Raw genomic sequence first — 72,089 nt, 5'->3', positions numbered from 1 at the left:
GAATAATCGGTGTCGAGGGGGGAAAAGCACCCATATCGAGCAATACAAAAAACATGGTCACAAAAATACTGTCGGACCAAGTTCTAGAGCCTCTCATGTAGGAGTGTTTTATTCTTGAATGTCCATTTAAAAGTTAATTTTTTTCTACTTTGTTTCATATAAAGGTAACAATAAAAATATGTAACTTTTTAAATTGCCACCACTTTTCTACCCAAACTCAACGCCACTCCGAATGGGTTTGAACCACTCAGCTTCCGTTTAGGAGTCACCATTGGTCCAGATGTAAAGAATACAATACTGAGTTATTTGTTCGTGTTCGTGTTGCGATACATGTGTTCATATATTGAGTTCATATTGACTACTTTCATCATTTCGACATAGATCTACAACATTCTAGGTTTTCTTGTGAAAATCTCTGCTCTGAAACATGTTAATGTATCTCTTCATTCTTGCGTGAAATATTTTCTGGCTACATTCTGCACATATTTCAGGAAATAGTGCGTGAGAATAGATACGCTCGTCTTTATCTTGATATTTTCATGATGACCCTTATGACACTACAAAACTGATTGATTGGATCTTTTCTCGGAAAAAATAAATTGGCAAAATAATAAAATAAAATAAAAGAAGGACAATACAAATTTAGAGCAATGATTTTTATTTAGAATTGCATGGATACAAATTTTAGCGGCCCCCGAAAGGGGAATAGACGCTTTTAGTTTTTTGTAGTCTGTCTTTCCGTCCGTCCTTCCCGTTTAGATCTCGTAAACTAAAAAAGGTATTGAAAATTCGACATCATGATATTTTAGACCATTCAAAGTTCTAAAGTTCTGATGCAACGGCTACATTTTTCTTTTCTGAAAGCGAAAAATTTAATTTTTAATATCAACTATGCAAGCGTTTTTTCCATAAAAATACACCATTTTTACAACTTTTACTATTAATAATAACAAACACGGGAGACTATTTAGTAAGGGGGATAACCATTTATCATATTTTTAACCCATTTATACAAAAGGTTTTATTTTTATTTTTTTTTTTTTGTCAATTTTTTTTTCGAAAATTGTATTACTAAGTAAAGTAATCTTGGTCCAACAAACTACCTATATTTATTTTTTTAAAAATGTTTATTTTTAAAGACAAGAAAATCTATTTAATATGCAGACAAGTGGAACATAATTAAAAACAACAATTAATAAGTAGTGTTTTATTTTATGCACGCAGATAATTGGGCACTAGCACGGCATATCAGCACTTAACGAAAGGGAAAAGTTTTTTTGTTTTTCCTAGGGAAAAGTCCTGTTTGTTGAGGTTTTGATTTAGAGATTTCCTCTTTACTAAACAATTAGATATATTAGATAATCATTTAATAACATCAGTTAGGCCAGGTTCACATTTAGCTTGACCTTCACATATCCCTTAGTCTGATGGACCGTTGGGGCACCACACAAGATCTGTCTACCGTTTTTCTCCTTTTCTCCCTGTCCTTTGCCTTTGATAAAATTTCATTCACTGTCTTCCCATCGCTTTCCCTGTCTTGCTCTTCATCTTCTTCCTGGTAGTGTTCTCTGAAGGAAGGTCTTTGCAATCTCTGAGGACCTTGTGATGTAGCTATAGAGTTTGAGTTTACGTTTTTTGACAATGGTTAGCAGATCATCGTGGGGTCTAATTGCTTTATTAATCTTATATCTTCGTTCGTGATGCGGTCTTTGTAAGTGACACCTAGGATTTAATTATATCTTTATAACTATCAGTTCATCGAATACATATGGATATTAACAATGTAATAATAATAACATTAATAAATCTCCGTTTCATGTGCTATCAAGTCGTTATTCATACTAACTCTACAACAGCACGTCTCATCTTTTTGTATCGACGGTTATAGTTATTACTTGTTTGTAGTTCACAGTTTCTGAAATTCTTTCCTAAAATATTAAAATCTGCCTTTTTATCTACCTGAGCGGACCACTTCGGGGGCCGATTTTAAGTTTGTGTTTCCACACAAACTTTCTTTGTAACCTTCTTTTATTAATAATTGTATATAATCAATAACATAATTTATTTGTTTATTAATGTTATCTCAATTACAATTTAAAAGTATGCTTGTATTTGTATGCAGGAGATGACACTCTGAAAGATGCAATATTTCAGTGGTAAAGGAGGTTACGAACTAACGTATTTTCGCGCGGGGTACACAAATGTGAGGAGTTGGCAAAATAATGTTGTACTCATGAACATAGCATAACGGACTCTATAAAACATACCAGTGAGTCTTTTATACCTCCTATAGTAGTGTAATAGTAAACTATACTTTGGACGTTGGAAAGCATTATGAACTTTTTATTATAAACATCAAGAAAACAAATAGTACCGATGTGTCAGAGACTCTTTAATATACCTGTAATCAATTATGACAAGTAAGTAAGCAACTTCACTAATTAGTGATAGCCGGTAATGTTGAAACGTATAGACTACAATTTATGTAATCAATTGCCAGTGTCGCTGGGTAGCCATGTAACATTCTGCAATTTTCTCTTTTTAAATGACCTAGATAACATCCTCTTTAACCATTAACCCGCAAAACACATTGACTCTAGTCGACTATAGGAGATTTTCATACATGGTGGAAGACCTATATGTAGCAAGAGATTTGGTGTATCTGGTGTACAGAACTAAAGGAAATAGTTGATCAACTAGGTTGTTTTTATATAGGATCATTTTTATGCTATATTTAGCACCGTAGTATGACATTTCTTTTACGTACTCAGTTTGTTGTGCTAGAAAATAATGTCAGTCTGAAGGAAGCATTAGAATTTCATTCTACGACAGTAGTGAAACTTAATAGTTATTTTTATACACATATACAACACGCTACATAATTGTGCATTTCGAAATATAGACTAGCGGATTATATAAGGTTATTATATTTACAAATAGGAACACAAAATTCTGTATTTAGTAAGCTATTTACCAAGTCAATTTGGCTATAGCAATATATAGACTTATAGTTTTTCATGAAAATCCCCAATACATATAGCCAGCTTTTTATGAACTGAGATTCTATGTACTTCTGTTTTTTAAAGGTATTCATTTTATGTTCACCATTTAGCACTGCTGAATGTTACTGTCTGAGTTCTTCTGTTTGAAGCACACTAATGTTTTGTTATTTAGCTGACAACGTTAAAGTTCAGTTTAGCGTCTTTAGCAATGTTATAGATTATCATGAACATCTTCAAAAACAACTCAAATATTTTCTGAACTTTTCGAAATGAAAGTATGTGCTAATAGAATAGAAAGTTGAGAAACTAAAATAATCCGATGGAGTCACTGGCTGAGACACAGCGGGGGGCAGTGAGACACAGCGGGGGGCAGTGAGACACAGCGTGGGGCAGTGAGACACAGAAAACTGATGGGGATGCCAAAAAAAATCTCTTTCTCATTCACACACACAAACACACACACACACACACCAATCCCATCATCGTCATGGCATTTGTCGATTCATAAGCCCGTTCTTTTTTCTGTGTCTATTTCCATAAAAAGTTGCTGCATCAGAGATTCGGGTTAGAGTCTCCTTCAACTTATTGGTGTGTGTGTCATATTCAAACAGAGACATATTTAGCCTTGACCTGCTAGCTAATCTAGTCTAGTCTAGTCTAGTCTATCTATCTATCTATCTATCTATCTATCTATCTATCTATCTATCTATCTATCTATCTATCTATCTATCTATCTATCTATCTATCTATCTATCTATCATATATATATATATGTCTGTCTGTCTGTCTGTCATTCTGTCACTCTGACTAACTATCTATCCAGTATCTATCTGTCCGTCAGTTTGTCGATCTATCTGTTTGTCTATCTATCTACCAATCTATCTGCCTGTCTTATGTTTGTTTGTGTATCTCTCTCTCTCTCTCTCTCTCTCTGTATATATATATATATATATAATTAATTGACCCTAAACTTTTTCTTAATTAATGAATATAAAGCGAAGAAAATGTGATGTGCAAACCTAAGTACTTGCGTTCCTATTCAGAAGTTACATTTCACCTCCCATTGAACATAAACTCAGGAATGTGCCTTGGAGTGGAATCACCTGGATGCCTCCCTTATCTCCTCAGATAGACGGAACAATTAGGCTTGGACTCGGCAGATTAATGAGGAGGAATGTGCTTTAGATACCTACGTAGACCCATCTTTGACCTACATGTTGTCTCATTGATTTCTCTCCTCTCTTTCCTATCTGTCTCAAATAACTAGCTTGCATTCTTTGTCATGCAGATATGTTCAAACAACAAGTCGAGTCCTTTGGGTTCATTGTTTATACACTGTAATGAATCGCGGAGTTTGTATTATATTTGTATTAGTGTTATGATGTTAAAAAAAAACAGGTTGAAGTCTTTGTTTTGATGATTATAATAGATTTAAATTAAAATATATTTTTTAAAATGTTCCAACCGTACATAATGCCCAGGCGTTCATCAGATTGTCCACGAGTTGAACCATACTATTTCTACGACTGTTATCGGGTCTACATTTTGAAAGTGTATTTTGTACCTCCATAGTACTACTACCTTGTACTTTATTTCAAATCATTGAGTGAAGGAGTTCCAGTGCGCTATGCCATACATCGCTACCTGGTCGTGTGGTATGCCTCGATGGTCACGGGTTCACTCTGTCCGATGCCATCCCCCGTCTTCCTGCGGGAGGTTTGAACTAGGAAGTAGATCATCTTCAACTGTGAAGGAAAATCCAAAAATTGTTAAACATTTTCAAACAATCATTATTTTAACAGAATCTACAATTTATTTCAGTCGTAGAAACATGATCATCTCTATATATGTAGTTCTCTTTATGGCCTTACCATGCCTGACACCACCAAGAAGTCACGGAAAGATAACTCTTTTATTTCTGCAAAATCGGAGTAGAGCTACCACATGTAACTCTTACGGCGAAAAAAAAAAGAGGGAAGGGGAGAACAAGCAATCTTCTCTGTATTCACCCGTCACTAAATAGCAGGGCCGGACTTAACCATATGCGAAACGGATTGCGCAGGACCCAGTTTGGGTAGGGATACGGATAATTAGTGAATATAAAAGAGTATTTGAAAATAAATTCGTCTTTGCGTTTATTCAATTTTTACTACGTACATAATAACTTTACGAGCCTTGCGTGTAGCGAAGTTATACAGTATATCATAAAAAAATTGTTTTTTACATAGATCACGCTCAGTAGCAAGAATTACAAAATGTTTCAATCTATCTTCGAGAATTGTTGACTTCATTACTTTGAGGCGCGTGAAGCTTCTTTCACTAAATTCCACTATTACGGGTATTGCATAATGTCGTTTTTTTATCGCGCATAGGATTGGCGTTTTCCATATTGAATGACACCCCAAAATGACAATCTTTGTCAATATATTTTAGGAGATTTGTATGAGTTTTCTAAAGACTTTAATAATTTCCAGAGTTTTCCAGGACTTTATTTTTGTGTGTATATATTGCAATTTCAGGAGATTTCCAGGAGCTCCTGGTAAATTAGGAGGCCACGCAAAATTTGTTGTAAGTTATAAAATGGTTTAATTTAATAATATACACCTAAGATTAACGTGGGTTCTATGAAGGTGCCGTGCCACTGCGGTCGCATAGGTTGCAGTGGCCTAAAACCGGCCCTGCAAAATAGTGGCGTATGCAACGCCGTGGGTCGACTAGTTAAATTATATTTAAAAAATGTAAAAGACTGCGTTGGCAGTACGTATCTCTTGGACTGGTCACAATGTAAACACTACGTAGACATTTCAGGTCAAGAGCTGTATTTATCAAGTAGTCTTATGTTGTTGTTTTTTTTTATTTTACTGTAAATAACATGAACAAATTAGTTAGCATCAATAACACTTTCTAGAGCTTTTAAAAAAAAAAGAAAAGAAAAAAAAGTGAAAGAATTGTTTGGCAGCAGAAACAGTAAACACTGTCTAGACCTAGTAATGCAGATCGAAGATTCAAACCTGGAATCCTGAGCTTACTGGTTAAGCTCTGTACTTTAGTTTAAAGTCCTGAAGGATAATTTTGTTTCAAAACATGTCATGGAGATAGCTAAAAATAGCATATTAAAATGACAGCAAGCAAGGCAATAATTATGTATAAAATTAACCCTGCTTTGAATACTAAAAAAAAAGTCTACTTTTCATTGCATTACAAAATGATTGTTTTGTACAATCCACTTATTACCTTGCAAAATTCTTTGTAGGTTTAAAAAAAAAATAAAACAAGAAAAACAAGAAAAACATTAACAAAAATACAAAAAAAAAGGTAATACAAAATGTAATTGTATCAATTAGTTTGGTCCAGTCATGTAATTAAATAGATGTAAACTCTAGCTAGACCATCAACAATAAATGTATACGATTATAATATTTTTACCAATTTGTTTTGTTTAGCGCTATTACATATTTTAAATCTTTCACAATACGCTATGAATCGGGGGAGGGGGTGGGATATATAGGGATATCTGGGTGGATTTTTATCGTAATGGGTTTTTAAAAGCATTTACAAAAAACAAGAAGCTAGAGTGGGGAAGGCAGAAGATGCAATCACCCCCGCGGAGCGACACAATATAAAAATTATATAGATATTCGACCATTGTCTTCACAAACTATGATTTTTCCATAAAAATTACATTTAGCGTATTCAGTATGGCTTTAGTACGAAAGTTTAGTTGAGAAGGGCAGTATATATAATCGCCCCTCCCACCACCCCATCCCAATGGGCCAACATACTAGAAGGGGAACGACATAATATGTGGATTGGTTTAAAACATCAATAAGAAGCTTTTATTATATGTAACGAATTATGCTAACAAACTGATTTCTAAAAAAAAAATTTAATTGACGCTCCCCCCCCTCCCCCGCTCGAAAGTTTTAAAAAGGGGGGGGGTCGATACGATCACATGATCTAAAAGTAGGATAAAATATAAATAATTGGTATAAATTATTAACACAAGTAAATAATTCGTATACAGTCGCCCTACCGCCCCCCAGGATTCGCCTACGATTGGTGTAAGCTTTGTGATTAAAAAAGATTTTATTAAACTTTTCATGCTTTTAAACAGAATTTGGGTCATATATAGTCTCTAGACGTCATAAATGGATGCGCCATTGCTCTGAGGACTTTCACTAACACAGATTTACATTTCAAATAATTTTTTTTTTTTTTTTTTTTGTTTGAACATGAAACTCTTCTGTCATTGTCTTGTTCACCCGTAGTTTAACTACTAAGAAACGAGACACTCTCTACCTAGGAGGTACAGCAAGGGAACTATAAAATACCGACAGATGGATTCGTTAAATAGACATAAAGTCTAATATGCGTGTTGTTAACTTGGGTGGTGGGGAAATGGACCTTATTACAACTTGTGTCTGTGATTCTTGTCTGACGTTGCTGATTTCCTTCTGGTGATGTCGTCATCTTGTCTACCACTATGATCGTTGGCGTGAAGGTTTGTGGCCTTCTACAGGCCTCGAATCAAAACAGTCCTTGTCAATCATAATAAACTCCTGGAACATCTTCCATCTGGTCTGGCTTCACATACTCTAGTAAAAATGAAACAACACCCAGTCTGACCTACATATCTGCAGCAATCGTCTTCAAGTAAGTTAATATCCGACGCTAGAGATTTTTTTTTTTATTGTCGACCTTGCTTTTATTTTTTACCGCGTACACACACACAAACGTATAAACACTCACACTATTCACACCAACCTTCATAGAGTCACCGTTTCAAAACAAGCTTCCTGCTTGTTGTTATGAAGACACTAATGGCGCTGTAGTTTTCATTGCTGTGATGACTTTACGTTGTGTCGATATGTCATGGAGGTCTCACGCCAGTCAAACCTTTGCACCAAAATAGAATGTAATTTTATAAACAGAAATAAACAGAGGGTAATTGCTTTATTAAATGTCGATTCTCGATTCCTGGTGATTCTATTTTTAAATAGCTTAATATAGAAAATTCTTACTTTTATGAAACTTTTACAGATTTTATAGATTTACAATCGGAAATTTCTGTCTTCATCAATTGTGTCTTTTAATGTAATGAAATATATTGCAAGCTGTTTAGTGAAAACGTATATTTATAGAACTTAGCATTGATTTCCTGGATTTTTTTCTCTCTGAAATTGAGTCTATCGATTTATATGAGTATGATCATCTAAAACTGTATATAAAATGAAACAATATTCTTAATAATCATAGGTATATGCGTGTATGCATGAGAATATCAAAGTCAGAGTTTGTAATGATACATATAAATATTGAATTATCTTGTATTGTATTCATAACAAATGAATTTTATTATAGTTATACTATTGTAATCTATTAAAAAGACTGATACTACAGTAGGAATTACAGAAAACATTAAACAACGAAAAAAACAATCCCCTTCAGTTTTTCCTTACACGCCCATGATTTTATATTATTTAAACCTAAATTAATTTTTTCAGGACGAAATGAAACACTTCTGATAAAATTTTTGTTTAATGAAAACAACCTTAGAAATCGTTTCGATAATGGTAATGAAAGTGTATGATAAGAAAGGTCTGTGTAGAACTTACAATGGCCCAAGCCATATCATTCCAAATACACAAAAATTGATAGTTTTTTGTCAGATAGACATAGCTTAAGCCAGAAAGAATATATTGTGTCTAGAATAGAAGCACCGTCTTGATCTATCGACCCGTTAAAGAAATGTTTTATAAAATATAGAAGCGTAACTTAAGGATATGAGGCTCGAGTTGGATACAGAGATGGATATAGCGCAAGAAAGATTTTAAAAAGCAATCAAAAGAAACAGCTTTTGGTGAATACATGAATATCAATCTTGGAGCCAATTTTTTGCGGTAGTCTCGAGGAATAAGCAGTTCTATGCTTTCTTCGCCACGCGTAGCATTGATAAGTCATGTGTCCTTTCAGTAGCAGGATTAAGCAATACATTTTGTTTTCTGTCGACGTTCTTAAAATCCACAACAAAGCGTCTTTATAGATGGAAGAAACATTCATCCTCTTTATAGATGGAAGAAACATTCATCCTCTTTATAGATGGACGAAACATTCAACATCTTTATAGATGGAAGAAACATTCATCATCTTTAGAGATGGAAGAAACATTCAACATCTTTATAGATGGACGAAACATTCAACATCTTTATAGATGGAAGAAACATTCATCATCTTTAGAGATGGACGAAACATTCATCATCTTTATAGATGGACGAAACATTCATCATCTTTATAGATGGAAGAAACATTCATCATCTTTAGAGATGGAAGAAACATTCAACATCTTTATAGATGGACGAAACATTCAACATCTTTATAGATGGAAGAAACATTCATCATCTTTAGAGATGGACGAAACATTCATCATCTTTATAGATGGACGAAACATTCATCATCTTTAGAGATGGAAGAAACATTCATCATCTTTATAGATGGAAGAAACATTCATCATCTTTATAGATGGAAGAAACATTCAACATCTTTATAGATGGACGAAACATTCATCATCTTTATAGATGGACGAAACATTCATCATCTTTAGAGATGGACGAAACATTCATCATCTTTAGAGATGGAGGAAACATTCATCATCTTTAGAGATGGAGGAAACATTCAACATCTTTAGAGATGGAAGAAACATTCATCATCTTTAGAGATGGAAGAAACATTCATCATCTTTAGAGATGGAGGAAACATTCATCATCTTTAGAGATGGAAGAAACATTCATCATCTTTAGAGATGGAAGAAACATTCATCATCTTTAGAGATGGAAGAAACATTCAACATCTTTAGAGATGGAAGAAACATTCATCATCTTTAGAGATGGAAGAAACATTCAACATCTTTAGAGATGGAAAAAACATTCAACATCTTTATAGATGGAAGAAACATTCATCATCTTTAGAGATGGAAGAAACATTCACCTTCTTTAGAGATGGAAGAAACATGAATTGACTGGAGAGATGGAATAAACATTCTTCATCTTTAGAGATGGAAGAAACATTTATCATCTTTAGAGATGGAAAAAACATTCATAATCTTTAGAGATGGAAGAAACATTCATCATCTTTATAGATGGAAGAAACATGAATTGTTTGTAGAGATGGAAGAAACATTCATCATCTTTAGAGATGGAAGAAGCATGAATTATCTGTAGAGATGGGAGAAACATTCTTCATTTTTAGAGATGGATGAAACATTTATCATCTTTAGAGATGGACGAAACATGAATTGTCTGTAGAGATGGAAGAAACATATATCATCTTAAGAGATGGAAGAAACATTCATCATCTTTAGAGATGGAAGAAACATGAACTGTCTGTAGAGATGGGAGAAACATTCTTCATTTTTAGAGATGGAAGAAACATTCATCATCTTTAGAGATGGACGAAACATGAATTGTCTGTAGAGATGGAAGAAACATATATCATCTTAAGAGATGGAAGAAACATTCATCATCTTTAGAGATGGAAGAAACATGAACTGTCTGTAGAGATGGAAGAAACATTCATCATCTTTAGAGATGGAAGAAACATGAACTGTCTGTAGAGATGGAAGAAACATTCATCGTTTTAAGAGATGGAAGAAACATTCATCATCTTTAGAGATGGAAGAAACATTCATCGTTTTAAGAGATGGAAGAAACATTCATCATCTTTAGAGATGGACGAAACATGAATTGTATGTAGAGATGGAAGAAACATTTATCATCTTAAGAGATGGAAGAAACATTCATCATATTTAGAGATGGAAGAAACATTCATCGTTTTAAGAGAAGGAAGAAATATTTATCGTTTTTAGAGATGGAAGAAACATGGTCTCGACAACTGAACATTAGAATTGATTCATACGAGATTTGGAATGCAGAACTTCAATCAGCATGTAAGTCTATATTCAATGTAAGTAAAAGTAAATTGCGTCACTAGTTGTTTACACGCGACTTACAGCACACACAGACACACGCAAACATATACACAGACACCCAGAGACACTTACACACTGAGGTACGGGTTTTTTCCCCTCTTTTATCTTCCAAAAACCACTCAACATTTTTGTACTTTACGCGCGTGCTTGGTTCTAACTCAACCAGCATTTAACCAGCACACAATTAGCGTCATGTTTCTCTTAGTTTTACAGAAAGCAGATTGTAATCATTGATTAGTAGCGTGTTTGTGTCATGGACTCATGGGATATTATTTTTATTTGTAACTATTGTACATGTACACACATACCCAGACATTTCATATCTAACTGGTGTTACGGTCAAAGCTAGGGGAAAGTCATTGAAGGTTAATTTAAGTAATAAGTTTAATACATTACAAGGATGTTCAGAATAAGAAATAACTACACTATTATTTATTTGCAGGGAAGTGAAGTTGGCAGTTATCAATGTGGCTGGGTTAACACAAGTGCGGAACACAAGTGGCAAGGAATGTAGTTATAACAAATTAAGCCCGAGTAGCTTGATATGTTTGAAAAATGCACTAAATTGTAGGCATACAGTCCAGATGATTGGTGAACCTCTCAATGTGAATACACAAAATGGTCTTGAACTTGGATCTAATATATTGGGGGCTACATCATTACTGGACAGAGAGATTACTTTTTTGTTTGCCATCAGTTTTCAAATGGTTAGAAAAAGATAAACATGAAACAAAAGTCTGAATTTTTTCATTTTTTATCTTCAGAATTATAGTATGTAAATTTTAAACACTATAATATCATTTTTATGTGAAGAAATACTATATCTCTAATAAAAAAAACTCTCAGGAAATAAAGGTTTAATTATCTCGGTGTTCCGGTAGGAACAAATTTTACTCTTATTATTTCTCCTTATACTCAGGTAAGGAATGCAAACAGTGTCACTAGGTTCTTGTGTAACAAAGAGGCTATAAATTGGTTTGTGTTTTGTTTTGTTTTTGTATTCTGCTATCTAAGTGAGAAGGTTGACGTGCACCCATAACGAACGCTTTTAATTTGAACTAATCCTAAAACATAATCTCATTCACGTTGAGAATGAAAAGACTCACAGAGGTTTAAATGTTTATCTCCGCGCTGATAAAAGTTATAGTATTTGTCATGCCACTAATTCAAATGTTATTGTTAGTCACACCACAGGCGAATCCATTGAACAAATAATGACAACCTGGACTTAGAGGTCCCTATGGCTAGGGAACTGGACTTTCGTGTCTAGTGTCATTTCTTTTTCAAAGCAACTGAAGACTTCGTTTTATTGCATTCAAAACAATTTGTTAGGTTAAGTTGACAACTCGCAGAAGAGCTTTTTGTTTTTTAGTAAGACATTTTGTTGTGGTTTTCTGTAGGTTTAGCTTGGCCTTCTCCTTTCCTAGAATGTTTAGTACTAAAGGAAGGTAATGAGTGTAATTATCAATTTCCTCGATTTTCCTCTTTTACCTCCCTTGTATATTGCTGTACTGAATATAACCCATTGATAAGATTGATATGTAAAAAGTATGTTTAAATAATTCTAGTAATGTTGTAAGTCATATTCAATTAATTCTAGTAATGTTTGAATTCAGGATTTAGTAAAATTTAACGCTGTTTTCAAAAAGCTTATTCATTCATTGATAGTGGCTGATAGTAGCCTAGGATTTTCCATTCTATTCATCTATCATGAAACTCATTTTATTAAGAAATTATGTTTCACGGAAATCGAATATCATTTGAATTGTATTGTCTGTATCAGGTAGACAGGTGGGAGAGACGGCAGATCGCCCCCCCCTTCTATCAAAACAGACCCCTACATTGGGTAGGGAGTGCATTTTAGTGGAGAAATCACAATATATTCTCCTATTACCCATGACTTCGTCGCCTTTTACGAGACCTTTTCTCAATCTTAGTTTTCACTATTATATAAATAATATTGGATCTACAACTCACTTTTTATTTAGACTTATAATATACAAAATCAGAGTGATAATCCTGCTTCGTATTTTTTCCTTCTAATCACTTATTTTAAAAGAGCTTTAAATGACTTACCATAGCTTTAGAACACAAATATTATAAAGATATGTTGAACAAAATGTATTATTACAAATCTGAAACACGATCCCAAAATATTATTTTCTATTATTTTGTGTCCACTCCAAAGTCCGAAATATTATTTTTCAGAGACATTTTTCTTTTAAAGGCGATCCGTGAACCCCATTTAATTGACCTGCTTCTCTCAAGCACTATTTCCAATGTAGTTAGGGGCACATAATTCATCTGTGAAAACTTATTACGTAAAAATAGGAGTCAAATGGTTCTTAGAGATAAGACATTGTAATATGTATCCTGGTTAAAGAGTGTGTGTGTATGTGTTTAAATGGTGACGATGCAAGAGGTTAGCGATTGGTTGTGAATGATGCAACATAGGTGGCATTGTCGTCACTTTGTCTTAGTTAAGACAGAAGACTCCAGAACGTGAGACCGACGGTTGTGTTATTATAGTGAGTTAGATTTTGTTAAAAAAATATATTATTTTGTTTTGTGATCTGTTTTGTACGGATGTGTCAAGCTGGCTTAGAGTCTAGGCTATGAACTGTTTTATCATTCTAAATCAATAAAACCCAGGAAAGAAACATGCTTTTTGGGTATTTTTTATAATGATACTACAACAGTTTTTTTATAGCTTTTTACTTTTAGCAATCAGTGGATAGAGTTGTTGTATTGTCAAAATTAAAGAATTAAAATTAAAATACATCAGATTTTCAGATTATGTTAGAATACCTTTACTTGGCCTAATATATTTGTCTTGCAACATGACATCAGCCTGCCAAACATGACATCAGCCTGCAAAACATGAAATCAGCCTGCAAAACATGACATCAGCCTGCAAAACATTACAATCACGTCTGAGACAATTTCGTCTTGTACTAACTAGTCAATGTTGTCTAAAGAGTGTAAGAATCAGGGTTGTTTGTACACTTATTGTTTGGGATATTTGTGCTGAAAATTTGGAAACCTGACAATTTCCCGCATGACTTACCAAACTGATGACCCAAGAGTGGACTCTGAATTCAAACATACTCTCTTCGTTAATTATTTTTATGTTGAAGTTCAAGTTGACAAGAATAGCAACAAAAAAATAAATAAGTAATATTATTTAATCTTTATATGACTCCACCTTTGTTAGTCTTTAATATTTCATGTACAATTGAAATTTTTGAAACAATCACGTTTTTATGTACAGTATGTGCATACACTAGTTTTAAACAATTTGAGCTTTTGTAAATTTGTTTTACATTTTGTTGCAAAAAAACAATTAAGTGTCATTATCACTCAGAGGCGTAGCTAAGGTGGAGGTAGGAAGGCGGAGAATTTGGAAACCCAAATGATGAGTGTGTATTTTACATTAAATATTAAATACTACGCAAAATACAGGGGCCCACAAAGAGGTCAAGCCCCCCCCCCCTCCGATACAAAATGATGGCAAATTCCTAGCTACGCCACTGTTATCACTGGTATAAAATTACCAGAAAAGATTCAAATTTCGCTCCAAACGTCCCTTGATCTTCTATGAAATATTTCTCTGAATGATTCTCTAATCCGTTGCACAAATATTAAATAGACAAGAAAATTCATAACATGAGACAGATCTCTAAGAAATACCAGAAACGACTCTACCACATGATTAGCTCTATACGTCTGCCAAAAAAAGCTAAAATAAAATGTTTCTGGCAAGTTTAAAATATTAAACAAAATCGAAGAACAAAGCATTATTCGACTTAATGAGCCTTCCAATCTCTGACGAATTTTAGATTTGTTAACATTTTTAAAATTCTCTTGGAAAATGTGTACTTTTACAATGACTAAAATCGTAATAACTGTAGAAAATAAACATGGTCCAACACAAGCAACAGTGTTCATTATGATATAAAACATGATTCCTGATATATTAATTAGAATACATTTGTTTGAATCCTCATCATAGGTTCTTGTCATTGCATTGAAAAGAACGGCGTATGAAGTAAAAATACATGCCATTGTTGCCATAGTAACGTGCAATCTTTCTGTCGAAACAAAAGATTTATAATGAAAAGGGAAAAAAATGGACAGAAAACGTTCTATGCATATCACAACTAAAGTCCAGTTGGCTAGAGCTACAAAGGCAACTATAGGAATGGTCATTGTAACGCAATACAAATATCCAAAGTTATCTGTATTATAATAGTCCAAGACGTCGGTCAAGACTTTGCTCATCAAGGAGAGAGTATCGAATACAGCCATGTAGATTGTTAGTATCGATGTTGCGCTTTTCAATCGTCTTAAAACAAGAATAATCGAAGTATTCCCCAAGACGCCGAATACAAGCAGGACTGAGGTAATCGTCAATCTTCGAAGCACGTCACTCCTAGTGCTGCAACAAAACAAAAAGTTTGATGTTGAATAAAAACCTCACATTGTAGAAAACTTACCAGACATTACAATGAGAAACAATTTTCATGTGCATGTGTGTGTGTGTGTGTAAACAATGTTTATGTGCATTGTCAGCCTCTGTGTGTGTCTGAGTGTGTATGTGTGTGTGTGTGTGAAACAATGCTCAAACTAAAGAACACAATTTTGAAGACATTTCAAATTAAAGAAACATAGAGCCGAATCTAAACAAGCAATAGAAAAAAAGAATACTGTGAAAAAAAAAGCAAAGCTTATTTAAGAGAGAGAACCACTAATTACAGCCATTTATCCAAGAATTACAGTGTTTAGCTCCCTTTCTCATGTAAAATAACAAAATGAATTACTTAGCATTAATTGATTAATTAGCTGGTTAATTTTTGAATTGATTCTTGTATAGTCATCGACTATAAATATTTATGCAAAATTTTAACTTTATCCTAGAATGGGAAGTGAAAAATAAAAAAGTGTCAACACGTAATAAAGGGATTAAATCCAAATATACATCCATATTTCTCATTAAGTAGCATTTAGTACCCTTATTTCCATATCAAACAAAAAAAGCTATGCAAAGTTTTAACTTGATCTAGGAATTGGAAATGGGAGAAAAAACATGTTCATACTTTTAACCAGACAGACTGAAAGAAAGACAGATAGAGTGAGTTGATTTAAGCTTTGTAAAAATAAAAAAAGGTCGAAAGAGGCACATATTTAAATCTTTATGTACCAGGGAAATGTTTATTTGACTTGGCTCCAGTTTGAGTAGTCAATTTAATTTATCGGCCGAAAACAGACACTCCCTCACCCCACATGTCCGCAAAGGAATTGTACCAGAATGCACTGATAATGAAGGACGGGCAATCCAAAAAAAGTGTTTTGAAAAGTCAATGAAATGTTTGTGAGCGTGATAGTTTTATTGAAACAATGAATTACAGGATACACTTACTGTAGCCAGTATTTCATTATTTTATATTAAAATTGGTATGTTTTTATATGCAGTGAAATCTAGTAGCCCTTATAAGAAGTATTCTATATCCGTCGCCTCAACGTGGCACCTCCGTGGAAAGTCCGCCCGGGGAACTAGATACGCTAAGAATGAAAGCGAGCAGAACCTCCAGTGGGCTGCCAGAAGAATGCTCTAGATTCTAGATGCACGTGGTGAGAATGGAAGAAAGGCCCGCTAACCCAATATTATCAGTGGCGGCACTGTTCCCAGAGGGAACCATACGTATGGTGATAGTACTTCTACGGTTTGATTCGGTACATTATAGGAGTAAGGAGAGTCCCTCCGGCCTTCGCATTGGACGAGAAACCTATGACGTTGGTTCAAGGAGTCGTGTGTCATAAAAGGACTGGTGTGAATAAATCATCACTTTGTTGTTGGGGGCCTCGCGACAGGGAGATCGATGAAGTGCCACCTTCCAATCCTGCCCACAGGATAAAATTCTTTCTAGGGTCAAGGACTCATAAAATAGATTTATCTCAAACCTTTTGAAATATTTGAAGTGACCCTTATAGCAAAACGCTTTCTATTTTTTTTTCTTTCCAGTCAGAAAGGCCCTGCCTCTGGACAGTTTCGTCCTTCTGATTTGAAACTCATTTCGGGTCAGTCAATTATAACTGATAAGAATAAAATATCTACTTTGAGTATGTATTTGTAACATTGAAATAACTTACTTCTCGCTTTCATTGCTATTCCTACTCAATAACGTAAAGTTGGGTACAGAAGGTCTTGAGGAGGTGTTCATCTCATACGTCTCATTCATGAGCCACATTGTGGAGGTGTTCTTGCGTTAAACATTGAACTCAAACTACCTGAGGAAAAAGGCGATTATAAATGTGTTCTTTTTAAATGTATTTTGTTCTTTTGTTAAAATAAAAATAAGAAAGCTTGTGAAAAAATATATTAACCCTTGTAGATTCTCATCTATAGTGGATAATGTGTAAAAAGCAAGGAATTATATCTTATTGTTGTTGTACGTAATATAGAAGTGTTGATAAGTGATGCATCTTTAAAGGCTTAGGAAACAGTTCGTGCATCGTGGTTCGATGATAACCACTTTTGTTATCCAGGGGAGCTGAGGGCATTGCACTGAGGTTTTGTGCCTCCTGGTGTGGCTGCTGAGACCTATGTGAGTATTTGGCTGAACACTGGGAAGGTTATTCCACCTGGAGTTGGTGTCATTGGCCTTGCTTTTCTTCTCTGGCGGTTTTCTTCTGCCAGCATTGTTCTCTTTTCCTCAGCAATCTGCCAGTTTTCACAGCGCGACGTCATGATGCTCTGTCGGGTGGCTGGGTCTATGCTGAACGCCTTAAGAGAAGCTTTGAGGGTGTCCCTAAAGCGTCTTCTTTCACCTTCGTGCGAGCGCTTTCTTTCCCTTATTTGGCCATACAGAAGTCTTTAAGGGATGCGGCGGTCTTCCATTCTGCCCATCGTAGCTGGGACTGCATCAGGATTTTGTGGATGCTTTGCAGACCCGCTCTTCGAAGGACTTCAGTATCTGGTGTTTTTTTCTTGCAATTTGACATTCAGTATTTTTCTTAGGCATGTCATGTGGAAGTGGTTCAGTTTCTTTGCATGTTTTCTGTACACTGTCCATGTCTCTGAGGCATAGAGCATAGTAGGGAGGATGACGGCTCAATAGACCCCTAGCATTGTGTTTGTGGTGATACATCGTCTATTCCAGACATTTTTAGACAATCTGCCATAGGATTCGAAGGCCTTGGCGATGCGCAGGTCGATTTCATTATCGATCTTACCGTTTCTGGAGATTGTGCTGCCAAGATATGTGAATCTGTCCGCTGCATTTATAGCATGTCCATTTATCTTGATGCTTGGATGCGAGTAGGCTTTCCCAGGAGCAGGTAAATATAAGACTTCAGTCTTTTTTGTGTTGATGGTAAGACCAAAGTCTGAGCATGCTCTTGAGAAGTCACTGACGAAGCTCTGCAGATCATTTTCAGAGCTAGGCATTTAGGGCACAGTCGTCAGCAAATAGCAAGTCCCTGATTACTGCTGATTTTATTTTTGATTTTGCTTTGAGCCGCCCCGGGTTGAATAGGCCCGAATTTAAAACATTTAATAAACATTGATAGAAAAGAACGTATATCTCCCAAGGATCTGACTCGAAGTTTCTTCATTCAAAATCTGAAATCTCAATGCGTTGTATTTAATTTCGCTCAGCTGTCATCTAAAAAATTTCTGACAGTATTATACAATCTTGTTACTATTTTTATTTAAAGGAATAAGAAGATAGTAATTTTAAAATTTAATAATCTTCTTTTAAAATTTCAAAATCAATTTTTAATATTGTACAATACTCAGATGATACTCAGATCCTACTATTTGAGTCATTTTAAAAAAATGGAATTGCTTATAAAATGGGTTCAGCATGTGGGACTATTAGGAAAGTGTGACATAAATGTATGCATAGTTTACTATCTATATTTCTAGCAGAGAATAATACTTATATACTTACAGCGGAACTGAGCAGTGATACGATGATAGTATCAATGATTTACTTTAAGAGAAACAGCTAGGACAGATCCACGAACAAAATAATCTACTATTTCTTCTGGAGTACAATATCAATGACAACAAAGGTGTTCCAAACATACGAATTTATTTTTCTCTAACAAATAAAACAATTAGGAAAATTAATCTGCATGAAAAATGTATCCAGTAAACCTTTTCATAAATGTCAAAGTAATGAATTGTTAAGTGCCTAGAGAACTTTGTCATCTGAGCAAGCCATCCTACTATTTACTGTATGTAGAAATTGTTGTTTAGCATCTCGCTTATATTGTCACAAAGTTTTATGCAGAACGAAATTGATGTTTGGATCTAGAAATGCTGGTAGTAGAAGACAGATGAAAATCCAATCAAATAATTTGTTTTAGCGAACCGACTTGAAACACATAGAAGGCAACGATGACAAATAGTTTTAATATTATTTTCAGTTTGTGAAATCTCAACTTGTCAACACAAGAACAGAAATGTTTCCTCTAGTATTGGTTGCTAAATGATCTTTAGATGTAAGTGTGTGCTCTACAAGGTCGATAGTCTCTAAACTTATCTTAATGTTCAACGTTTTCCGTTACTTGTCAACTTCTGGTTACTTTAAGGATTGCATGTAGGCGAGACTTCGCGGCAAGTGTTTTGTGTTTTGTGAGAGATGAGCTCCATACATGTAGAATAGAAGATAATTAAACAGCACAGATGTTCATTGTCCCTAACTCGTCAGACAATGAGACTTCTCTGATTAAATTCTAATAACAATGAGATTCCCTCCCCTAGCCTAAATCTCAACAACAGGTAAAGTTGGGGCTAGATGTAGAAATTGGTCTGACTATATTAGTCATGTACTATAAAGTTGCTACAGGTTGACGCTGTACACAAATATAGTGGGTCATATCAAGTGCACGATGTGACCTAGTAAAAAAGTCAAGTTTCCCTTTCAGACCTTGAGATCTTTAGGGCAGATGATATAAAGGTCATCTGTTTCTGTGGCCCACAGTTAACGAGGGTGTCATGTGGCCAACACAAAGTCAGTTATTTGTTGATTTAGACATAGACAGTCAGGTTTTTTAATAAATTGCATAGTTTTTTCTCTGTTACTTAAAATTATTTTTTTTATTTCACTTGGGGCCTTCAAATTCACTTCGCCTTAGGCCTCTAATTATCTAAGGCTGATTTATCAGACCTCTGTTTTATACATTTCTAAGATTAATGCTATTTCTTTCAAAAAAGACCACAGATTAATTTGTGTTACACGAACTTATATTTTTTTTATGACGGCTTTTTTGATAGCACCGTTTCACTGACGTTCACATTTAGCTAAATAAGTATAAACACTTTTCTTCAATTACTTGATGGTATAGAGAGAGAATAATTTCATTTTACTTTTTTAATTATATTACTAGACAGTATCGATGTAGATGATGTTATAGATGACCTTTGACCTTTGCTGCACAGAAAGCACGACGTGAAGCGATATAAATTGAGATTTGTCACTAGTGCATTATTTCGCCTATAAACAACGTATTATTCATTAAAAGAGTCTTAATGATTATTTATTGTTAATTTTACTGATATACTGTACCAATTTGAATATAGGCGTATGTATTTATAAAGTGCATTATCTCATGTCATGATGTCAAATGTAAAAATGCGAGGGGTGACCAAATAGGTCAGTCCCTACCGGGCCCCCAAAGAGGTCAGTCCCTCCCGGGCCCCCAAATCCCTAGCTATGCCTCTGATCATCTTAGAGTGAATTTAGAGTTTTAGACCAAGGAATAGAGAGATGTGTAACATTTCACGTAATGTCTAATGAAAGAATGTTCGTCAGAAATTCTAAATTTATGTAAAAAATACATTTGAAACACACAATTGAAGCTTAATTTTATTAAATAATGAAATCAATATTTCGTATTTTCATGTGTCAGAGTAAAAAACTATCTGCGCAAAGTGTAGTTTCTAAAATTAGATCTAGATCTAGATCCTTTCAATCTTTTCATGTAATTATTATTATTATTATTATTATTATTATTATTATAGCTTTTATATAGCGCTACTTTCATGCTTATAGCATGCTCAGAGCGCTTTTGGTCCAATCTCATTTGTGGACCAGTGGGGGGGGGGGGAGGGGGTATCTAGGAGTTTGTTTTCCGAGCTGCCTTTAGGCGTTCAGTAAACACAACTCTGCCCGAGTCGGGTGTCGAACCTCGAGCCCCCTTCTAGGTAGGTAAGCCAAGCCAAGTTCAAGCGCCTAGATCGATGAAGTTATAATGCTTTCATTTAGTTGGAAAACTTTTTTTAGGGTCTTAAATTTGTTTTAGGGCTACAATACATACACTACGGTCTAAGTTAGTACCCAAGGAACATTTATGCTAAGTTTTATCAAGATTGGTCAATCGGTTTTGATTTCTATTCGTAACATACATACATACATACGCCTTACTTTCTACTTTATAATATAGATGTCGGGCATTGCTGGTTTTAGCCTACCATAAACTAAAAATAAACCTATCAATTACACATTTAAAAGGTTTTATATGGATATTTGCATTATATGATAAATGACGTAAATTATTTTTGTTAACTACGAAAACTTACGCTATCGAAAAAGATACCATCATGAATTTGGTGTCCCTTATTAAAACAGGCAATCAGTATTACATAGGTAAATACAACTAAATATACTTAAAGGTATCTATATTTTCGCAACATAAGCAAAAGTATCATCAATGTACATAGAGTGTAATAAACAATATACGTCCTACATACACTCGACTACCTTGCATAATACACTCAACACGTGTTCATGTCAGCACAAGCTGTGCCCCAAATAAACACAGAACTTCTGTCCTACATCAGGCCTAGACACCGTGCGTCTTTTATTGTGCAAAGGGTATCCTGTCAACACCCTCCCCTTAAATCTAATAATTCTTATAAGATTAATTTTATTGGCCTTGCATCCCATGTGTCTCCACCGTACACTGTCTTGTAAACTAGACCTTTAGCCCGATAATGGAATTTTATTTTTACTTTTGAAAATATTCCATACATCTTTGTTACAACAACTTTTATTTATATCTTTTACAGATGCCACGACATTTTTTGTGATCTGTTGGACCGTTGGGGCATCACGCATGATTTTTTGACCATCTTTCTCCATTCTTCTGTGTCATTTGCCTTCGATAGAGCCTCTTTCAATGGCAGGCCCATTCATTGTTTTATGTTGTCTTCCCATCGCTTTCTCTTTCTCTTCTTCTTTTTCCTGGTATTGTTCCCTGAAGGAGGGTCTTTGTGAGCCCCGAACACCTTTTAAAAAGACCATAGAGTTTTAGTTTGTGTTGTTACAATAGTTAGCAGGTCATCGTAGGGTCAAATCACGTAATTGTAAGTTGTGTAACACCAGCTTGGAGATAAGAAAAAGGCAGCGTATATTTGATCTTAAACTATAATTTAACATAAAATGCTGTCTAACAACGAGACGATATTTCAATACGGCTAGACAATAAAATCTAATCAATACATGTTAGAAATCACCAAGAAAGTTTTCTAAAGTGCAAATGTTACAGAACTCATATTTCTGATTGTCACGAATCGAAGCGGAAGTTAGCTGTGACCTTATTCTCAAAATTTCAGGTTAACGAAAAATCACGCATTGTTCACGTGTTCATTAATAATGAACCAAACAGAGAATCCCTGACGCAGCTCTAGAAAAGGACAGAAAGGAAAAGTCTTGAGGAAGAAAATTGTACGTTCTGGAAGGTACGAGTGTAAAAGTAGAAAAAAGGAAGATTTGTTTAGATTTGTTTAGTCGTGAGTTTTTGAAGGAGTATAGTTTATCCATCGTGGTTTGATGATGACCCATTATTTTCAGCCAGTGGGTTCTATACCTCCTCATGTGGCTGGTAAGACCTATGTGAGCCCGTAATGTTCAGCTGCTCACTGGGCAGGTTATTCCAGCTTGAGGTAGTGTCAATGACTGATTTTCTCTGACGCTTTTCTTCTGCCAGTTCTGTTCTCTTGTCCTCTGTAAGTTGTGCGCCAGTTTACACAGCGCGTCGCCATGTTGCTCTATCATGTGTTTCCGTCTCTCAGGTGGCTGGGTCAATGCTGAAGGCTTTCAGAGAAGCGTTTTCTTTGACCACCTTGTGATCGCTTATTTTCATATAATTAGCGGAAGTAGTAAATAAATCAAGTTCAAACTGGTAAAGTGAGTTCAGGTGAACCTTAATGCTATTCTTCTTGTGTTGTGTGACTTCATTGTATTTGTAAAATTTAGAAAGGAACGTTTAATACATTGTATGTTATATGTGTATATTATTTAACAGATATATATATATATATATATATATATATATATATATATATATATATATATATATATATATATATATATATAGAGAGAGAGAGAGAGAGAGAGAGAGAGAGAGAGAGAGAGGGAAAGAGGTGTTGGTACTAGTGACACAATCTCATTAGAAACACTACATCACAATGATAACGTACTTTTTTTTTACTGTAAGGTTTTATTTTCCCTAAACTTCTTATGGAAACATTGCAACATATGTTACATTTTTACAATGGAATGTTTTACCGTTTTAATATAACCGTAGTTCCTTGGCACAGTCTGCAAAAGAGCTCACAGATAAGCAGCAATAAAGCTGGCTAGAAGAAGAAGAAGAATCTAACCGTATTTTAAAGGGTACGGTGCTCTCTCTCTCTCTCTCTCTCTCTTTACGAAACTTCAACATAGTCGTTTCTCTGAAGTGTGTTATGTCCAAAAGATTTTTGAAACTCCACACCTTTTGTGGCATTAAACTTTTCTTGATTTTTTACAAATGATTTGTGCAAATGTCTTCCTAAATACTTTAACGAATATTAAGTAAACCACAAAGTTGAAAGTGTGGGATAAATCCCAAAGAAGACTGATAAAAATACCTACGATTTGAATAATTTCTTCATTTTGTATAAAAGGACTGATAAAAATAAAATAAATAAATGCTGGCATGGAAAGAATTACAAACAAAATGGCCGAACTCAGCATAAGTCTCATTAATAAGCGTTCAGATTTTTGACGTTGATATGATTTTTGTCGAAAATCTGTTTGTACAAACTTAAGTCTAATAATAACTGGAGTTGTGAATGAAAATGTGAAAAGACAGGGCCCTGCTATACCTATACAATTTAATAGAATGACGTGTATTTTAGATGATATGTTTATCACGATACATCTTTTTGATGAGTCGTCATAGCTTTGTGTCATAGCATTAAAAAGAATAGAGTACACAAAGAGAGTACAAATTAGTGTTGCCATAGTAACGTGCACTCTTCTTGGTGAAACAATGAAACGATATTGAAAAGGAAAAAAAACGGAACTAAAACGTTCAATACATATCAAAACTAAAGTCCAGTTGGCAGTGGTCACACAAAAATGCATCGGGATCGAACTTGTTGTACAAAACAAATATCCAAAGTCTTTGCTATAATTTACCAAGCCGTACCCGACAACTTTACTTATTAAAGACAAACTATCGAAAGCTGCCATGTACATTGTTAGTATAGATGTGGCGCCTTTGAATCCTTTTAAAACAAGGATAATTGAAGTATTTCCAAACAGTCCAAAGGTCATCAGTACTGAAGTAATAACGAATCTTGTCTTCAAGACATTCTTAGGGCTGTAACATAAAATATATAGTATTTTATTACATAGGCAGCTAAATATAAGAAAATGATGGATATTCTACAGAACATATCTATTGTTTGTATAAATGTGTTTTTGTTTGTTTATTTGTTTGTTTGTTTTTTGTTGTGTTTTTGGTCTTTGTGTGCGGAAAAAATTTGTACACAGTGTTTCACGTGACAATACAATCCAGTTGCGTCACGACTTACATATATTGCCACATCTTATGCAATAAAAAACATTGTTTACATAGGGTCTATTTAAGTTGCCTTATCGTCGTCTGCGTCTGTCTTAGCAAGGATCCTTGTTTCACTCAAATGTGAGTCCCGCGATTACCATGAACGCTCTCCAGCTGTCTCTTCTAGAGGTCATGTCAGATGCTTTCTTTTATGTCGGTGAGAAGAAAAATAGTGCTTACGCTTGTCACCGATACGGAGTAAGTATCCAACTCAGTAGACCTACAACTGTAACACGTATATACAATTTTTGTTAAATAGAAGTTGCTTCTCTTAGATTATATATATATATAAAATAACGTACCTATTTTGCTGAATGGTATAATTTGACTCTAATATTAATGAGGAGGTGTTCAGTTCATACGTCTCATTTATCCCCCACATTGTGATGATTATCAAATTTTTATCTGTTTCAAATGTATTCAAATTACCTAAAAAAAAGCACACAAAAAAAATATTATGTTGAAATATGTTATTTTCATAATTGTATAATTTATTCATAAGTATTATCTTATATAATACAGACGTTACTTCAAAAAAGAAGATGATCACGTCCTGAAATATATAAACAAAAATTGTCTCTTTGGGGTGTCATTCAATATGAAAAGCGTAAATCCTACGCGCGATTAAAAAAAACGGCATTATGTAATACCCGTAATTGTGGAATCTGGTGAAAGAAGCTTCTAGCGCCTCAAACTATTAAAGGAGGTCAACAATTCTCGTAGATGGATTAAAACATTTGGTAATTCCTGCTATTAAGCGTGATCTATGTTGGAAATAGAATTTTTCTAATATACTGTATGACTTCGCTACACGCAAGTATCGTAAAGTAATTCTGTACCTAGTAAAAAATGAATAAAATGCAAAGACGCATTTATTTTCGAATACAAACTCTTAATTTTTACTCATTATCTATATCCCTAACCAAACTTGGCCCCGCGAAATCCGTTTCACATTGGGCCCCACAATGGTGAAGTGTGACCCTGCTATTTATTGACGGGAGAATACAGAGTAGATTACTTGTTCTCTCCCCCCAACCTATATTTTTCGCCGCTAACGTTACGCGGGGTAACTCTAGTCATACTTGTAGAAATAAAAGAGTGATTTTTCCATGACTTCTTGATCATAATGTTTAAGTCCGGCCTTTCTATTTAGTGTCGTGTGAATACTACTTGTTCTTCTTGAATGTGAAGCATGTTGTCTTGTCTGAGATCAATGGGAAGAGAGTTACAAACCTTGGGTCCAAGCTCTAAAAAGAAAAACCCACACAATGTAACTTTTGACGGATTTTTGGCATGACCAAACACGTTGAGTCCAGGAAGTGTAGGACTGTCTGAGGAACATTGGGTATGGTCAGTACAAGGACATTTTATTTGTCTCATCACTTACTGGACTGTGAAGTCCTACACATATCATTATCTATTGTCCAGGTTCCACCTAAGTTTGGCTGAACTTGTAATCCGAATATCAGATAATCGAAACCTAAAAGACATTTTTATGGGGAGTTGTGCAGTGGAAGATGTTTGGGAGGTACACGTATAAAAAGGTATAAACTCTAAATAACTAGGTCTATATATTTTATCTCTTAAAACTTATTTCAGAAAAAAAAAGCTTAATTTTCCAAGATCAAGATCAGAGGCATTTCAACCGACGTACACTAAAATAATAATAACATTCAAATACAAGTTAAACAAAATAGAATTTTTACTTGCTCATACATTCAACTAATATTTTTTTTAAAGATTTTCATTTGGCGCCCAAATTACATGACAATTTAAGACTGGTATCGTTTCCTCTTGTTTATGTGTCACTTGTAATTATCAGGGATATTAAATATCAAAATCTCAGAATTTTCAACAAAACACAATGGAATTTACTTTCTATAGTAATATAACCCCAATCTTAAGTTTACTTCAAACAGGAAGATATAGTGAAGGGTTTTAAAACTCATAGAAACTATTTTACAATTCAGATAAATTACACGTGTGTGGATAATATTTATTTGTTATCTAATAGCTTAAGAGCAAGTGCTATCGCGTACCTACAGAGTCGTGATTGGTCAAGTGTCCAAAGGGAATTAAATGAACCAAACAAGACAAGGGTTTTTCTGTTTTGTTGGAAGTAATTAAGAAACTATTATACATTTAAATACTCTATGCTAATTGTGAAAGAAAGAGAGAGAGAGAGAGTTATAATTACCATATGACTATACCTACTTATACAATTTTCACTTATTTTAGCGTAGTTCATGTTTAAACAGAGAACTAAAGTAACATACTTACAGCGGAACTGATTAGAGAAGAGTTGGCACCAAACCGAAGTACTCACCAAACTGCAGAAAAACAAAATCTCTCGTGTCAACAATGATAAGCCAATTGGTATCCAATCATTTATTTATAACATATATAGCGATTAGGGAAATTAGTATTAGGGTAAAAAGAAATTATATAGTTTGACATTTTATAAAATGTCAACGAAGAAATTAGCCAAGTGACTCCAGCAATGGAACATTTAAACTAATTTTTTAAAAAGTCCCTTTTCAGGCCTTTCTATCTAAAAGGCAAAAATTGATTAGTCTCTTTTTATGACTAACCGTTAACTAGCAGGGTGTCATGTGACCAGCACAACGACCAACCATCTTTACTTTCCACAACATAAGTCATTTACCCGTTGAGTGGTTAAGTGCTTGGCTTCAGAACTCTGGGTACTGGGTTCAAATCTCGGTGAAGACTAGGATTTTGACTTTCAGTAATTTTAGGGCATATCACTATCAGGCAAATCTTTTGTCACAGGTTCTAAAGATGTAGAAATTAATGGGTCAATATAATTAGTGTATCGTACGATTAACTTATCTTAAAGTAAGTCACTTGCGCCTACTGCATTTGAGTTGTTTCTTGTGTATGTTGTATAATAAATGTTTATATAATAATCTAATTAATAATGATAGTTATTTTTTGTAAAAATTGTAGAAGAGGGGCCTCGCAAGCATATATTTAATTGGGCCCCTCAATTTTTAAGGCCAGCCCTGATAGTTAACAATGTTTTTTACTAGGTCTAGGTTACAAAATCTTAATCTAAACTTATATATGTTTCAATGAGATCGATCTGAGGTCACGTTTTAGTGGACAATAATGTAATTACGTTCACAAACGAAAAACTATGAATGACTTATTGCTGAAATTTGCATTTGAATGTAATTGTTTTGTACTTATTTAATCTAAACATTGGCATTAGAGATAGCATGGTTTTCGCGCAGCTGTAACATGTAGCTGTCACTATGAAGTAACAATGCAGCTTTTGTTAATCGACTCCTTCTGTCTCGAAGACAATGGATGCCCCCAAATGAGTCACTGGTTTTGGCCTTTTCTTGAGACGGGGAAGAATCTGTTGTTACTAATCAAACCAATTCTCGAGCGGCAGAATTTGCCACAGTTCATGCATGAATACGCATCTGTTTTAGGGCTAGCTGTTTGGGCAGCTTTCTTTTTCTTTCTCTTGACTAAGGCAGGTCTTTAAGGATTCTTCCATCTGGCATGCGGTTGACATGTTCGAGCCAGCGCAGTCTTTGTCAGGTCTTAATATTTCATTACTGAATTATTATTAAGTATTAATGTGTCTAGTCATTAAAATTAATATTAATTTTAATGTTTATATGTGTTATAATTACTTTATAATTTGTAATATTTTAGGCACAAGTTCAGCCCGACAGCCACACCATACACACCCAGTTGTACATAAACTAATAAACGATGTGTATGATGATTTAATAATAATAATAATAATAATAATAATCTTTATTATCCGTAAGGAAATTTGTCTTACAATTTGTGCATTACACCAAACAAAAAACATTATAACTATAAGAAACCAAAGTGTACATTCACACCAGACTCACTCATAATTTACATGTGACAAAGTTTATACCAGATTGTTCTTATTTAATGATTTGATTGCCAGGGGAACAAAAGAGTTTTTGTGTCTGTTTGTCTTTGCTATCGGTGTCTTGTATCTCTTTTGTGATGGTAAAATCACAAAATCCTGACACAAAGGGTGATTCTTTATTTCGAGGATCTTGTTAGCTTTTTTATAGATGTTTGTCTCAAACAACTGCCCAAATGGGGTTTGTTTTTTTGCCAATGATTTTGCCAGCAGCATTTAGGATTCTATTAAGTTTATTTTTATTTTTGATGCTCAGATTGCCATACCAGGCAATAATATTGAAACTTAAAATATTGCAGATGTGAGCGTGATAAAACATAGCCAAGGCCTTTTCGCTAACATTAAACGAGGACAGTTTTCTTAGTAGTCGTAATCTTTGCTGCCCTTTTTTGCTGATATAATCAGTATTTGCAGTAAAATTTAGTTTATTGTCTAGGATAGTACCAAGGTATTTAAAGGTTTGCACAATTTCAATAGTCTCTCCAGCTACAGAAACAATATCATTTTCCTTCTTTTCCCTACGAAAATCGATTATCATTTCTTTGGTTTTTCTTACATTTAATAATAAAAAATTATCTTTACAGTATTCCTTTATGTGTTCTAGTTCTTTGAAATACTCATTTACGTCTGAGCTCTCTGAGAGCAGGGCAAGAAGAGCCGCATCATCAGCGAATTTTGTGAAGGAGCAACAAGAACTATCGGATTGAAAATCATTGGTGTACAAAATGAACCACAATGGCGATGTTACAGCCCCCTGGGGCGCCCCTGTGTTAACTATGCGTTCATTAGATATAACATTGTTTACCCTAACCCTCTGAGCTCTCTGGGTCAAAAATTCATTAGCCCATAGTATTATGTATGGACTAATCTGCAACGCTTTCATCTTTTCAATGAGTAAATGAAGTTGTACAGTGTTAAAAGCTGATGAGAAATCCATAAAGAGCAATCTTACATAAGTGTTCGGTAAGTCCAGATGTTTGTAGACACAGTTTAAAATATTTAGGATGGCATCGTCTACACCTTTACCCTTTTGGTAAGCAAATTGTAAAGGGTCTAACTTATTACAAAGATCATTCAGACGAAACATTTTAACCAATTTTTCTAAACATTTAGACACAATGGAAGTAAGTGAAACAGGTCTATAGTCATTCATTTCCTTCGGTTTGGAAACCTTTGGCACAGGTACAATTATAGATGACTTCCACACAGGTGGTATCTCATGGTTTAGTAATGAAGTAGAAAAAATATCTTGGAAAGGTTCAGCTAGTTGTTCAGCACATTCTTTTAAGATTCGCCCTTTTATTCCATCAGGCCCACCAGCTTTCATTGGGTTGACGTTTTTGAAAATGTTACAAACTTGCTCTTTAGTAATCGCTAATTCTAAGCAGTTGTTAACATTGACATCCTCAAGGGCTTTGAGTCTTAGATAATTAAAATCTTTCGTGTCGAAGCGACAATAGAAATCATTTAACTCGTTGGCCAATGTTTTTTCGTCTCTTGTAGCAAGATTATTTTTAAATTTGACTTAACTTGACTTAAATTTAAATTATAAATTTAATACAATGATATTTATACAATGATAGATCTAGGATATCTGAATAATGATAATGATATGAATACAAGTATATATATAGTATGATTTAGTATAATATGATTCAAGATCAATGCTTAACTCTTTCTCTCTCCTAATTGACGATACCAACGTTGATTTGACCTCATTAAATTAAATTAATGTTTAACTTTATAAATTTCACTATGTGTTCTATAAAAAAAGCATGCATTTCCCTTTAACTCTATACCAAATAAAACATTTTCTGATAACAAACGACAAAGCTGTTGAAGCTTAATTTTAACAGGGGAGTGAAATAGTAATGGGCAAAATGAAGAATTCCGTCGAAATGTGGGAAAATAACTACGGAGAGAAAGAGTTAATAGTATTGATAAGAAAACAATATTGACCTTTTCCATGTTCCACTTCAAGATAAAGATTCTGTAATCAGGATCATTGCTAAACACATGTTGATGACATTCCAAATAGCTTCTATCCAAGATACTGTTCACCGACAATCAGTAGGCAAAGTTGATAGTAGCATCAAAACTTCACAAAGTACCACCAGGTCTGAATATAGCAACCCGCAATCTGGAATCTGGAACCTCAGACTCGTAGGATTATGGGCACGACATGGCATAAATTGTGCCGATGTGCCAAAACTCAAAAACTCAAACTTAAACTTGAAACATCAGACAGAAAAACCTGAGATGAAAACCTCAGTCCTGAAACCTAAAAATGAGACGCGATTTCACTCCTGAAACCTGAGACCCTATAGAAAGATAAAGAACAGATTCTTCTTATCTTCTAATCTAATCACAAAATACGAATACATACTAAAAATAACTATACAATGTGAAATAAAACTCACCCTGAAAAGGGGTCAAGATAATCCTTTAAGAATATCTACCAAGGCCAACGCTAAGGCTACCCAGTAACATAAGCATCAGGAGAAGTCAAGCCCTCACAAAACACCGCTTGGCTCTACAGCTCAAGATGGAGGGAAAAGAACCAAACGATCAACTACGAAAGTTTTTACATCATAAGAAATTATGACGAAGCGACAAGGGGAGATCACTTACTACACCAGAAAATAAAATAGCACGAATTACGTCATCAATAGGTAATGAAAGCGGCGCTATTAGAATGTAAACATATTTACTATACAACTAATTCAATAGTTGCGACAGTCTTCTCTTTCTCAGAAGTGTATAGATTCTGTGCATATTGGCCAGTTCAAAACTGTCCAGCAGTAAGTATAAGCTTTATTAATTTAATTATTACAAAGTTACATTTAGATTCTCCAGCTCTCATTTATATTTTCATTCCAAAGGAAAATGCAAAGCCGGGTTTTTTTTTTTTTCAGAATCAATATTCTAGATCTAGATCTATTGTGTTAGACCTTGTTATATATATAGAACTATATCCAGATAAAAGACGTTTTTTTTTAAAATAATTGATCAACAAGAATAAGGAATTTGGAAGGATATATTAACTTTTAAGTTTCTCCGGAAATAAATATTTTTTTCCTAGCTGAAACCTTCTTTTTGGGGGATGGCAGTGGGCAATGTTTAAACCTGTCACCATTGTGACGACTGTGTGGGAAGCATGCCACACAACAGCCCTCTAAAGTGTTATGTACCTTTAGGTTTCACTTGTGCGATCATGTCTCACCTTTACATACGCTACGCCACTATGCAGTCTGCACAAAAAAAATTCATTCAAGAGATTTCCAGTTCTATTTCTGGCAAACATTCTTCACTACGGAACAAAAACGCTGCCAGGGAAAAACTTTTATTGTCTGTCCGTTCAGTATCCTGTTTTAGTCAGCTCTAAGTTAACTCAGTGTGTGTCTATTAAGTATATTCCTTCACCTATATCTTAGTCTGTTGAACCGTTGGGGGACCACACAAGATTTTTTTCTTCCCTCCTCTTTCTTTAGCCTTGGATAGAACCGTCTTTTCTTTTATGTTGTCTTCCCATCGCTTTCTTTGTCTGCCTCTTCTTTTTCCTGGTACTGTTCCCTAAAGGAAGGTCTTTTCGAGCTTTGAAGACATAGTAATATAGCTATAGAGTTTTAGTATGCGTTTTTTTTTTTTGGGGGGGGGGGGGAATAGTTTTTAGGTCATCATGGGGTCGAAACAGTCGAAACGCTGTAATAACCCTATCTTTAATGTCTTCGTTTGTGATGCGGTCTTTGAATGTGATTCCTTGGATCTTTCTGTAGCATCTCAATTCCATTGCTAGGATATTATCCGAATTAAAAAAATTGTTTTTTCGTCTTGCAATATGACAACTGCGCAATAGTCCTTTCAAAACCTATGCTAGATATACACCTCGATCGAGTTTTTTAGTCAAATTTAAATTATTTTTTTTTTACTTAAAAAAAGATAACAGTCAAACTGTTGTTTTCCCCTTGTGGTCAACGAGTTAGTAATTCTTTTCTCAATGATATATATATTAACTGTCAAATTTCTTGGAAAATCGTTAGAGCAGTTTTTAAATCCGGGTCAAGGTTTCTGTTTCCAGGTTCCATGAAGTTGTGACTTGAATAGAGTTATTGTAAAAAAAAAAGCTAAACGAAAGCTACTGATACATTCAAAAATGAAATATATTTTTGTACAGACAGTAAAATACATCTATTTGTATCTATTTTTATTACATTAAATTAAAGATTTATTAGTTCATTTAAATGTTTCAAAATAAATTTATTAATATGAAGAATCATAAACTTGAACATATTTTTTGTTCAAATGTAAGGCTTACATATATTTACACAAGGTGAAAGTTAGAAACGAATTTAAATACATTTGTTTGTGATCATACAAAATAAATATATACACAATTAAATGAATAGAAAGAGAGAGAGAGACAGAGAGAGAAACATTTATTTATTTATTAAATAGGTCCAACAAATGTAACAAGAAAAATATATTCCATTATACAAATTAAAATAAAATACATTATATAATAAAATAATTTGTGATTTTGACACCGTCAGTTGTGTAAAAGTGTGCATTTACCAATTGAGCCATCGGAAATTCGAACATTGGCGATTATCATTGATATAATCATGATATAGACATCCAAATGTAATACTTGATATAGACTTCTGTAGGCCTACCTCTAGATATAGAATCTAGCTGTGATCTATGCTAGGTTTACCTAAAAATATAAGCAACGCTTATAAACTTTAATAAATTGAAACACATTTGAATTTACTCAGTTATACGGTAATACAGCTGACTATGCCATGTTGGCTCTAGACCTAGATATAGTCTCCAGCCAAATTTACATTTATTTATTTTTTACTTTGAAAAATTAAAACGATCAAACAAGAGTTTTTCCCGTGTGGCCATCGAGCTAGTGATAATTCTTTTCTCAGCGATTTACATCTATTGTTAAATTTATAAGAAAATCGTTAGGGCTGTTTTGAGATCAGCTGTCAAGGATCCTGTTGAGTCCAGGTTTCACGAAGAGGTGACTTGAATAGAGGTATTGTAAAACAGAAACATTTAAATACTTTTCGAAATATCTTTATACAAAAACAGACAGACAATTACATTTTCAATTGTGCAGACACGTGTATAACTATGTTATTAGAATTTGGGAATCTTCGTTTACATTATTATTTTGTTTGTTTTGTTTTATAGAAGAGTGGGATAGAACTGCAAAACCCCAAGGTAGGGGGTTTTAAACTCAAAACCCTCTTGGCTGCGCTGGGGCAAGTGGTAGTTTAGTATTAAAATCTCTCCTAAAATAAACAAAATCAAAGCTAAAAATCAGTCATATAATCCCCCCCCTTTTCCGAGGATTTCATTTCTAGGTAAGGGGGTTGAACCCGAAGCCCCCCCTCCTGGCTACGCCCATGCACCTGGGATCCTTCTCAGTCATTGCTGTTTATCCTCTGTTTATCCACCAGTGCAGTTGCCTTTGGGACGATGATTGTATAAGCCAAATATGTAACAAAAAAAAAAAAAGGCTTAAGCAATTAAATGCTTCAGAAATAAATTGCAAGGACGGCGCAGAAGAATTCAAATGAATAATTCTACAAAATTTTAGTAACAGTCTATTGGGTTTTCCAAAGCAAGGTCTGGTTCAGCCATCTATGCTTTTTTATTATTTCTTTTTAGCACTCTATGTAAAATCGAGAATCCATCTTATTGTTATAAAAATTTGGTTCAAAAAGAATATCTTTTGGAAAGTGTGAAGGGGATGCTGGTGAAACTGTAGTATTTAGTATTATAGTATTAAATTATTTAAATCTCGCGGTAAACCTACATTGGTCCTCTTGTCATTATTCGTCTAAAAGATTTTCGAAATGGTTCAACAAATATCAAATACGCCACAAAATTTAAAATATGTGTTGAATCAATGAACAGAGTGAGGGTTATATCAAGAACTGTGTTCACACCTTGATAGTCTAAAGTAGGCCAAATCAGACAGAAATAGATCGTTCCTGGAAAGGTTAGTGTAACAAACAAAATGGCTGTACTTAACATTATCCGGCTTAACGATCCTTCCAATTTCTGGCGAATATTTGATTTACCGACATGTACGGATTTCTGTCTACAAAAATGAAGCTTTGCTATGACTGACGCGGTAAGAACGCTGGTCAATAAAATGGGCGCTATATACACCAGAACAAACATGATAATGCTACGCACGTTGACGGATATATTCAACATCATACATTGATTCAGCGAGTCATCAGACGTCGTCGTAAAATGGAGGACAACGGAAAAAACAACAAAAATGATTAGCATTGTTGCCATAGTAACGTGCACTCTTCTGGTTGTTACCATAGAACGATAAAGGAAAGGTGAAAAGATTAAGATAAAGCGTTCAGTACACAGTAAGACTAGAATCCAGTTCCCTAGGAGGACAAACACATTGACAGGGATGTGCCATTCTACGCAGTACAAAGTGCCAAAGTTTTCTGTATTCAAATAGATCAAGCCATCGGCAATGTCTTTGCTCATCAGAGAGAGAGTATCTATGATCGCCAAGTAGATAGTTAGTATGGATGTAATGCTTTTCAATCCTCTCAGAGCAAGAATAATGGAAATGTTCCCGAACAGTCCCAGTGTAAAGAGCACGGTGGTAATAATAAATTGTGTCTTGTGGAAGTCATTAAGGCTGCAATGAAAAAGAAGTGTCATATTTAGTCAAATCAAGTTGCTCATCATAACAGCCATGACTTTGATTCAATGCTTGTATGAGGAAAATAGATACGTTTTGTCATTTCAAATATTTTTTTTTTAAATCATAATTACGTAACTTAGAAGTATAAAAGTAACAGTATTTTTGCAAAGCTTATATTAACTCACACTGTCTGTCTGTGTGTCTGTCTGGCCAAAACTTCGGATCAAGCTGAAATGTTGCACAATTATTTCTTTTACCTGACAACACAAAAAAATCAATAAAAATAATTGAACAATTAGTTAATAAACTATGAGTAATTTATTATTTTGTTTGATATCTCGAACAAGAGAAAGAAATAGTACTTGACTGAAGTGGTGGTATCAGCTGAATCAGTATCTTTATATATTGCCGGCTAATTACATTACAGATCCAAAATAATTGATACACTTAATAGAAACTTCTTTAAAAACGTGTTTTAATTTTTTTTTTAAATTTTGCTTGTTAATGTTTTCAATATAAATGATGTAAATAGAATAAGTGTATCTGGGCATGACCTGTACAAGCCAATGCAAACATCTAGTGACTGAAAGGAAAACAACTCGAAAAAAAACGGATCCAATCTTAAGTCGACTATACTATCTTGGCTGTACATGACTATGACATGACTTTGAGCTATGATACAATACTGTAGTAATCTATAGTTCTAAAACAAAAACTTACAAATAAATTACTAAATATAATATGCAGTGTAAGAGTACAAAAAATAAAAAAAAGTTCCCCCCTTGCGATCTATAGGGCAGATGATTTCTGTGGCCTACGGTTAACGAGGGTGTCAGGTGGCCAGCACAACGACCAACCGCCTTTACTTTCCCTAACTAATGTCGGGTACCCATTAGAGCTGGGTGGACTCAAAGGCTCCCGAAGATCCTGAAGTTAAAAATCCCAGTCTTCATCAGGATTCGAACCCCGGACCCCGGTTTGGTAGCCAAGCGCTTTACCGCTCAGCCACCGCGCCTCCGCAGTTTTAGAATAGGGTTTGAAAATTATTTTTCCGGATCTTGTTCCTTTTACCTCAAATATACTACGTAGAGTATTTGCATATATGTATATGTTCTATGTATATAGCTCTAAGTATATGCATGATTTTTGCCCATGATAAAAAATAATACTATTTATTCTCTAATTATTTGGAAAGAAGTTTTGAAATATGTTTTTGTGTTAAAAAAATATATAATTTACCTGTGTAAATACATTTTTAAAAATCTATTTTATCTGTTGAAAAACTTACGTTTGATCGTCATTACTTTTTGCAGGCAGTAACGTGACATTCTGTTCTGCAGTCTTTGAAGAGTTGTCCAGTTCTGACGACCTGTTTATAATCCGCATTGTAGTTTACATCAGATTTTAAGTCTCCTGGAATGAAAATGCCTTTTCTGTGGATTGAGTATACTGAGGTGAAGTAGATATAGTAATTTTTAGCTTCTTATGAGTGCAGACTTTATTTTTTTTTTATTTATTTTTTTTTAATTTTATTATATTTTCTAAAATTTTTTCGACTGTAGTACAGATTTTATAAAAGAGTTTTTGCTCTATCATAAAATTAAGACATTCAATAATATTAAAAAATGATTTTGTGATATTTGAATCTCAGTTGGTGGAGATAGCGTCATGTGTTTACCGCTGTGATACACAAAATACGACCCTAGGGCATTAGCCGGCCTATGACTTTCTTGTCATTCGAAGTGGCAAGTCCAGGCCAGGCAGATTTATCATCAGGCTAAATTTCCTCTTCCTTCTTGCAGAGTGACAAGGAAATAACGAAAATTTATAATTATATGTCAACATGCAAGGTAAGACTTGTAGGTGATCGCCAAAATCATTAATGTATAGTTTTCTACAATAATGTGTAATTCCATTAGATAATTGTTAGGATTTATTCAATGAGATAATTATTATGAGATATTGAAAATGATGAGATAATTATTATGAGATTGAAAATGAACTCGAAGACAAGCTCTATTATTAGTATTAAAATGAAATCTAAAGCAATAGACTTACACGAGAGAACAACAGACACAGAAATATGATAATAAAAATAAAATACACAGACGCGACAGAACAGCAGAGAATTTGGAACCAATATCATTCCACAATACTAATAATACGACTATGTGATAGACCTTCATTCCTTTATATCACAAATATAACAATAAGACTGAAATAAAAAATTAATCTGGCAAACTTGTCTCTAAAATGTCACCTAATAACTGTTAAATGGACAACACCCCCACTTATCCAGTAAACTTTGTATTATTTTATGTAGATCTATATTTGTTTAGCTAGTTGTGTATTGTCACTCGTCCTTGTTTTTATTATAAAGCTTATCAAGTCACTCTGTCTGTCTGTCTGGTAAAAAGTTTGTACACATTATTTCTCCCACACCCATCCTTGGATCAAGCAAAAACTTTCGCACACTTATTCACTAGCAGTGACAAGACATGAATCAATAAAAAAACAACAACAGATTAAGCAATTATTACTGGTCATTCATTACTTTTTTAATAGCAACAAGGGAAACAATATTCAGTATTCTAAATGTCTAAATGTGTAGTGTTTAGTCCCCTTAAATAACTATTAACGCTATTTCTCCCTCACGCTTTCTCCAAACAAGTTGATACTTTAAAACAATTATTTATTGTACCAAATATAACGTGAATAAATTAGCCTAATTGGCCACATATTAAGAACTCTGGTTTGACAACAATATTTATTTCAATCCTACTCAAAGTAAATTTGGTCTATATTGAACTCGCGTCAGTGGGAAGCGCCATATTTGTTCAGTAATTCAACCATAGTTACTTCAGATGTGGTCGGAAGTGGTCGGTTCCTGTCTATCAAGGCTTGAACAAATAATTTTTCCTTTTACATTTCAGGGCGTTTCAATGTCATTAGACGTCACCGATGAGTCTAGAAGCTTACTTCAGAAAGCGCTGATTGTGTGTGTATGTGTTCTGTGTGCGAGTGTTGTTCGTGTTTACATGTACATTGTACACACAAGCGACACCTGTTGATTTGTTCCGTTGGCCGGAATCTCACCTCTTCTTTTAGACTTTTATATTGTTCATTTACATTAGTCTATTTATGTATGCAAACGCGACATGAAGCTCTTCAAAATTGACACTAGCAGCTGGACAGAGGTGGCAATGGATAGATCCACATGGAGAGAGAGCATAAAGGAAGGGTCACGGAATGCAGATGTCATTCACAACAGATTCCAAAAGAAGGGTGAAAATGCAACGGTGCCTGGTAATTACATATGCCCAATTTTCTATCGCAGCTGTGTATCAAGGATTGGCCTCTTTAGTCACACAAGAAGTTGCAAAGGGAAAAGATAGTCTCTCGAGACGTAAAATGCCACAGAGATTTAAATAATCATAAATAATGTGTGTTATGAATTCTTTCGTATATTCTTTCCTGTCCCTTGTTGTCTCTTTCGCTCCTTGTTTTCCCTTTAGGAATGTGCTATTTACACAATTGATTTTCTCTGTTTCCAGAACCTCTTTTTTTGTTTTGTTGATTGGTTCTTTTTACTTTTTTATCTTGACATATTTTGTTTCTCGCATCTTCTAAGACTAAGACTGTTTTATTGATCCTTATTGGAAATTGTGTTGTCATTGCAAGGACTCTTTTCTAAAATAACAAAAAAATCCATAAAATTAGAACAGACACAACATAAAAAGTTCACTTAGCGACTACACACAGATGTCTTGATCCTTTCCGCGTTTCCTAGTCAACGAGAAACGCCAATACAGTCTTACATATTAATAAACGAACAAGGTTTTGTACCATTCGATTCTAGTCTTGGTCGACCGAAGTTACCCACTTCGCGAAGTTATAATGGAGCGGGTGGCGCAGGTGTTTTGGCGCGACAAATTTGGCGAAAAGGTTCTTTTTTTGGCGAGATATTCTGACTATAATTTAATAAACACGTAACGAGTTTATTTATATAAGAGTTTATGCCATTTTACTATATTATTGTATGTATGGTATGAGCTCAATCCCCATCCACCGAATTGTATTTGGTCAAAGGTTTTGATAAGTTCATGTATATATAATAAGTCAGATTCCTACACGGTAATGCCATGCTTCCCTCTCCCCCCCCCCCCAATATATATGTGAGTTCTGCCAAGTGCATTGGATTAAATCCACTGGTTTCTATTTTCTAAAGACATTTTAAAAAGTATTGACATTAGTTGTAATGTACACACAAGCTAAGAAACCTTTGAAGAGATAATTTTATTTGAAAAAAATATTTCGGATAAAGGTGCTTGGATGCAACGTCTTCTGTTGACGCAGATACAAACAAACAACTGAAGACTAGAACTACACCGAGCACAGTTTAAATACAAAGCTGAAGATACCAGAAATTAACTAAATTCACCATTTTTTGTGTAAACGAAAAAGTGCATCTAGTTTTTTTTATCCTAATTTCACTTTGTTTAAGTTTGTAAATGATTTTAATTAAAAACTAATTACGGTAAAATCCACCAAGTTATCCCTTTCTTTCTTTCTCCCCGCCCCCCTTATTTTCCGAACTGGTACAAATGACTAACAAACTAATTCATATAATTACACTTCATATAAGCTTTTTTTTTGCGTGTGCTTTAAAGTTGATGTTTTTTTTTTTTTTTTGTTATCTTGTTGTTTTTTAAATAAAAGTGGGCTTTTTAATAAACAAGTATACACAGGTCAAAATGTTTAACAAAATGATGTGAAACACAAATACGCATAAACTTTCAAAAAATGGTAACATTGATTAATGGACATAATGTGAAAAATGGATGGCTGCTTGGTGGTGTGGTATTGTTTCTAGATAAGTGGTCTCGAAAGTCCCGGGTTCAAACCCTTCCCGCCGATTGATTTTTCTGTATACCTTTTAACATTTATGCAAAGTTTTTCTTACAATATATTATATTTGGATGCTCACCATGTGGCATATAATTTGTGGACCGAATTGTATAGAAATATCTGGGAAGATTTCAATACCCAGTCCGCCCCTGAATAGTGATTATTTTTCACATAATAACTAATGAATGTTATATGCAAAAAAAAAAAAAAACATGAACAATTTTTTTAACCCCGACTCATCCCCACCCCGGGGAGAAATTTTTTTTGTTTAGCGAATGTAAAAATCTACTACACTTTATGTTATTTTAATAATTGGCCTCTAGATCTAGACTTAGAGGATGATGGGCAAAATCTTTCTGAACATTAATTTATTACACTTTAACAAAACATAAATCACTAAATTTAGAAAGCCTTCAGGACAGAAGACTCAAAAGTAAAGTAGCAATTATACATTAAACACTGAACCATAAACTTCAAATACAAAAAACAAAATTTAATAAAATACTCTGAAAGACACAAAGATAAAGGCACATTCCTCGACCCATATGCTAGGACAAATTTGTACAAATACTCCTTCTTCCCTAGTGCTATTAGAGCATGGAATGAGTTGCCTGAGCTAGCCAGGAAAACCAGTGACTTGGCAGAATTTAAGTCATTGGTTAATATGCATGACAAAATGCATGACGCGTAGGACGTAATCATCTTCTTTTTTGAAGTAATGTCTGTATTATATAAGATAAGATAAGAAAATGCCTACATGCTGAAATACCCAAAGACGTTTTGTCCGTTCAAGATAAATATGTTCTCGTTCACCAGCCAAATTTAAATTTATTTCTTATTTTAATTAGAAAAATTAAAACGGTCAAAGTAAGTTCCCCAGAGTGGCCAAACAGCTAGTAACTCTTTTCCCAACTTTTCCCAAATTTCTATGAAAATCATTACAGTTGTTTTTAAGATGCGTTTTTAGGTTTCTCCACCCACCCACCCACTCAGAACGTTCCAGGTTCCATGCTGTTATGAGTTGAAAAGAGGTATTGTAATAAAATATTCACTAACCTTCTATTGATCTTCTTATAAAGAGTTGTCTAAATGAATTTCTAAAGAGTTCAACGCATGTAAAATAAGCAACAAAATTCAGAATATGCGAGAAATCAATTAAGAGAGTTAAAAAAATTTCTAGGACTGGGTTTAAATCATTATGATCTAATGTAGGCCAAATTACACAAAAATAAAATGTTCCTGGCAAAGTAAGAATAACAAACAAAATGGCTGAGCTCAGCATTAGACGGCTTAATGAGCTTTCCAATTTCTGACGAATATTTGATTTCATTACATGTCTGATCTTTGATTTCCAGAAAGTAATTTTTACTATAACTAAAGAAGTAAAAATTGTAGTCATTAAACAAGGCCCTAAACTAATTATAACAAAATGTATAATTAGATGCGTGTTTATGAATATACTCACTAACTGGAATTGATTCATAGATTCATTGCAAGTTTGTGTGGTAACCCTAAACACAACAAAAAATACAACAAAAATACACAACACTGTTGCCATAGTCAGATGCACTCTTCTTACAGAAACGATAGATCGATAAGACAAAGGAAAATAAATCGAAATGAAACGTTCAATGCATATTAAAACTAGAGTCCAGTTGGCTGTTGCTACAAAAACATCAGTTGGGAGATGCCATGTTATGCAAAACAAATATCCAAAGTTGCCTCTATGGTAGTTTATCATGCCATCTCCCACGACTTTACTTATCAAGGCGAGAGTATCTAAGGTTGCCATGGAGATGGTGAGTACTGATGCAGCGCTTTTTAATCTTCTCATAACAAGAATGACTGAAAAGTTTCCAAACAGTCCCAGTGTGAAGAGCACTGTGGTAATAACAAATTGCATCTCAGCGAAATAATAAAAGCTGTAATAAAGAGAAAGAAGTGATTTGGTGAATCAAACCGCCCGATGTTTCATTTTCATTTTCTTTCTTTGTATCCATGAGGTGTGTGTCTATTAAAACATGGAAATGCAAAAAAAAAAATAATTCAAAACTAGAAATAGATGTTTAGACTAAAATGTTAAAGTGAATACAAAAATTGAATATCATTTTTATACCTTAAAACTACAACAGAGTGCTAGTTGCAAAAAGATATTTTTTTCGTGTTACCAATTTATCTAATTTTGTAAGAAGGATACAATTTAGTTTCTTTTTATTACAATGTAACATGTTATTAACTTTGAATGTATGGATAAGGTTAATAATTATTATTTAACAAAAAATATACGTGTACGCTAAATGAATTAATGGAGATGCTGTGGCTGAGGGGTAAAACACTTATAACTGGAAGTTCCGTGTTCGAATCCTGGTGAAGACTCTCGGTGGACCACTTCGGGGGCCGATTTTGAGTTTGTGTTTCCACACAAACTGTCTTTGTAACCTTGTATTTTTTTTTTAAAGTTTATATCTATTTAATTACTTACTCAGCAATATCTTCATCCATCACAGAAAGTAATGTCATGTTCAGTTCAGCCGTCTCTGAGGAGGTGTTCACTTCAAACGTCTCATTATTGAACCACATTTTGGGGGCTGTTGTCAACTTTGGATGTTTATCTTCCTAAATTAATGTAAATATAAAAACCGAATTGGTATTGGAGGTTTAAAGTTGGTAGCAAATTTTTATTATTGAAATTGCTGAATTTATTTGATGACTTTCTCTATACGATTTTTGGCTCTTTTTTTAAAAAAGTTTTATACAAAATAAATGGAATTAAAAAACTCGAAACAAAAGTCAAGTACATTAAATCCTAAAATGACCTCAAGAGGAATTCGATCTTGCAGAGATGTGAAGATTAGTAAGTACATCAGAAAATGAGATTATTCTGCCTTTAGTATGGCTTGATGAACAATGAACAATCATTTGTTAATGTGTAAAACTTTCAACTACACTCTCTAGCTTCAGAAAATCATGTAACTGTATTTGGCTGACTTGAATTCAATTACATTTCTTATAAGTTCAATTTTAAGCCTTAAATCTTATTACAAGAAAATGAAAATTAGTAATTAGATTTAGATTTGAGGCGCTGATTGGATAAGCGCTTGGTTTTCGAATCTAGGGTCCTGGGTTCGAATCTCGGTGAAGAATAGGAGTTTAAATTTCAGGATTTTTAGGGTCCCCTGAGTCAACCCGACTCTAATGGGTACCTGGCGTTAGTTGGGGAAAGTAAAGGCGGTTGGTAGTTGTGTTGGCCACATGTCACCCTGGACGTTAACCGTTGGCCAAAGAAACAGATCACATCATTTGCTCTATAGATCGCAAGGTCTGAAAGGGGAACTTTGTTGTTTCATTTGAGAGTACACTAAATTGTTTCATATTTTAAAAAGATTAAGCAGTTATAAATCTAAAAAAATAGTGCGAAAAAGAAATTCACATTTTTGATACTTTTTGACCATTAAACGAATGCCTAACAGACACTTTTGAAATGTGCCCTTGACTTTCAATTATTCATTGACTAGTGCTGGGGTGGGCAACCTTTTGCGACCGAGGGCCGCATAAACAAAATTTGGGGACTGAGGGGCCGCATATATATACACATATATATTACAATTATATATACTACAATTGAGTGTTAGCAATTTCTTGAACTAATTTTACGAAAGTTTTTTTTTTAACTTACATACTGTCCGTTTCGATCACAAAATTTTACAAAATGTATGGTAGTACTTAATATAAAGTATATAACTGTTTACTCTCGTGCATAATTTTTCGGAATCTTGGAACTAGCTAACTAGTTGTTGTTTTTTATTGTGACAGCTGTCAATTACAGTCAATCATCATCGATCTGTTCTAACACTTGATAATTTTCAAATAAAAAAAAAGTTTGTTGTTAACAGATTAATGTGATTCCAAATAATTTTAAAGTTTAGCAGCAAATTATTATTTTTTAAACTACTTCGAAAGAACTGGCTAGAACTACTTTTTCAGATCATAATTTGCTTGGAGGTTTTTCCTCTGGAGCTGAATTAGCTTCTGCAATAGATGGTAAGCTGAAGTTATTGAAAACTGGTTCCAAGATCTTGACGTCTTAAAATTTGCTTTCAAATTTCACAATGAAGGTATCCAAAAAAGTCTTGTATTTTTCAACCATTTCACTAGAAATAGTTTCAACTTTCAACAATGAAAATGAGAAAACCTGATTTTACTTGATGGCCTCAAGAAATGGAATAGCTTTGTTTCAAAAGATTTAAGATGCACATACATTTCATGTGCAAACCACAAATTGCAATGCTTCCGATGATAAACATGAAGTCTGTCTTCAACTCTTCATTAGGAATATTAGTAACAAAGTCAAAGTCAATGTCCATCAAGAAACCTAACGATTTCTTCATTGACATTCCATATTATTCTAATGCTAGGCCAGTGGATACTACTGTGTTACCGAACATCGGAATGTTTTGTTTCCAAATCTTCTACTACTTTTATGAATAGCCAGTCAGGGCCGGCCTTAGATAATTGGAGGCCCTAGGCAAAGTGAATTTGGTAGCACCAAACAAAATAGAAAAATAAAAATTAACTGCGAAAAAATTAAAAGTATGCAAATTAAAAACCTAGTGTACTTTAACAATAACAGTGAGGATTAGTTTCGATATTTCTTCTCTAAATTTGATAAAATAGGAAGTCTTGTGCGAAGCCCCAAAACAATCGTAGGCCCTAGGCAGCTACATAGTTTGCCTATAAAAACTCTCATTGGCTTCACTATGATCTTCTAATTTTATATTCAATGCAGATTTATGTAACTTTCCTGTTATTAGTTTATGGTTGGGAAATTGTTCTTTATTTTATTAAAAAGTCTCTTTTCTCAGCCAAAGCACGGGCTCCATCAGTTGTTACCCTTGTTTTCTTGTACAAGCCAACCCAACTCTTTCAACACAGTTCTTCATAGCATTGAATAAATACTGGCGTAAACTTGTGTCTTTGACTGAATTTTTCGAATTATTGCCATTTAAAATAATCTTCGTTTACTTTTAACTTTTTAGAATGACGTTTAGAGACATTGTTTCTTTAGCCTCTTCATTATAAGTGATAAGAATCAAAAGTTTCAATAAATTAAAGATTATTTATTTTTAATATATTTGCATTTTTATATTTGTGTAATGTGTGGGCACATCTGATTTCTTTAGGTGTCCGCGGGCCACATAAAACACATCGGAGGGCCGAATGTGGCCCGCATGTCGTAATTTGCCCACCCCTGGACTATGGCTTTAAAAAGTATCAAGTTTATTATAAAGTGTTACACTGAGTGAGTGAGTGGACATATTGTCCACATTTAATAAACTTCGTATCTACTTTAAAATTGACTTTTGTATTTAAACTTTTGTATGTGCGTGTAGATTTCAACGAAACAAGCAATTCTCACAGACATAATTCTTATATTTATTGGTGAAGATTAAACTTTAAGCGGAGTAACATTTTTAGTAAACAGTAAAAATTTAACCTTAGATTACTGAGATTAATATTCGATAAAAGTTCGGATGAAGCCCAGCAGTTGATAACTTATTGTGGATATTTTCATGTCAGATCCAGTGTCTTTCTCTCCCTGTGCAAACACAAGTAGGGGACAGGCAGAGTACATGAGAATTAATCTCTTTCTTCTTGTAGGTTTGAAAGTAATTAAGAAAATTATATATTAAATATATGTCTAATCAACATGCTTGTTAATACATTTATTTAATGGCCATACTCATCTCTTTATTTTCTATAACTTTTCAATAAAACAAATCAGATAATTGTTTTAGTACTTTTAACTACGTTTTAAACTACGAAACTTACACCAGAGAATGACAGATAATAATGTTGTTTCATTGATTCTTTGAATCCAACAGAATAGACACGATAGAACAGAAGTGAGAAATAAAACATGCAACCCTTCTACATCACTCTATACAGTGAACCTAATGTGTTCTATGTATTCATTCATATCACAGATACAACCATGAGGACAACTAAGTTGAATGAAACATGTATATAAAAAACTATTTTTAAAATGTCAGCTACCAGATCATTGTGTTGTTTGATTGTTTTTATAGATCATTGTGTAGTTTGATTGTTTTTATAGATCATTGTGTAGTTTAATTGTTTTTATAAATCATTGTGTTGTTTGATTGTTTTTATAGATCATTGTGTTGTTTGATTGTTTTTATAGATCATTGTGTAACCTGATTGGTTTTATAGATCATTGTGTAACCTGATTGGTTTTATTGATCATTGTGCAGTTTGATTGTTTTTATAGATCATTGTGTAGTTTGATCGTTTTTATTGATCATTGTGTAATTTAATTGTTTTTATTGATCATTGTGTAGTATGATTGTTTTTATAGATCATTGTGTAATTTGTTTGTTTTTATTGATCATTGTGTAGTATGATTGTTTTTATAGATCATTGTGTAATTTGTTTGTTTTTATTGGTCATTGTGTAGTTTGATTGTTTTTATAGATCATTGTGTAATTTGATTGTTTTTATAGATCATTGTGTAATTTGATTGTTTTTATAGATCATTGTGTTGTTTGATTGTTTTTATAGATCATTGTGTAGTTTGATCGTTTTTATAGATCATTGTGTTGTTTGATTTTTTTTATAGATCATTGTGTTGTTTGATCATTTTAATAGATCATTGTGTAGTTTGATTGTTTTTATAGATCATTATTTAGTTAGATTGTTTTTATAGATCATTGTGTTGTTTCATTGTTTTTATAGATCATTGTGTTGTTTCATTGTTTTTATAGATCATTGTGTTGTTTCATTGTTTTTATAGATCATTGTGTTGTTTCATTGTTTTTATAGATCATTGTGTTGTTTGATTATTTTTATAGATCAATGTGTAGTTTGATTGTTTTTATAGATCATTGTGTAGTTTGATCGTTTTTATTGATCATTGTGTTGTTTGATTGTTTTTATAGATCATTGTGTTGTTTGATTGTTTTTATAGATTATTGTGTAGTTTGATTGTTTTTATAGATCATTGTGTAGTTTAATTGTTTTTATAAATCATTGTGTTATTTGATTGTTTGTATGGATCATTGTGTTGTTTGATTGTTTTTATAGATCATTGTGTAGTTTGATTATTTTTATGGACCATTGTGTTGTTTGATTGTTTTTATAGATCATTGTGTTGTTTGATTGTTTTTATAGATCATTGTGTTGTTCGATTGTTTTTATAGATCATTGTGTTGTTTGATTGTTTTTATAGATCATTGTGTAGTTTGATTGTTTTTATAGTTCATTGTGTAGTTTGATTGTGTCACCACCTCAAAGTTGGTGCCATAGAGTAGAAACCCTAATTCTGTATTGTATATGTTAATTCCATATTGTGAATCTTATTCACAACCCATGTTGCACTAAGGTGAACACTTTTGACCTTAGGTGAACCAGGGAGTTAAAGGCAGTCAGTCCACATAGAGATCTTGTAGCAAGCACTTATATTGAGTCACTTAAGATATAAGCAGTAGAGTTAGATGTTTAAAGTAGTTGGTTATAGAATAAGTACTAAGTTGTGATATTCGTATATTACTGTTGGATTAATACTGACCAGATTCCTGGGTCGAATTGTATGGTGTATTCACTATGTGGTGTTATATTAAACTTATTGTGTCTGCTACACCCAGCGTCATTTCATTATTCTGTGATTTGTAACAAGAACCCAATGTCACCACCACGCCTACATTGATAACCACAGCCACATTCATAACATATAAAATAAACCGGTGACATTTATGGTGTCAGAAGTGGTGTCAGAAAACGACATTTTATGGTGTCAGAAGTGTCCAAAGTGCAAGTCATTTGTTGACATTTTATAGTGTCAGAAATGTCAGAAAATGACATCTTTGGTGTCAGAATAGTGTCAGAAGTGTCAGCAAACGATATTTTATGATATCAGAAGTGTCAGATCTACTAACTTAAAGGATTTATGAGCACCAGAGGAACAAGTTAAGAATTTTTTTCTATTGCTGTCAGAAGTATTTTAATACTACAGTTACTTACAGTAACATTTATACGGATATTTTTGAAGTTGGCAAGTGAACTATTTAGTTAACACATGAAAAAGTAACTCTAAAAAATATTTGTTTACACATGACGCCACTCAACGAGCAAGAAAGCTAAAACCTGATTATTATAGACTCTACTATTTTTCTCATTTGGGCGTTTAGCGACACATTCAACATTATAGAGATGACCTAGATCTACATTTATTGAGACCAGCACACAATTTTTCAAGTGAGATTCACGTGATCCAAGAGTGACATTATTCATTATTATTATCTTCAGCTAGTCTAACACTACTAACAGAAAACAGAGCTGAAATTGAAAGTTAACTGTGCCTACTATTTTAACTTGTACTTCAAGATTGAACTTTACATGAATTGCAACTAATCCAGAATTTATTAAATTTTTTTGACTACACACTAGGTATCTAGATCTACTACTACGTGTCATGTTGACCTGCCATGACACAGTCACCGTTAGCGATCTATTTTTTCATCTGTGATGAACTGAACAATTTGAACTGTTCCTGTGTGAGCTGTATTTTCAACTTTTCCAGTTGACTACTGTCCTAAGTGTCATTTATCTGGAAGCCTGATTTATGTGGTTGTACTTTACTTTTACACCAGTTGAGATAGCTTTAGGAGCACAGCATTGTTCAAAGTTACTTTAACATCCTAAGCGAAAGAGATCAAACATGATATGCTGAGACAACCTGATCTTACAACCTGTGTGGGTGAAACTAGACAACCGTGATACTACAACCGGTGTGGGTGAAAATCTAGTACTACAAGTCATTCAAGTCATCGTTTGAAGACAGCTGATATATGGTCAGTCGAAGTAGCTGACATATTCAAGAATCATCTACATCAAGTGCTCGTCATAATTCTAATGACACACTCCTATTGTCGCTGTCTAACAGCACAGTTAATAAGAGAGCGCTCTTACTCTTAGACCTCTCTTGTCGTCACTACCTATGGTCATTTTTAGTTATTTATATTTGTTTCAGCAACTGTACGAAACAGTGGATTACCTATCAAGCACATGAATTATTTATTGGATTACTTGTCAACTATATGAATTGTTTAATGGATTATCTGTCAAACATATGAAGTATTTATTGGATTATTATTGTTCAAGGACTTGAGTACCGTATCATTTAACATTGTACTGTGGATTTAACAAGTGGATTACTTATGAACTGTAACATTGTACTGTGGATTTAACAAGTGGATTACTTATGAACTGTGAATTTAACAAGTGGATTACTTATGAACTGTACCATTGTGCTGTGGATTTAACAAGTGGATTACTTATGAACTGTACCGTTGTGCTGCGGATTTAGCAAGTGGATTACTTATGAACTGTACTGTGGACATATTTTATGTGGAGCATCACCGGAACTTTATGTACAAGTCAAGCATCAAGTGAATATTTAGGGGAAGTAACTTTAATTACCCTTTAGTATTAATGAATATTGATTAGTTCTCTTTGAACTACACCACAATTTTTTTCATTGTTTACATTTGTATTTATATATACATTTGACTTTAGGGACTAAATTTAATTATCTATTGAGTCTGAGCATTTATATTTTTTCTTCAAGTAAGCATCCAGGTATTGGTAGGGACTCTTTAGATAAAGTAAATACTTGATCGTATAGCTGTATTAGTCAAGTTTGTATTTCGTCAAGTATCTATCATATTGTTAAACTCTTGTATTGATATTGTCTTGTTTACATTTGTTGAATTTTCTTTTGCGTCATTGTTATTTCTCATTGTAATTCTTTTGCCTACTATTTCTACTATCTTGTAATGTCTCTTTAAAGCAGACTGTTTAGTATCTATAGTGTATTTATGTTTGTCTAATTACTTATTAATATATATATTTATTTACTTCTTATTTCAACCTATTTTTTATTATTATCAACACTACACTACACACTTGATACACTATGGGATATATTTTGATTTGAGATTGTGACAAGATTGATTGTATATAATATATACTTTGAGCACATTGAACTATTTTGATACTATTGATACATTGATCACTATTTATCAGACTAATAAGGCTCACATAATTGTGAATTACTTGTTGCAATAAATTTTTACATTGCAAGTGGAGATACTAAAAATACATAATCACATAACTGATCAGTAAAGTATTACATTACGAACTAGACAAAGTACCAAGAATAACTTAAGATACCTCATAACCTCAATTGTTTCGCACAAAATATATATCTACTATTACCTGCAATTACTATTTGAGCTATAATAATTATTTATCGTACAATATTCATTTACAACTACCTAGTGTACACATATCTATTAATTAACTATATTACTAATTTGAATCTTTGAAAATGGCTGAGTATGAGAAACTAATAGAGATAGTGGATAAACTAAAGTTAAAAGAAGAGGATAGAGCTGCATTCATTAAAATTGAAATAGATAGAATTAGAGTAGAAAAAGACAAGCAACGGGAAGAAAGGCTACATGAAAGAAGACTGAGAGAGAAAGAACAAGAAAACTTAGAGAAAGAAAAAGAACGCCAGCATGAAATAAAATTAAAAGAACATGAAGAAAAAATGGCCAAGCTAGCAAAAGAAAATAAAGACAATTCAGCAAGTCAAACTTCATCTCATTATCAGTATCATAGCAAATTAAGGAACTTTGACCCAAAAGAAGACACATTGGAAAATTTCATAATTCAATTTGAATACATCTGTCAAACAGCAAATATGAATAGTGCACAAATGGCTCAACAACTTCTAGCTAACCTAAGAGGTGAACCACTAAACATCATCGACACACTAACTATGGAGCAAAGAAAAGACTACAACACAGTAAAACAAAGACTAATTGAACATTTTGGCAAAACGGAGGAGCACTATCGAAAACTTTTTAGGGAAATAAAACTAGCCAAGAATGCAGATTTAAAAAGAACAATACATGACATGCGCCAGAACATGACAAAGTGGCTACAACTCGCAAACTGTAACTTAGATGACCCCAAACAGATCTTAGATTTTTTTCTCATTGAGAATGTGCTAATTAATGTTACAGATGCAGCATTCTCATTCCTGAAGGAGAGAAAAATAAAAAATGAAGCTGAATTGATATCAAACTTAACAACATACAAGGACTCCCACCCAAACATCACCATTGACAAAAGGGAATTGTACAATGTAGCTGCAACAGTGACAGAAAACCATCCAAGAACTACAAATAAATTTAAATATGCCAAGAGCATACAATGTTTTTTCTGTGGCATATTGGGTCACACCAAAGCAGAGTGCAGAAAGAGAATGGCATCAGAAAAACAGCAATATGTAAATAGAAACCATAAATATGGAAGAGATAACAGAACTTTCCAGAGCTTCAGTCCTAACTATAATAGATCCTATCAACAACAATATAACAGAAGAACATGGCAAAGCTCCAGTCCAACTAACAGTAGATCACATCAAACAAACAGAAGATGGCAAAACAACAGAATGTCTAGAAGAGATCAATTTCAAGATAGACAACATACTTACCACAATAACAATCATACCAGACAAAACATAGCAGCTGTAGCAACTGAAACACCAATAGAATATGAAACAGTAGCATATATACAGACAAAGGTAGCCAAATTAAAAGTGTATCCTGCCTATGTGGATGGCATTAAGGTATATGCATTACGTGACAGCGGCTGCAACTCAATCATTGTAAAGAAATCACTAGTAAAACCTGAACAGATCCTAAAAGACAAGGTCACACTGACTTATGCAAATAAAGACTTATGGGAAGTATGTGAAACAGCATTAGTTTTCATTGAATCACCATGGTTCACGGGTCAATACAAAGCCATAGTAATGAACAACCCAGCTGAAGAACTAATTATAGGGAACATAGAGAATATAGTTGAACTGTCAGAAGAAGCCTTAGTAAAATGGGCTAATAGTGTAAATCAAGAAAACATTGAGTTAGCATCAACTACTAATTCACATGAGTACAACAATGTCAGTATACATGAAGGAACTAAAGATAATCAGTCAATTACAAATAAAATAGATGTAGAATGTCAAACTCATTTGCTAACAGAAGCATCTAAACTAAATAAAGATTGCCAAACAATTAACACACAAACAAATGATAGTGAAATACAAACAGATGAAATACAAATAGATGATAAAGATAAAGCTGAAAAACAAGAAATACAAAATGACAATAACACTAGCTCACCTAAAGTAATAATAACAGAAGAAATATTAGCCTTGACATTTAAAAACAGCAAACAGATAGAAGTATATGATCTAGAAGTCAATTATCAGGATGTTGTATGCATAGTTGATGAAGAATCCACAATCACGTTTGTAGAGCCCAATTTAGTAGAAAAAGAAGATTATTTGAATGATATAGCCATTGTAACCTTACCAAACTCTAGAAAGATAGAATGTAAAACTGCCATTGCTGAAATCAAATCACCATTTATAAAAGGGAAAATAAAAGTTGTTGTATTTGAAAATACTATCAGTCCAGTAATTATTGGATCTTATCCAAAAGTTAAAGTGCATCAAAAGCCAGTAATACATAAAACAATATGGTTTTATGACCTGTCTGATTCTGATTTTCAGAAAGAAATTTTTCAAATAGTACAAGATATAACTTGTGATTTTGGATATAAAAAAGTTTGGAAACATCCAGAACTTGGAGAGTCAATGTGGGTACAAATAAAAAACTTTGGCCATTACAAAGAGTTATTACATAAAATATACGGAACACCAATTAAGGGACTCACAATTAACATCAGTGTTGTTGACTTAATACATCGCATCTGGTAAACATTGAGCATTATTCTGTAAACATTGAGCATTATTCTGTAAACATTGAGTACTATTTGTAAACATTGAACTAGAACTAAGACTTCATTTTTTTTTAAAAACTCTATTTGTAAACAAACTTTGGAATTTGATTACTACATTGTAACCAACACTTTTTTTTTCACATTCTTTTGTCAACAAGAATAACATTTTTGTACTCAACAATGTAAACAAACATTGAATTTTTTTCCCAACTTATTCAGTACCTAGCTTAATTTTTTCCATGCAATGTAAACATTATTTTTTCTCATTGTATTGAGAACAACTTGGACAAAAAATTTTTCTACAGCTATTGTAAACAAGATTGCAATTTTTTTACTATGTCATTTATCACAATTATATAACTTAGTCACATTTTTCAATACTATTGAAAAAGGAGATTGATTCATAACGTAACTTATTTATTCAATGTCAATTAGTGTAATCAAATATTGACATACACTTGTATTTTTTTGAAAACATTTTTGTCAAACTATTCTTATGGACTATATTTTTTGTAACAATCATTGATGTAAACAAGAAGATTGTTGTACAAACTTTTTGATATTTCAAGTGCTGAAAGAGACACTTGATATTATTCTTTTAAATTAGACTTGCATTTTTTTTCACAACAGATTAAAATAAATACAACTAAACCATTATGATGTTATGCTTGTATATAGATGCTTGAACAAATTAATGTAACCTCAAAGATTGTATCACAACTGACACATTTTCTCAGTTGAAGTTTTTCGACAAAGATTTTTTTGAACTTTGTACTCAATAATTATTTGATAAACAATGTAACATTAAACTTTTGCCATGACTAGCTACAAATTATTTGAACTGGCATATAGAGAAATACTTCATTGAAACATGAGGTGCATGTAAAAAGCACTATGAAGGATACTTATTATTTTGATTTCATGTTGATACTTTTGATCCAATATTTTGATACTTGAATTATACATATTTACTTGTGTAATATTAATGCACAACAATTTTTTATGGAAATGTCAAACCTCATATTGAAGTAAATGGATACATTGAATTTGTAACAATGATCATTAATCAATTTGATCTTGAATTTTGACACATATATTTTGAATTTTTCTATACTTATCACTTACATATTGAGACTTACTTGTAACATTTTCTACATGATTTGTACATAGTGTACTATTGGTGTTAAAAAAAAACCAGACTTCTAACATTTCTATAGTGTCAAAGATTTTTTTATAAATAGATATTGTGAATAAAAACTTGTATTAATTTTTCACATTGTGACATAGGAGATTGTCATTGAAATTTTTGTCACACTTTGCACATATTATTATGAAAAAGACTTGTAAATATTGAACTTTGAACATTGATGTATATTTTAGAACTACATGTAAAGAATTATTTGAGATGTAAAGTATTTGACTCAGAGAATTATTTGAATTGCCTTACAAGAATATGATGAATTAGAGAATTTTGCCCTTGTATGAATTTTTTTGATCAGCAAATATTTTGTGTAACACCGTCATATTATATATTTTATTGCAAGTTTGTAGTTCTATTTGAACTCAGCAATTGAACATTTCATAGACCCCAAGAATTCCAATTGATCCTATTTAGGATAATTATGTCGTCAAGCTGAAAAAAATTTCTTCAAAATTTTTTTCAAAAGGGGGGTGATAGGTAATGTCACCACCTCAAAGTTGGTGCCATAGAGTAGAAACCCTAATTCTGTATTGTATATGTTAATTCCATATTGTGAATCTTATTCACAACCCATGTTGCACTAAGGTGAACACTTTTGACCTTAGGTGAACCAGGGAGTTAAAGGCAGTCAGTCCACATAGAGATCTTGTAGCAAGCACTTATATTGAGTCACTTAAGATATAAGCAGTAGAGTTAGATGTTTAAAGTAGTTGGTTATAGAATAAGTACTAAGTTGTGATATTCGTATATTACTGTTGGATTAATACTGACCAGATTCCTGGGTCGAATTGTATGGTGTATTCACTATGTGGTGTTATATTAAACTTATTGTGTCTGCTACACCCAGCGTCATTTCATTATTCTGTGATTTGTAACAAGAACCCAATGTCACCACCACGCCTACATTGATAACCACAGCCACATTCATAACATATAAAATAAACCGGTGACATTTATGGTGTCAGAAGTGGTGTCAGAAAACGACATTTTATGGTGTCAGAAGTGTCCAAAGTGCAAGTCATTTGTTGACATTTTATAGTGTCAGAAATGTCAGAAAATGACATCTTTGGTGTCAGAATAGTGTCAGAAGTGTCAGCAAACGATATTTTATGATATCAGAAGTGTCAGATCTACTAACTTAAAGGATTTATGAGCACCAGAGGAACAAGTTAAGAATTTTTTTCTATTGCTGTCAGAAGTATTTTAATACTACAGTTACTTACAGTAACATTTATACGGATATTTTTGAAGTTGGCAAGTGAACTATTTAGTTAACACATGAAAAAGTAACTCTAAAAAATATTTGTTTACACATGACGCCACTCAACGAGCAAGAAAGCTAAAACCTGATTATTATAGACTCTACTATTTTTCTCATTTGGGCGTTTAGCGACACATTCAACATTATAGAGATGACCTAGATCTACATTTATTGAGACCAGCACACAATTTTTCAAGTGAGATTCACGTGATCCAAGAGTGACATTATTCATTATTATTATCTTCAGCTAGTCTAACACTACTAACAGAAAACAGAGCTGAAATTGAAAGTTAACTGTGCCTACTATTTTAACTTGTACTTCAAGATTGAACTTTACATGAATTGCAACTAATCCAGAATTTATTAAATTTTTTTGACTACACACTAGGTATCTAGATCTACTACTACGTGTCATGTTGACCTGCCATGACACAGTCACCGTTAGCGATCTATTTTTTCATCTGTGATGAACTGAACAATTTGAACTGTTCCTGTGTGAGCTGTATTTTCAACTTTTCCAGTTGACTACTGTCCTAAGTGTCATTTATCTGGAAGCCTGATTTATGTGGTTGTACTTTACTTTTACACCAGTTGAGATAGCTTTAGGAGCACAGCATTGTTCAAAGTTACTTTAACATCCTAAGCGAAAGAGATCAAACATGATATGCTGAGACAACCTGATCTTACAACCTGTGTGGGTGAAACTAGACAACCGTGATACTACAACCGGTGTGGGTGAAAATCTAGTACTACAAGTCATTCAAGTCATCGTTTGAAGACAGCTGATATATGGTCAGTCGAAGTAGCTGACATATTCAAGAATCATCTACATCAAGTGCTCGTCATAATTCTAATGACACACTCCTATTGTCGCTGTCTAACAGCACAGTTAATAAGAGAGCGCTCTTACTCTTAGACCTCTCTTGTCGTCACTACCTATGGTCATTTTTAGTTATTTATATTTGTTTCAGCAACTGTACGAAACAGTGGATTACCTATCAAGCACATGAATTATTTATTGGATTACTTGTCAACTATATGAATTGTTTAATGGATTATCTGTCAAACATATGAAGTATTTATTGGATTATTATTGTTCAAGGACTTGAGTACCGTATCATTTAACATTGTACTGTGGATTTAACAAGTGGATTACTTATGAACTGTAACATTGTACTGTGGATTTAACAAGTGGATTACTTATGAACTGTGAATTTAACAAGTGGATTACTTATGAACTGTACCATTGTGCTGTGGATTTAACAAGTGGATTACTTATGAACTGTACCGTTGTGCTGCGGATTTAGCAAGTGGATTACTTATGAACTGTACTGTGGACATATTTTATGTGGAGCATCACCGGAACTTTATGTACAAGTCAAGCATCAAGTGAATATTTAGGGGAAGTAACTTTAATTACCCTTTAGTATTAATGAATATTGATTAGTTCTCTTTGAACTACACCACAATTTTTTTCATTGTTTACATTTGTATTTATATATACATTTGACTTTAGGGACTAAATTTAATTATCTATTGAGTCTGAGCATTTATATTTTTTCTTCAAGTAAGCATCCAGGTATTGGTAGGGACTCTTTAGATAAAGTAAATACTTGATCGTATAGCTGTATTAGTCAAGTTTGTATTTCGTCAAGTATCTATCATATTGTTAAACTCTTGTATTGATATTGTCTTGTTTACATTTGTTGAATTTTCTTTTGCGTCATTGTTATTTCTCATTGTAATTCTTTTGCCTACTATTTCTACTATCTTGTAATGTCTCTTTAAAGCAGACTGTTTAGTATCTATAGTGTATTTATGTTTGTCTAATTACTTATTAATATATATATTTATTTACTTCTTATTTCAACCTATTTTTTATTATTATCAACACTACACTACACACTTGATACACTATGGGATATATTTTGATTTGAGATTGTGACAAGATTGATTGTATATAATATATACTTTGAGCACATTGAACTATTTTGATACTATTGATACATTGATCACTATTTATCAGACTAATAAGGCTCACATAATTGTGAATTACTTGTTGCAATAAATTTTTACATTGCAAGTGGAGATACTAAAAATACATAATCACATAACTGATCAGTAAAGTATTACATTACGAACTAGACAAAGTACCAAGAATAACTTAAGATACCTCATAACCTCAATTGTTTCGCACAAAATATATATCTACTATTACCTGCAATTACTATTTGAGCTATAATAATTATTTATCGTACAATATTCATTTACAACTACCTAGTGTACACATATCTATTAATTAACTATATTACTAATTTGAATCTTTGAAAATGGCTGAGTATGAGAAACTAATAGAGATAGTGGATAAACTAAAGTTAAAAGAAGAGGATAGAGCTGCATTCATTAAAATTGAAATAGATAGAATTAGAGTAGAAAAAGACAAGCAACGGGAAGAAAGGCTACATGAAAGAAGACTGAGAGAGAAAGAACAAGAAAACTTAGAGAAAGAAAAAGAACGCCAGCATGAAATAAAATTAAAAGAACATGAAGAAAAAATGGCCAAGCTAGCAAAAGAAAATAAAGACAATTCAGCAAGTCAAACTTCATCTCATTATCAGTATCATAGCAAATTAAGGAACTTTGACCCAAAAGAAGACACATTGGAAAATTTCATAATTCAATTTGAATACATCTGTCAAACAGCAAATATGAATAGTGCACAAATGGCTCAACAACTTCTAGCTAACCTAAGAGGTGAACCACTAAACATCATCGACACACTAACTATGGAGCAAAGAAAAGACTACAACACAGTAAAACAAAGACTAATTGAACATTTTGGCAAAACGGAGGAGCACTATCGAAAACTTTTTAGGGAAATAAAACTAGCCAAGAATGCAGATTTAAAAAGAACAATACATGACATGCGCCAGAACATGACAAAGTGGCTACAACTCGCAAACTGTAACTTAGATGACCCCAAACAGATCTTAGATTTTTTTCTCATTGAGAATGTGCTAATTAATGTTACAGATGCAGCATTCTCATTCCTGAAGGAGAGAAAAATAAAAAATGAAGCTGAATTGATATCAAACTTAACAACATACAAGGACTCCCACCCAAACATCACCATTGACAAAAGGGAATTGTACAATGTAGCTGCAACAGTGACAGAAAACCATCCAAGAACTACAAATAAATTTAAATATGCCAAGAGCATACAATGTTTTTTCTGTGGCATATTGGGTCACACCAAAGCAGAGTGCAGAAAGAGAATGGCATCAGAAAAACAGCAATATGTAAATAGAAACCATAAATATGGAAGAGATAACAGAACTTTCCAGAGCTTCAGTCCTAACTATAATAGATCCTATCAACAACAATATAACAGAAGAACATGGCAAAGCTCCAGTCCAACTAACAGTAGATCACATCAAACAAACAGAAGATGGCAAAACAACAGAATGTCTAGAAGAGATCAATTTCAAGATAGACAACATACTTACCACAATAACAATCATACCAGACAAAACATAGCAGCTGTAGCAACTGAAACACCAATAGAATATGAAACAGTAGCATATATACAGACAAAGGTAGCCAAATTAAAAGTGTATCCTGCCTATGTGGATGGCATTAAGGTATATGCATTACGTGACAGCGGCTGCAACTCAATCATTGTAAAGAAATCACTAGTAAAACCTGAACAGATCCTAAAAGACAAGGTCACACTGACTTATGCAAATAAAGACTTATGGGAAGTATGTGAAACAGCATTAGTTTTCATTGAATCACCATGGTTCACGGGTCAATACAAAGCCATAGTAATGAACAACCCAGCTGAAGAACTAATTATAGGGAACATAGAGAATATAGTTGAACTGTCAGAAGAAGCCTTAGTAAAATGGGCTAATAGTGTAAATCAAGAAAACATTGAGTTAGCATCAACTACTAATTCACATGAGTACAACAATGTCAGTATACATGAAGGAACTAAAGATAATCAGTCAATTACAAATAAAATAGATGTAGAATGTCAAACTCATTTGCTAACAGAAGCATCTAAACTAAATAAAGATTGCCAAACAATTAACACACAAACAAATGATAGTGAAATACAAACAGATGAAATACAAATAGATGATAAAGATAAAGCTGAAAAACAAGAAATACAAAATGACAATAACACTAGCTCACCTAAAGTAATAATAACAGAAGAAATATTAGCCTTGACATTTAAAAACAGCAAACAGATAGAAGTATATGATCTAGAAGTCAATTATCAGGATGTTGTATGCATAGTTGATGAAGAATCCACAATCACGTTTGTAGAGCCCAATTTAGTAGAAAAAGAAGATTATTTGAATGATATAGCCATTGTAACCTTACCAAACTCTAGAAAGATAGAATGTAAAACTGCCATTGCTGAAATCAAATCACCATTTATAAAAGGGAAAATAAAAGTTGTTGTATTTGAAAATACTATCAGTCCAGTAATTATTGGATCTTATCCAAAAGTTAAAGTGCATCAAAAGCCAGTAATACATAAAACAATATGGTTTTATGACCTGTCTGATTCTGATTTTCAGAAAGAAATTTTTCAAATAGTACAAGATATAACTTGTGATTTTGGATATAAAAAAGTTTGGAAACATCCAGAACTTGGAGAGTCAATGTGGGTACAAATAAAAAACTTTGGCCATTACAAAGAGTTATTACATAAAATATACGGAACACCAATTAAGGGACTCACAATTAACATCAGTGTTGTTGACTTAATACATCGCATCTGGTAAACATTGAGCATTATTCTGTAAACATTGAGCATTATTCTGTAAACATTGAGTACTATTTGTAAACATTGAACTAGAACTAAGACTTCATTTTTTTTTAAAAACTCTATTTGTAAACAAACTTTGGAATTTGATTACTACATTGTAACCAACACTTTTTTTTTCACATTCTTTTGTCAACAAGAATAACATTTTTGTACTCAACAATGTAAACAAACATTGAATTTTTTTCCCAACTTATTCAGTACCTAGCTTAATTTTTTCCATGCAATGTAAACATTATTTTTTCTCATTGTATTGAGAACAACTTGGACAAAAAATTTTTCTACAGCTATTGTAAACAAGATTGCAATTTTTTTACTATGTCATTTATCACAATTATATAACTTAGTCACATTTTTCAATACTATTGAAAAAGGAGATTGATTCATAACGTAACTTATTTATTCAATGTCAATTAGTGTAATCAAATATTGACATACACTTGTATTTTTTTGAAAACATTTTTGTCAAACTATTCTTATGGACTATATTTTTTGTAACAATCATTGATGTAAACAAGAAGATTGTTGTACAAACTTTTTGATATTTCAAGTGCTGAAAGAGACACTTGATATTATTCTTTTAAATTAGACTTGCATTTTTTTTCACAACAGATTAAAATAAATACAACTAAACCATTATGATGTTATGCTTGTATATAGATGCTTGAACAAATTAATGTAACCTCAAAGATTGTATCACAACTGACACATTTTCTCAGTTGAAGTTTTTCGACAAAGATTTTTTTGAACTTTGTACTCAATAATTATTTGATAAACAATGTAACATTAAACTTTTGCCATGACTAGCTACAAATTATTTGAACTGGCATATAGAGAAATACTTCATTGAAACATGAGGTGCATGTAAAAAGCACTATGAAGGATACTTATTATTTTGATTTCATGTTGATACTTTTGATCCAATATTTTGATACTTGAATTATACATATTTACTTGTGTAATATTAATGCACAACAATTTTTTATGGAAATGTCAAACCTCATATTGAAGTAAATGGATACATTGAATTTGTAACAATGATCATTAATCAATTTGATCTTGAATTTTGACACATATATTTTGAATTTTTCTATACTTATCACTTACATATTGAGACTTACTTGTAACATTTTCTACATGATTTGTACATAGTGTACTATTGGTGTTAAAAAAAAACCAGACTTCTAACATTTCTATAGTGTCAAAGATTTTTTTATAAATAGATATTGTGAATAAAAACTTGTATTAATTTTTCACATTGTGACATAGGAGATTGTCATTGAAATTTTTGTCACACTTTGCACATATTATTATGAAAAAGACTTGTAAATATTGAACTTTGAACATTGATGTATATTTTAGAACTACATGTAAAGAATTATTTGAGATGTAAAGTATTTGACTCAGAGAATTATTTGAATTGCCTTACAAGAATATGATGAATTAGAGAATTTTGCCCTTGTATGAATTTTTTTGATCAGCAAATATTTTGTGTAACACCGTCATATTATATATTTTATTGCAAGTTTGTAGTTCTATTTGAACTCAGCAATTGAACATTTCATAGACCCCAAGAATTCCAATTGATCCTATTTAGGATAATTATGTCGTCAAGCTGAAAAAAATTTCTTCAAAATTTTTTTCAAAAGGGGGGTGATAGGTAATGTCACCACCTCAAAGTTGGTGCCATAGAGTAGAAACCCTAATTCTGTATTGTATATGTTAATTCCATATTGTGAATCTTATTCACAACCCATGTTGCACTAAGGTGAACACTTTTGACCTTAGGTGAACCAGGGAGTTAAAGGCAGTCAGTCCACATAGAGATCTTGTAGCAAGCACTTATATTGAGTCACTTAAGATATAAGCAGTAGAGTTAGATGTTTAAAGTAGTTGGTTATAGAATAAGTACTAAGTTGTGATATTCGTATATTACTGTTGGATTAATACTGACCAGATTCCTGGGTCGAATTGTATGGTGTATTCACTATGTGGTGTTATATTAAACTTATTGTGTCTGCTACACCCAGCGTCATTTCATTATTCTGTGATTTGTAACAAGAACCCAATGTCACCACCACGCCTACATTGATAACCACAGCCACATTCATAACATATAAAATAAACCGGTGACAGATTGCTTTTATAGATCATTGTGTAGTTTGATCGTTTTTATTGATCATTGTATAGTTTGATTGTTTTTATAGATCATTGTGTAATTTGTTTGTTTTTATAGATCATTGTGTTGTTTGATTGTTTTTATAGATCATTGTGTTGTTTGATTGTTTTTATAGATCATTGTGTTGTTTGATTGTTTTTATAGATTATTGTGTAGTTTGATCGTTTTTATAGATCATTGTGTAGTTTGATTGTTTTTAAAGATCATTGTGTTGTTTGATTGTTTTTATAGATCATTGTGTAGTTTGATCGTTTTTATAGATCATTGTGTTGTTTTATTGTTTTTATAGATCATTGTGTAGTTTGAACAGACTCTACCTAATTTTAGATCTAGAGATGAATGATAATATAACCATGAGATATACGTCTCTAGCACGTAAAATCTTAAAATTATTAAATGCTCTTTGTTCATTAACTTACAAATTGTTTTATAAAATTATTGAATTATTAGATCTATATCTTATTTCCTGGCAGAATAACGTAAGATTAATATCCAAAGGTCAAGAATGTGTTCTAAAAAATATAGTTTTTAAGTCGAAAAGACCCAGAAAAAATAATTTGAACGAGAAGGTTCTATGTTTAAAACAAAAAGATGTTGAAAATTAATTCCACCTTTATGATGGTCTAAAATGTTTCATGTTATTAATTTCTTGAAATGCTTAAATAGTGCAAAGAGTCTTTCTAGTGGCCGCTAAAAAGCTAAAAAAAATAAAATTAAAGAGGCACACATAATGTTAAATACCACGAACATTGAATTGTCTTTTTAGCGGCCCCCGATAGGGGAAATGACGCAATTAGTTTTTGTGAAATGTCTGTCCGTCCGTCCGTCAGTCTCGTTTAGATTTTGTAAAGTAAACAAGAAAAGATAGTGAAAATCCGACATCATAATATTTTAGTCCATTCAAAGTTCTGATGCAACGGCTACTTTTTTCTTTTCTAAAAGCCAAAAATCTAATTTTTTAAAATCACTTATGCAGACAGTTTTTCATAAAAATACACCACTTTTACAACTATTCACTATTAATAGTAACAAACATGGTAGGCTCTTTAATAGGGGAGGAAAAAATCTAGTATACATATAAGTTGGACATAATTTAAAACAACAATTAATAAGTAGGTTTTCATATTATTGCTTGTACTGCAGCGCTGTACTGCGGCTATATAATACTAAACTAAAGGGATTTTTTTTTTTACGAAATGCTTTTTTTTTTTTTTTTTGAGGATTTGAATGAGATTGATCTTTTACAAAACAATTAGATCAATTAGATATTCATTATAAGACATCAGTTGGGCCAGGTTCGCATTTAACTTTACATTAATTTTCACCTATCCTTTGGTCTGCCGGACCTCTGGGGCACCACACAAGATCTGTCAACCTTCTTTCTCTATCCTCTCTGCCATTGGTCTTTGATAGAATTTAATTCTGATGTTCTTGATACCTGCCTTTTTACCTGCCTGGGTGGACCACTTCAGGGGCCGATTTTGAGTTTGCGTCTCCACACAAACTGTCTTTGTAACCTTGTCTTGAAATATATTCACTGTAAAATATTTTATTTAGATTTACAGATTTTGCCTAAAATTAAGTAAATTTACAGATAAATGTATTTCTAAATCGAATTGATATCAGTGGTTCGTGTTATTAAAGATATTGAAACAGGTCTTATTTTTTACAGCTGTGATATTACGTTTACTAATCAAAACAAGACCATAAATTGAATATTCCTAGTCCATGGGTGGATTTGGTGAGGAACGCATTTGTTATCTTGGTTTTATTGTTCATCTTTATACATGGCGGGAAACTATAAATAGCTTTCCCAAATGCGTGACAGTTGATGTTCATTATAAATTTATTTTCGTAAGTTAGTAGATTTTTTTACAAATAAGTTTGAAGTCGTAGAGTGAAAGTCTAAAGCCTCCTCCATATTGGAATTATTTTGTGTTCATACAGTACAGCTGCAAAAAAATTGATCCCGCAGTGACTTAACATGCACACACAAACAAAAGCATATACATTTTCGTCACTGACCGCCTATATCTGTGGTCATCCTGGCTGGTTGTGAGGCTGGCGAGCTATTCAAGACTTAGATCAGTCTGTGATGGCAGGAACACGGGAACATGTAACAGTGAAGCATTCCCCACTCTTTAAAGAGACTCAACTCATTGAGATAGTTTTCCTTTCCCTATTCCTTATCTAACTGTGTGTCCACACTTATTATATTTTTTGTATTCTTACTATTTACCTGAATCTTTACGTAACCTTTACTAATTCGTTTTCTCATACTCATTATCACATTTTTTTCTTACTCTCGATAACCTATATTTTTCATACTCTTTATCTAATTCTTTTCATACTCTTTATCTAATTCTTTTCATACTCTTTATCTAATTCTTTTCATACTCTTTATTTAATTCTTTGTTTTTTAATCTGATTTTCAAACCTTTTTTTTTATTTAAACTCAATGTTCTTAATTTATCGTTAACATTTTTTCATTAGTTATCTTTTTCAATAAAATATAAAATTTTATCTCTGTTTTGTGTGTAGTGTAACTGAGTTGATCTTCTGCCAGCGTGTCAGAAGGTCATGCTCAGTGCTTGTTTCATGTCCAGTGTGTGTGTTTCATGTCCAGTGTGTGTGTGTGTGTATAGACTGCCTCAGTGTTATGCGAGACCTGCTGGTTTCATTCACTGTTTACTGTAGTTTAATTTTGTCGAATAAAGCCATGGTATTGGTAAACTAGTCGTTATCATTTCATTACATTACATTTCTCTTTTCGTATCTTATTTTTCGCCAATCGTATGTCCAAAGAATGATTGATGATTATCAAGATTTAAAAAAAAGATCATAGCAATTAAAAAGTTTACGATACGATCCGATAGTATTTCTATATTTAAATTTACCACATAAAAATAGAACATACCTAAAACAACAGCTAATCACAAAACTTTAACAAACTAATGTATAAAAAATCAAACAACAAAAAAAATATTTCAGAAAGAACAAAATTTCACTTTAAAATGAGAATGAGAAAGATATCACATGATTTGCCAAACACTCATATAATAGTTCAAAATGTGCTCATGTAGATATATTACTTGCAAAGTGCAAAATGCAGGCATCTTATAGAATGCCTAGGCGAATGTTATTTTAAACTAGTAGTAAACATTTGTAAATAAAAAATTCTTTAGTTTCTTCTAAGTAAACTAAAATGATACATTAAAAATGCCGAAATATCGAGTGGGTAAAACTGTCCACAAGCAACAGCTAAAGAGAATCAAAGTCATTCATAAACTCTTAAATGCTGCTCTAATTTTGAAATATTTTTGTTAGTTTCTTCTTAAATACAAATTCAAAATCAATATAACTTTGTTCTGATCAGTTTTCTTAACTTTTATAAAAGAAAGGGTAATTTTTATTTTAAATCTGCTGATAAAGCAAAGAAAAGTCGACACATTCTATTTCTACCAGTTTGTATTTTAAATCTGCTGATAAAGCAAAGAAAAGTCAACACATTCTATTTCTACCAGTTTGTATTTTAAATCTGCTGATAAAGCAAAGAAAAGTCGACACATTCTATTTCTACCAGTTTGTATTGCCAACCTGGCTCTTTTCGACTTAGAAACTATCTGATGTGGAAAACCATGAGACCCACTGAGACCCACTGAGACCCACTGAGACTTCCCAGACACGTTCAAGCCTCATGGGAGGACAATAAAACAGATAAAGCCTCGCGAAGAAGGACAGAATATAAAAACAATAGAATATTCATATATTGAATCGGAGTTGCGTTATTTAGTTACAGTGTTGTAAATATCATAACAAAAACTTAGTTAATGTTTAATGGTAGTGTTACAATACAGCTGTACTGTAAACCCACAGATCCTGTGACAATAAAAACGCTTTCGTAATACTTGTGAACCAACAAAAAGAGCAAAAGAATACAATTTAATGCAATTTAAAATTAAAGCAACTAGAAATAGAAAAAAAAAAGAATACTTTTTAAAAAAAGAAGCTTATCTAAGGATAAAACCGCTAATTACTGCCATTTAACTGAATATTACAGGGTTTAGTTCCTTTTCTGCTATATAAAACACACATTTTTTTTATTAGGACTAAATGCTGAATAATTGGTTCATTTTTGGATTGATTCCAGTATTGTTATCGACTATGAATACTTATGCAAATATTTAGCTTGATCCGAGAACGGGAAATGAAAGTATGTGTCAAAACGTATTTAGGGGATTATTTGTTCCCATTATTTCGATATTAAACAGAATAATTAATCACCAACAATTAATTAACTAACTGGTTAATTCTTTTTATTGATTCGTGTTTTGTCAGGTACAATGAATAATTGTGCAAAGTTTTAACTTGATCCGAGAATTAGATCGGGAGAAAAAGTTTGTTCAAACTTTTTACCAAACTTTTTTTTTTAAAGTCACTTTAGTGATATTAGACTTCTCTTTTATGTTCTTGTAATTATTTTTTTAAATGCTTTTCTAAATGCCTTAACAAATATTAAATAGACAATAAAATTCTATAAAATTCACAGTATGGGATAGTTGAAATATGAAATTAATAAAATGTTGTATAATTTCATTACGAATTAGAAACGTCTTTAACAAGTAACTTAATGTTCTAAGTATGGTAAGGATCATAAATGAAATCGCTGAAATGAGCATAAGCCGGCTGAATGTATTTTCTGATTTTCGTCGAATGCTTGACTTTTGTACCTGTCCAGTGTTTTGATTTGAAAATTTAATTTTGACCAATACTAATATAGTAAAAACCATAATCAATGAAGAAGGCCATATAAAAGCAATACTATTTGTGATGTTAAAATTTTCATGACTTGAGACATCTACCAAGAAACATCCGTTAAGGGACACATCGTACTTTCTTGTCATAAATTGGTAAACAATGATATATAGAGCAAAAATACATAGCATAGTAACCAAGGTGACGAGCACTCTTCTGTTTGATACAATATGGCGATAATGGAATGGACAATATATCGAAATAAAATGTTCAATGCAAATCAAAACTAAAGTCCAGTTGGCGGTAGTTACAAAAAGAGTGACCGGAACATGGGTTATTACACAATTCAAATATTGAAAGATATCGCTATCGTACGATACCAAGCCTCATTTAATGACTTTAGACATCAAGGCGAGGGTATCAAAGGTTGCCATGTAGATAGGTCATAAAGATGCAATGCTTTTGTATCCTCTTAAAACAAGGATAATGGAAATATTTCCAAACACTCCAAAGCCAAGTAATATTAATGCGATTACAAATGTGATCTGAGCGTATTTATCATTCCTGTAACAAAGAAAACATAAGCAAATACTTATTTTAAAAAGCTTATATGAGGGAAATAACTTTAAATGTTTAGCAATATGTTTTAATAATGTAATGTGTTTTCCTTTTTTATATCAAACAATGTCCACTAATTAATTAATTGTTTAAAATGTATTTATATTTGTTAGGGTTAGGGACAACAAACAGCTTTGCACATCTTCAGTTTTATCCGAGAATGAGAAACTGTAGAAGCGTTCTGTACACAGTTTGTACAAGACAGACAGGCGAAAAGTATACACATTTTGTATCTATTGAAAGTATTTTTTATCTATGCACCAGTATGTTCAAACAATTAAATCACTTCTGACACAGAATAAAACTGAGAACATAACAGACTGTTGATAAAATCGTCATATTCTTTAAGGAAATTACGTTAGAGCCAAAATGGTTTTTACAAATGGCTATGAACAAATTAAAGAAATACGTGGTAGTGTTTACACACCATTTTCTTATAGGTAATATTTGATTTTCAAAGTCTAGAACAGTGTTTCCCAAATGGTGGTACGCGTTGCAAATAGTTAATTATGCTGATTTTTTAAAAATACCCTTTTAGATTATAAATTTGAATAAAATAGCATAGGGTTTAAATTCTTTTCATTATTTATTTTAAGTTTTTACAAACTCAAATACGGCGCTATGTTTACATTTTAAGTCGAAGTTTTACAAAGATCAGGAAATGGATAGGGATGTTACAACTTCCGTCGACACGCCCACTTTTTCAATGTCCAAATTATGTTTCCATTTTTTGATGTGTCTCTGAAGCATGCTAAAAATAAACTTACTGATGGAATACTTAATTGTGATACAGTGATAATTAATTTGTGAGAAGGTAGGGGTTCAAAAAAATTTTGATTGTTATTAAAATAATCCTTTTTGGGGAGAGAGTGGGGGGGGGGGAATTCTAGAAAGGGTACGCATAGGTCTAAAGTTTGGAAAACGCTGGTCTTGAAAGTAATTGTTCCTATTTTAACTATATTTTATTACAATAAAATGTTATCAAACTAAGACTAATACTGTTTTATTGATCCTTATGGAAATTTGTTGTGATTACAAGGACTCTTTCCTCCTATAAAATATATATCTAATCGGCAAATATATTTAAGAGAAAACTATTTTTAAAATATATTTCAAGTGCTCACGTTTTAAACTTTAAATTTTTGCATAAAAATAACAAAAGTCAGTTGGTAAACCTTCAATTTTATAACTAGTAAATGTATTTTTGTAAGTATTAGAACGTGGTAGAAAAGTAAAAGTATGTTCTAATTACATAGCGTATAACTAATCACTCTGTTCTTCTGTCTGTCTGGTACAATTTTGGTACACAAAATTTCTCCAACTTCACATTCTCTGATCAAATTAAAACTTCACACAATTATTCACTGTATCTAACAAAACATGAATTAATTAATTAATTAGTGGTAAATACTTATATCGTTTGATATTGAAAAAAAAAAAATCCTACAGTACTGAGATATAATAAAGTAGGAATATTTTTTTCTTTAAATTTTTAACTAGTAGTTTTCATGTTTTTGCTTGTTCTTTTTTTTATATATTTTTGCTTGTTTTTAGCTAAATTAATGTTCTTATTTTATTTTAAAATGCACACCATTTCAAAGATGTGGCCTAAAGAAGTCCGTAATAAGATAAACTGGTCTGTATGTTGTTGTATGTGGTGCGTTTTGTACAGCTTTATCCCCCATACGCCTCATACACTGCATTTCGTGAGTACGATAGACCCGTAAGAATATAACTTTCCTACCATTTATAATTGTGCAAATGCGAATTTAAAAATTGGAACTTTAACCATTTCTCAAGTAAATAAGTGTAGATCAATGTGTAAGCTTTAAAGTTAAGACTATCTTGTAATGTAAATGTAGCCATGCCATGAATATATCGCATCAAAGTTTTTACGAATAGGCTGAAGAAGAGAAGAGATAGAAATCAAAATAGGCTGAAGTAGAGAAGAGATAGAAATCAAAATAGGCTGAAGAAGAGAAGAGATAGAAATCAGAATAGGCTGAAGTAGAGAAGAGATAGAAATCAAAATAGGCTGAAGAAGAGAAGAGATAGAAATTAAAATAGGCTGAAGAAGAGAAGAGATAGAAATCAAAATAGGCTGAAGTAGAGAAGAGATAGAAATTAAAATAGGCTGAAGTAGAGAAGAGATAGAAATCAGAATAGGCTGAAGTAGAGAAGAGATAGAAATCAGAATAGGCTGTAGTAGAGAAGAGATAGAAATTAAAATAGGCTGAAGAAGAGAAGAGATAAAAATCAGAATAGGCTGAAGTAGAGAAGAGATAGAAATCAGAATAGGCTGTAGTAGAGAAGAGATAGAAATTAAAATAGGCTGAAGAAGAGAAGAGATAGAAATCAAAATAGGCTGAAGAAGAGAAGAGATAGAAATCAGAATAGGCTGAAGAAGAGAAGAGATAGAAATCAGAATAGGCTGTAGTAGAGAAGAGATAGAAATTAAAATAGGCTGAAGAAGAGAAGAGATAAAAATCAGAATAGGCTGAAGTAGAGAAGAGATAGAAATCAGAATAGGCTGAAGAAGAGAAGAGATAGAAATCAGAATAGGCTGAAGAAGAGAAGAGATAAAAAATCAGAATAGGCTGAAGTAGAGAAGAGATAGAAATCAGAATAGGCTGAAGAAGAGAAGAGATAGAAATCAGAATAGGCTGAAGAAGAGAAGAGATAAAAAATCAGAATAGGCTGAAGTAGAGAAGAGATAGAAATCAAAATAGGCTGAAGTAGAGAAGAGATAGAAATCAGAATAGGCTGAAGAAGAGAAGAGATAAAAAATCAGAATAGGCTGAAGTATAGAAGAGATAGAAATCAAAATAGGCTGAAGTAGAGAAGAGATAGAAATCAGAATAGGCTGAAGTAGAGAAGAGATAGAAATCAGAATAGGCTGAAGAAGAGAAGAGATAAAAAATCAGAATAGGCTGAAGAAGAGAAGAGATAGAAATAAGAATAGGGTAAATAGGAGAATAAATTATTATGATATGTATAGTCTAAAGAAGATACGAGAAATAACAATAGGCATGGGCGTAGTCGGTGGGGGGGGGCGGGGGTTTGGAGGTTCAACCCCTACCCTGCCGAAATGAAATGCCCCCTGGGGGTTGGAATTTAGTGACTGATTTTCTGCTTTGATTTTGTTTATTTTAGGTGAGATTTTAATATTAAGCCATTACTTGTCCCAGTTCAGCCAAAGGGGTTTTGAGTTTCAAACCCCCTACAAGGAAGTTTTGCAGTTAAATCTTCTAGAAAAAAAATGTAATCCCAACGACAATCCCCAAATTCCAAAAGCATAGCTAAGGAAGATTTTGATTTTATTACCGCTCCGAAGTTGTTTTTTTAATAAAACCTATTCGTCAATATAAGACTAAAGCATGCATCAGTCACCACATTCTATGAGCGTAGCCAAGAAGGGTTTTGAGTTTAATGCCCTCTCCTCCAGAGGACTTTAAATTTAAAACCCCTTCAGATGGTTTTGAGTTTAAACCCCCTCTCCCGCCGCGTTTGAAGCTAAACCACCTCATCTAAATAAAAAAGCAAATTACACACTAAAAATTCTATGAGTGTAGCCAAGGTTTTTTTTGGGTTTAAACCCCCCTCCATGGGAATTTGAAACTGAAAAATACAATCAACTATTTCTATGAGTGTAGCTAAAGGGGTTTTGAATTTGTTAAAATAAAACTCCAGTGATTTTTTTATTTAAAACCCCCCAGCAGATGATTTTGACGATAAAACTTCCCTTTTCGATATAAAATCTAAAGCAAACTACAGTCACTTAATTCCAAGAGCGTAGCCAAGAGAGGTTACACATCATTTCTATCCGTCGCTGGGCTCCATTATCAAATGAAGTGAATAGTCATCTGCCAAAATTGAAAAAAGACTAAATGTCGCTTAAAAAATGGCTAAGACGGATT

The 72,089-nt window shown here is 32.9% G+C and overlaps 3 protein-coding genes across 4 annotated transcripts; all 3 read right to left on the bottom strand.

Annotated features, from left to right (window-relative positions):
• Positions 1–14,190: 14,190 nt before the first annotated feature.
• Positions 14,191–21,812, bottom strand: LOC106069811 (uncharacterized). Its single transcript, XM_056045712.1, has 4 exons — positions 21,575–21,812; positions 18,939–19,091; positions 17,137–17,274; positions 14,191–15,424 (listed from the first exon to the last, which is right to left on the bottom strand). The coding sequence occupies exons 3-4, from the start codon at positions 17,232–17,234 to the stop codon at positions 14,551–14,553; spliced, it is 972 nt and encodes a 323-aa protein (XP_055901687.1). The 5' UTR covers positions 17,235–17,274; positions 18,939–19,091; positions 21,575–21,812; the 3' UTR covers positions 14,191–14,550.
• A 1,959-nt stretch (positions 21,813–23,771) lies between these two features.
• LOC129928932 (N-arachidonyl glycine receptor-like) lies at positions 23,772–25,311 on the bottom strand. The gene is made up of 2 exons (XM_056045464.1): positions 25,191–25,311; positions 23,772–24,645 (listed from the first exon to the last, which is right to left on the bottom strand). The coding sequence occupies exons 1-2, from the start codon at positions 25,268–25,270 to the stop codon at positions 23,784–23,786; spliced, it is 942 nt and encodes a 313-aa protein (XP_055901439.1). The 5' UTR covers positions 25,271–25,311; the 3' UTR covers positions 23,772–23,783.
• A 9,068-nt stretch (positions 25,312–34,379) lies between these two features.
• Positions 34,380–46,373, bottom strand: LOC106069822 (probable G-protein coupled receptor B0563.6). Of its 2 annotated transcripts, XM_056045692.1 has the most exons (4): positions 46,257–46,373; positions 42,910–43,043; positions 36,808–36,952; positions 34,380–35,513 (listed from the first exon to the last, which is right to left on the bottom strand). In XM_056045692.1, the coding sequence occupies exons 3-4, from the start codon at positions 36,903–36,905 to the stop codon at positions 34,652–34,654; spliced, it is 960 nt and encodes a 319-aa protein (XP_055901667.1). In that variant the 5' UTR covers positions 36,906–36,952; positions 42,910–43,043; positions 46,257–46,373; the 3' UTR covers positions 34,380–34,651. The 2 variants fall into 2 exon arrangements, with proteins under 2 accessions (XP_055901667.1, XP_055901666.1); XM_056045691.1 differs by lacking the exons at positions 34,380–35,513; positions 36,808–36,952 and adding an exon at positions 41,433–42,349.
• Between the last annotated feature and the right edge of the window lie 25,716 nt (positions 46,374–72,089).

The sequence above is a fragment of the Biomphalaria glabrata genome, chromosome 11 (genome assembly GCF_947242115.1).
Source record: "Biomphalaria glabrata chromosome 11, xgBioGlab47.1, whole genome shotgun sequence".
In the NCBI taxonomy this organism is placed as follows: Eukaryota; Metazoa; Mollusca; class Gastropoda; family Planorbidae; genus Biomphalaria; species Biomphalaria glabrata.
Note: the sequence above shows the minus strand (reverse complement) of the source record. Positions and strands in the feature narration are given on the sequence as shown.

Bases quoted from the DNA above. Each gene is read 5' to 3' on its own strand.
- LOC129928932 (XM_056045464.1), bottom strand. From the start codon at position 25,270: ATGTGGGGGATAAATGAGACGTATGAACTGAACACCTCCTCATTAATA. The intron at 24,646-25,190 runs GTACGTTATTTT...TTTATGTTACAG, and splicing joins TATACCATTCAGCAAAATAG to CCCTAAGAATGTCTTGAAGA.
- LOC106069811 (XM_056045712.1), bottom strand. From the start codon at position 17,234: ATGTGGCTCATGAATGAGACGTATGAGATGAACACCTCCTCAAGACCT. The intron at 15,425-17,136 runs GTAAGTTATTTC...GTTTTGTTGCAG, and splicing joins AATAGCAATGAAAGCGAGAA to CACTAGGAGTGACGTGCTTC.
- LOC106069822 (XM_056045691.1), bottom strand. From the start codon at position 46,346: ATGTTTTATTTCTCACTTCTGTTCTATCGTGTCTATTCTGTTGGATTC. The intron at 43,044-46,256 runs GTAAGTTTCGTA...ACATTAATTTAG, and splicing joins ATTATCTGTCATTCTCTGGT to GAAGATAAACATCCAAAGTT. The intron at 42,350-42,909 runs GTAAGTAATTAA...TCTTTATTACAG, and splicing joins ATGGATGAAGATATTGCTGA to CTTTTATTATTTCGCTGAGA.